Source organism: Helicoverpa zea, chromosome 26, assembly GCF_022581195.2.
Source record: "Helicoverpa zea isolate HzStark_Cry1AcR chromosome 26, ilHelZeax1.1, whole genome shotgun sequence".
NCBI classification, from domain to species: Eukaryota; Metazoa; Arthropoda; class Insecta; order Lepidoptera; family Noctuidae; genus Helicoverpa; species Helicoverpa zea.
Window position 1 is genome coordinate 35,614 of NC_061477.1, and position 72,089 is coordinate 107,702.

Here is a 72,089-nt window from a genome sequence, read left to right on the forward strand (position 1 = left end):
GATCCCCTTTGTGCGTCGCGTGACTTGTCGCCGGGGTTCGAGGTGCGGGGTGCGACGTGCCGCGTGGGGGGGGGAGGGTGCGGCGGGGTGCGAGGGTGGCTCGCTCGGCAGTTCGGTCGCGGCGCCCGGCGCTACAGGACGCCTCGCGAGTGCGTCTGAGTGTGGCTCGACCGCGTCTCGATATCGGTGAGTGTTACATGATAACACAGTGCTACAGTGAGTGCACGCGATACTCATCACTTAACATGGCATCAGTTCCACGTTTGTTCCATCTCTACGAGAAAATTTCCTGAAATGTCTTTGCATTTCTTAGAGAATTCTTGTTATCCTCATCGATGGTGACATTTGAATAAGAAAGCTTGTATTAAAAGGTCTTTGGAATTCGATTTCATGGAAGCAGAGCGGATTTCCTTATTCTTAGTACCAATCCGGGATACGCAATACGAAAACGTATTGTGTAGTTGAGATAGTGGAGACAAGTTCTGTGGGAGTGAATGGAGTGCGGGCGACAGGAGACGCGCTCACGATGTGCCCATCGTGTGATAAGTTATTCGTTTACCAACAGAACAAGTGTTTCGAAACAATAAATTAACATTCTTGGCAAATTCAATCCTAACAAATACCCATAGTTGCTCGAATTGGATTATAGACCAGTGAAAACATTGCCGTTTTCATGCAAAAATAAGGCTTTCAAAATGATTTTTTAAGAGCTGAATCCCATAAAAATGTCATTGCATAAAGTTGAGTTGGAGTTTTTGAATCCCTGCTCTGTAGGTAGTACTTAGTGTGTATACCTAGAACAAATGTTGTATGGTATATCTTGCGGTTCAATATATCAGATTAGGGGTTAGAGAAAATAAAACTGCGTACCTATGTAAGGTTTCCATCGATCTCTTTCTCCGTAAGCGATATCGAGTTCTAATATCATGTGGATGTACATTTGGCAATGAAAGCCAAAGTTCAAATGAGTGAAGAAGTAGTGAGTGGTCCGGTGTCGGGTCCCCCTGTGTGGCTGGTCGCTGGTCACTGCACTCGGAGCATTGTCTCGGAGCACAATACTCGCTCACATTAGCATACACATTGTGTCGGCGACACTGACACACAAGACTCACTCGATGAGACTCGGCCAGAGCCTTAACAACAGGGGCCCGATTCTCCTAATTTTACTTAAGCAACATACGATTCACATTCGACTACGATCCGATCACGACTCGATTACGATTGACGCGTATGTGGCATTCCGCTATATTTTCTTTGAAATAAACGTTTTTATCCTTTTCTGTCATCCAATAATGAATCATTTTGTCTGCAAATGATTTACGATTGCAAAATGATTGTACAGCAAACTACCGTATAGACCAAAATCACCAACATAGCAGACCAATCGCACACCAATCAAATGTCAATCGAATACGATTGGTCTTTTATTAGTAGCAGAATGCTCGATATGGTTAAAACTGCTATTACGATCATATTGCAATTCGATTTCTATTCGATTTTGACATTATTAACTTAGGAGAATCGGGCCCCAGATGTACCTGATAGATACTGTGCAACTGAGTACAACGGCCACATACAAGCAAATAAACACCTATTCTATTCATGTGTGGACTGTCACTACTAGTAACATAATAGCCGAGTATAGCTCCTTAATGAAATACAACCTCTACGTCGACGTAGACAACTTCAGCAAGTCTCCATAAAGTTTATAATAATGTTTCTGTGAAAACGTAACCAGTACAATAAATCAAAGTCAGAAGTTCAGTAGATATTCGGTAATATTGAGTCGGAGTTCCTTGAAGTCCCCAATGACGTCGACTTGCTACGAATTTGGTTCTTTACATCTCAACAATGAGAGTAAAGAGGTCCAAACCAAAGTAGTGATAATGTAGTTATACATAGGGGTAGCTTGTATTGGCTTGTAACAGGAGGACAAAAATCGATTACCTACGTTACCTTACAAACATGAAACTTAATAGAATTCGTTTAACCATATGTTCATGGCATGATTTCGGTGCCCCAATTAGTTTTTTTCCTGCCGAAGGAAAAACACGTTCGGGGTACCGACAGAAACCTGTCAGAAAGCGCAACGATCGACTTTTGGAAGTCAGATAGACAGTTAGCATGCATATACATACCTATATATTTGCAAAACATGTTTGAGTATCAGATGGCGTGCAGCTTCGGGACCGATTACAATCTATACTTAATATTATAAAGCTGAAGAGTTTGTTTGTTTGAACGCGCTAATTTCAGGAACTACTGGTCCGATTTTAACAATTCTTTCGGCGTTAGATAGCCCATTTATCGAGGAAGGCTATAGGCTACTTTTTATCCAGGTTCGTGCAGAGGTTCCCACGGGATGCGGGTGAAACCGCTGGCAGAAGCTAGTCTTTGATATACGCAAGGAGTAGCCGAGTGAGACGTGATGATGAGCAGTCTCGCCACTGCTGCGAAACATCTGCACGAGTCGGCGACGAGGGGGACTTGCCCTCCCTCACAGCAACTCGCTGCGAAACACATTAGTTAGGTGTCGGCGCAGCAGTATGGAAACCCGAGAGAAAGTTGTTGCGGAACAATAAAACTGTTCAAAAGTACAGCGATAAATTGCTAATATCCGCTTCCGAGGCGCGCCCTTAAACTGTCGCAACTTCTTATTGCTAGAATTTTTCTTGAGCGCATTTGTCGTTGACATTATACAAGTGTGGCGCTCCCCCCTGCCTCCCCCCCCCCGGCTCTGAGGAGTTACGAGCTCATCGACAGAAATGCCTGATACACGCAGCACCAACTGAGAGCGATGGCTGACTTATGTGTTGTGTGACGGTTTTGATTCGAGAATTGTGTCATACTTTAATTGAGGATGAATTAATGGGTCTTTCTTTCCTGAAAACTTTCGAAGAGGTTTTAATAAGGTTTGTTTACCTTTGCGAGTGAAGTTTAGATTAAGTGTTCTTTGTGAGTTATCAGCCGGTGCTAAGGAGGTACGACCAAAACACTAATACGCTTGGGATGAGAGTAAGAGGATGGTAATTTTGAATAAGATAAACCTTGTAGAGAGGCCTACAATATTGGAAGTCACTGACTGCAATCATTGACAAATGTCAAACAAAGCGGTAATAAATGATAATCAAAAAGTGGAATACTTTAGAAGTTGTTATTTTGCTATCTGCTGGCTATGTAAGCTCGCTTACTTGGTATTCGGCACAGCAGTTCTCCCTGGTCCCCCCCGGGCCTCGAATTTGTGGAGAGGGGGCGTCAGAGTACCTAAACATTAACGTATTATCATTGTAGAGGACCCCGGTACGTTGAAAGTGACTCAATTGACCACCCGGAACTTAGAGGTCTAGACTCAACTAGCGAAATGGGAATCAAGAGCTCGTAGCTTAGTCTAAGCCAAGAAGAGGTTTCGATCATAAAGTTAAGCAACACTTGGCGCCGCAACGGGCCCGTCTGTGGATGGATAAACATGTTGTCATAAAGAGTTCTACCGTGTTTCTTAAGGCACGACAAATTGGTGGGTCCTAGTCCTAGCTATCATTCCATCATCTTTGGCACTCGTATCGTTACGGCTATTGGCTCTTGGCTCTGGAAGTCGTTGTCTAGAGGTTACTGCTGTATTTATAGAGTCGACATCCTAAGCAAGAAAGCCAAGTTCACCTGAGCATGTTTACAAGTTTCGAGAGTTGCCTCGATTGCTCTGGGCTCCTTTCAATAGATCCTGACTTGGTTGCAATGGAACGACCTCGGACATACGCTCTTTATATTATAAGTGCTTCGCGAGGCACCGGACGTGCCGGTAGAGTAACATAAACAGGGCCGCAGCGGTGCCGCGCGGCAGACGAAGCGCTAAACACTTCCTTCCACTCGATATCAAGGTATACGATCTTTTGCCGCCCGCAAGCCTCCCCCCCCCACACCGCGCTTACTCGACAATATAAGGATGATGTGCAATACCACAGACTATGTGCAATTTCTATTTATTGAATGCCGTCCAGCTCATAAACCGATCCCACTACAACAAAGTTCTTTGACCCGCTCCTGCTTCGCACGGGATGACAGTATTTCCCCACTATTTAATGTATGTTATTATACACTAGCTTCTGCCAGCGGTGGGAACTACTTCCCGTACCGGGATAAAAAGTAGAAAAGTAAAAAGAAATTTTCAAATCGGACCAGTAGTTCCTGTGAGATTAGCGCGTTCAAACAAACAAACAAAGAAACTCTTCAGCTTTATAATATTAGTATAGATATAAACCTCCCTCTTTAATCACTCTATCTATTAAATAACCGTATGAAAATCGGTTGCGCAGTTTTGAAGATTGAAGCGTACAAAGAGACATAAGGATACAGGGATATAGGGACACAGGGATATAGGGACAGAAAAAGCAATAAACGTAATTAGGTAGAGACCGTGACCGTGAGATTAGGGATCGTGTTGCCAACTCCGTGATGCAGACCTACATGTATCAGATTGATGCGTTTATTCACACAGTGCGACAGTGGCAGTGCGAGTGCTGCACAGTGCCGGCTTTAACTCTACTAGCGCCCTGGGCGAGATTTCTACGGCGCCCCCAACTGCAATTCAAACCCATAGGAAAAACAGAGACATACGTAGTGACCGAATGCGCGAGCGAAGCGAGCGCGATTTTTTTTTATAGTCAACAAGTCAAAGCAAAAATTACGTAAAATGTAGCCCAATCGTACATAAGTTATTGCTGGTTGGTGAATGCAAAAACACGGGGACATAGGTTCTGATTGCGCGAGCGAAGCGAGCGCGAATTTTTTTGTTTTATTTTAGAACTCAAAACAAAAATGACTTAAAATGTAGCCCAAACGTAGATAACTCTTTGTTGGTGTTGGCGCTTATAATTAAAATTTTGGGACTTAAAGTAGTACCATAAATAGAAACTAGAAGTTACTTTCTTATTAATAAAAGGACTTAAAAACGACGCTACCTTTTTGCTAGGGTAGACAAAAAAAAATTGAAAAATAAAAACAACTATAAAGTGAAACAAGCCCGAAAAAGCTTTTTTGAGATTTGGATCGCTAAAAGTCCTTAACATATATAATAAAAGACGACTGTGAAGTGAAGAAGCCGCGAGCGAAGGGAACGCGATTTTTTTTGTGTATTGGGACATTAAATTAAAAGTAGCTATATGTGAAAAAAAATGTAAAGAAACCGCGAGCGAAGCGAGCGCGAAAATTTTTCAGTTTTGGGACATAAAAGTAGTGTATCTAACGCGCCCGGCATTGTATGACAATACATTAATTTAATTGAAATTTCTTGGTCGAGGAGCGTACCGCGGCGCCCCTGAGCCCGCGGCGCCCGGGTTATTCGCACACCCTGCACCATAGGTTAAGGCGGCCCTGATGCTATCCATACATTTGGATACAGTTCTTGTAAGCTGCGATCTTTGATGAAATTTAAAACAAAAATAGGAGTAAAATTCTTATCAAGGATTGGTTGGGGGCGCCTGCGGTGCCCCTTATGTCCGGCGCCCTGGGCCGTCGCCCAACCGCGCCCTACCCTAAAGCCGCTACTGGTGCTGCAGTCAGTAACGCTTGTTGTTTGTCGACAGATGCAGCGTCCGTGGAGATGAGCGATGCGCGCGAGTCGCGCGGCCGGCCGCCACCTCCCCCCGCCCCGCGCCCCGCCCCGCCTCCCGCCATGCCGCGCGCTGATTGGCCGCGCGCGCTCCGCCCCGCGCTCCGCCCTGCGCGACGCACGCGCACGCTACTCTCTGCTCTCCTCTACTTCTCCCTCTTTATTGGTGAGTACATAGTACAATACTTACCTCGGTTCCACTGTAACTCAACTGGTGTTGGTTGTCCTGCCATAGGTTTATTTTGCAGCGGATTGAAGGAACTTTTCAGGGATCATACTATAACATACTATGACCTGATATGAACTCATTCAAATGACAAAACGAATGTAAGTACGTAATAAATAATAATAAATAATGTCGGGACACCTTTTTCACACACGGTCGGTTAGCCCCATGGTAAGTTATTTATTAACTTGTGTTATGGGTGCTAACACAACTATATATACATATTTATAAATACATATCATAACACCCAGACCACGGCCAACAAGCATGCTCATCACACAAATGTCGACCGAACCGGGAATCGAACCCGGGACCTCAGGTTCGGCGTTCCGGCATGATGACCATTGCGCCATCGAGGTCGTCGAATGTACATACGACGTAACGTAGTAGCGCCACCGTCTGTAAAGTAATGGCATTAGCGCGTCGGGTTCCGACGCGACACACGACCGAGGCGACCGACGCGACCGACGCGACGTCGCAATCATATAATCCGCGTTATCTCGCCATCAAATTAATGGCGAGATTTAATTACAAGAGCTTTGCGCTAAGCGCGCGAGATGGAACTCTGAGTGCCGCTACTTATTGTTTCACTTGAGGGGAGCGACGCACATCTCTTTATGTCTCCGCATGCGATTGTCTATCTTGATGCTTATTAACTTAATTAACGAGTACCTCTTATTTATGTTTGCCACTCGAAATGAGTAAGTGGCTAAATTATAATGTATATGTATATGTACTGTTGTAGATAATACTGTTGAGGAAGCTTAGGGGAACAGGAACTACTTATTAGAGCAAGTGCTTGGAATCACAGACCAGCTAGGTGTATATCGTGTTAGTCGGCAGCAATCCCGATACATTTTCTTTGCAATAGAGTATGGATTCCAGAAGGGGCCGACAACTGTGGCTAGAAATAGACCCTCGGAGGACGTGTCCCCAAACCAGATAGAAAGATCTTCAACACTTTTAAGGACTTACGTTCTTATTTACATAGGCACAATTTACTTGTGTATAATGTCTGGTGTCTTGTTATTGGTTACTTATGGCTCATGATCGTAAGATTCGTCTTGTATGCGTGTGTGTGCGTGCTGCAATAAATCAGCGTGTGTCGGCGTGACGGCGCATTGTTCGCGGCGGAGATGTTCCGGATCGCGCATTGAGCTCATCGCTAATGTCTGTTCGCGTGTTCCCCTCCTGTCGGCGGAATTCATTACAATTCACTGCCGAAATAAAGAGGTCGCTATCGATCGCCGCTCAATACAATTTGCGATAAAACGTAGCGTTGAGATTTCCGCTATTTGGAGTTCGCTTCGTAAGTATTCCCTAAGGCGTGCATTAGCATAGGAGGCGCACTACCGTCGCGCGACACGACGCAGGCAAGCGCAGAAGTACCACTGTCTGTCTAGACAACACTGGCGATAGGAGCGCACTATTGACAGCGGTTCCTGTTGGACGTGCACTGACTTGAACATTGCTCAGCCGCTAGTGACTAGTGTCGGTGCACGCGGTGAACTGTGCAGTGTTCGTGCAGTGCTGCAGAATGGTGCAGAGTGGTTGTTGTGCAGCCAGCCTGCTGAGGATGAAGGGTGCTGAGCTGATGTCACATCGGCTTGGTGCCGCGATGTGATCAGCGTACATTGTGACTGACAGCGTGTCCGGAACTGCTGCTGCTAATCTGACCATCTACATATTTATTTCTAATAAATGGTAAATTAACATCGCCTTGCCTCAATAGGCTAGTTTCCTAAAAAATAATAATTAGTCCGTCTTGTAGATTGTCCAAAATTAAGCGATACGCTTTTTTTCTTTTTTAAATTGGATCAGAACTTGTTAAGATATAGCGTGTTAAAGTTGAGTGTGACGTCACAAGTTGCTACAATTTTCAGGACACTGTGACGTAAAAGGCCCCCACTCCTAATTTTTGAAGTGTATTATCTTTGTCATTTTATGTTTAATTAAAAAAAGAAAAAATACGTATCCAATATTTTTTGATTATCTAAAAAGCGGACTAAATATTATTTCATTACTTCGACCCTGGACACTACCCTATTGCTCAAAAAACCAGACTCTGACTGAATCTCTCTCGGTATTGGACAGCAGCCTTTGTGAAAAATGGAGGCATTCGTAGATACTTTAGTGAACATGTTTAGACTGTGATGACGGCGACGTTGGTTTAGACCATAGGATGCCTACTTCGAGTTACAGTGTTGGGTATGTACTTTGAAACTCACGAGTCAACTGTATTCCAAGATCATGGTTCCGTAACCGACTTCTTAAACCTGAAGAATAACAAAAATGACTTGGATGTACCGCTCAGAGGAAATGAGTCTACGAGCCAATATGAGGTAATGCCTTTCGACAGATTCCCTCAATACAAACATTAGAGAAACATGACATGAAGGCTGTGCCCCGGGGCTTCCACAGACATGTATAACTTCACATATTACCAGTTATATTCCATGTCCCATGGGACGGGGGTAAGCCTATTGCTTGACAACTTTGAACCTTACGAGAATTCAGTCAGGCTCAACGCAGATTCTATATCTAGTATTTGTGCTAAATAATGTAAAGTTCAGTAAGAGCGCTATTGGCACGTAATGAGTCGGTCGGCGCGCGGTAATGGCGCTCACTCGTCACTCGCGACTCGACAACAATTCGCGGAAAAATGTGCGAACTGCCTCCCCCCCCGCGCACGTGCCGCACCCCCCCCCCCGCACGGGAGGAAGGCGGATGAAGTCATTATTTTTAAAACGTTATTTACGCGGAGGCTAATGTATTCATAGGTCGCGGCTACTTCACACCGCACGTCGATACAACTCCATCTCAACATTCAATAAAGTCGACGGAGCAATAACAGCTGCTTACTATTTACGTCATTGTATGCTGTTTATTGTGATAACTACGGGCTTTTGTATGTGCTGCAACCACAGATTACTATAATAGTTCTACAACTACCTACCTACCACTACTCACACTAGTAAACCTACACTATGTATGTGTGTGTTATTCTATCTGAACCTTACTGATCAGTATCGTCGCGCCGAAGACAGTTTATGCTTTACTTTAAACTAGTTTCTATTATTTATCCTTTATTTCAGGCAACTAAAGCCCTTTTAAATACAAATACATTATAGGTATATCATAGAAAATAGAAATACAAATATAATATACTTACATATAAGGGCCTTACCAACCCTCTTTGAGCAAGCGCGGTGATTACTGCTCAATCCTTCTCCGTGTAAGAGGAGGCCGCAGCCCAACAGTGGGACGATACAAGACTATAACAGCAAACAGTAACAGTATATATGAGCACTAGTTGCCTGAAATAAAAAGGAATAAAAAATAAATAAAAACTATTAGATATGCCAACGGTTTTTTCCACGTCCCGAGGGAAGGGAACTACTTCCCTCACTCGGATAACACAAGTACTCGCAGTACTGGTGAGCTCGAGGCGAGGGGGGAGGGGGAGAGGGGGGTGTTGATCTTCAGTTGGGAGCGGCTGGAGTCACAAATAATCCGGCGATGAGCGCGGCAGGCACGCCGCCCTGTGCTAATAACAACATCCTTCCCAATTACCTCAATATTCAAATAAAATAATACAACTTACTATCGTGAGGATGCGGAGAGATACCCCTTGGTTAGACTGGTATCAGACTTACTGGCTTCTGACTACCCGTAACGACTGCCAAGGATGTTCAATGACAGCCGGGACCTACAATTTAACGTGCCATCCGAAACACAGTCATTGGTGTCTAAGATATACTTAGAAAGTACATACAAACTTAGAAAAGTTGCATTGGTACCTACTTGCCTGACCTGGGATCGAACCCGTGCCCTCATACTTGAGAGGTTGGTCCTTTACCCACTAGGCCACCACGACGAAGAGAAATCCATTTACCATCTCCATAATCCTCCGTCACCGCTCAATACACTAATCCGAAGACATCACACGCCGGGGCGACTGACCCTCCTCGCACACATACACACACCAATATTGTTGACACACACACACACGAGCATCATCTTTTTCGTCGGAATGTTGTTCTGTGACATTGTTCGGAAAATTCGACGTATTGTCTTATTGTATTTGTGTAGAGTCGAAATATTTGGTTATAGAGGTAGGAAACCAAAACTGTTAAGCCTTCTGAATTGATTAGATAGCTGGATGTAAAGAGCATTAAAGCTTATTAAGAAAGAAGAAAGAAAAAATATTTATTGACACGAGCCCTTGATACATACACATAGAAAAAAGAAAACAATATAAAGAAACAAAAGGTTGCGCCAAATAGGTCCAGTTCAGCATTATGCCAGACAGCTAGTGTCTGACGCTGGTTTTCAACTGGACCTATGCGGAGTTGCGGGTGTCCATCGGTATGAACTGATTTATGCTCTATAGAAAAAAATAATAAAACTACTATTTAAAAAGAAAAAAAAGAAACCTAAATCATAATCAGAAGGATTAGTCACAAAAATAAAATAAAAAGTGGAGGTAAATATAAATAAATTCATACCGTGACTAATCGCAATCCTGAGGAAGCACCGATCAGCCACGATTTTATTTCACACAGATGAAGTGTTAACACATTCAAAGAGCCGTAACTGGTTGCAACATCTGTTATCATTGCTCAGCGTGCCACCGATCATTGCCGACATATTATATTAGTGAAAAACACAAGCAATTATAATTTGTGAATTGTGCAAAATCGTAAAACACAGTTTTTTTGTTCACATTGGGTCAATTATAAACAACTAGCTTTCCGCCCGCGGCTTCGCCCGCGTGGAATTCGGTTATATTGCGGTATAAATCACAACTATAAGAAAACTTCTCATTCCCACGGAAAAATCTAAGAAGCGCGATGTAACGCTGGATACGATTAGTTGTTAAACCAAAACTGAATGGTACACTATATTATACGTTTTCCCTTGTGGAGCAAAAACATGCAGATTTTGGGCACTGGAAACCCAGGAACACGCTACATAGAGCTGACCATGCGAAAAACAATGTTTTTCTAAGTGTACTCCAGCAACCCTTAGAGTTTGGCCTTGTGCTTTATTAATGGTCATTGCAAATGAAACCCTTATAGGAAATTGTAGTCTTTTAAATTGAAATGGGAGGTCTGTTGGAATTGGGTTAGCAGCGGTGAGGGAGTGTCAGACTCTTACCGACTAAAATCGTAGTGTTCCGTTCTAGGCCTTTTATATACCAGGGCCGCAGTATCTCTTTCGAACAACCCGCAGCCCCGGCTGGCCCTGGCCCTACTGGGCCCCACTGATTTCAAAACACCTTAAGACTAATTCGCGGCGAACCTTAACACCGCGATACAGAAAAGCACAACGCCATCTATCGAGCTATCGGGAAGCTCGCGATTGAACAATGAGCTACAGGTTAAAGCGCGAGATATCATTGCACTTCTTACGTATTTTAAAAACACATCGTTACCACGTTTTAAAAACACCCAGCGCCATCTATCGCATACCTCAAGAACTAAATAACTTAACTAATACTTATACCAATTAGTAATTCGTTGAATTATAGTTATTTCAGGATAAGTAGATGTAAAAAGAACAGTTAAGACGATAAAACAAATTGTACGTCATCCCTCGGGAATTCCTCATTTTGGAGGATTCATTATCGTATCATTTAGCTTCTAAAGGAGATGGCCAAAAAAAAACCCAGAGTCGACAGGAACTTCATATGTATGATTGGATTCAGTATAATTTGTGGATTTTAAAAAGTATTTCAAAACATCTAAAAACCATGGGGTTCTCTTTTTATAACGTTTTTTCGATCAAGATTTTAGTTCACAAAAAAGTTTACTTTTACTGTTTGATGTTCGTTAGAAGTTGAATGCAGACTCGTGATTGGACCGTTTTACATTGCTAAGTCATTTGTTATATTTGACAATGTCACATGGCGCGATTTTCAAAGACAATTTCTCCAAAAACATTTCATAGCCAGTTGTGAAGGTTGCATGTAACTGCGAAACCTCTCCAAGTAGGTAAGGTCGGTGCTTAATCGTATCTGGAGTGGTTAAATACAAGACCTTTTAATCACCAGGCCAACTCTGAAACTATGGGGTTGTTACTAGTGGCTTGTATAATGTTAGTTTACTTTGCTTTTTTATGTCCCTTGATGTTAATAATCTTTAAAATCAACATATATTCAACATAACCTATTTTTGCGATAATATGAAATAGCTCCTATACCCCATGGATTTCAGTCTGGATTTTTTGGCACCATCAAAGGTCTATCATAAAGAACCTATTGGTAACCATTTCATTGCTGTCGATTCTGGGTTTTTTTTCTATGAAAATTTGGCCATCTCCTTTATATGTTCATATTCGTTTGCAATATATAAGTAGATGTAAAAAAAAAACAGTTTAGACGATTAAACAAATTGTACATCATCCCTCGGGAATTCCTCATTTTCGGGGATTCATTATCGTATCATTTAGCTTCTAAATTTACATGTTTATATTCGTTTGCAATATATTACCTTGTTTTAAACGACACACAGCGCCATCTACAATCCATCCATCAAGCAAACAATATTTTTGTTTTCCCTCGGGAATATCTATTTTTTTCGGGATAAAAAGTACCCTATTATTTAATCCGGACTTCTAACTTTACGTCTGCAAAATTTCAAAGCAATCGGTTCAGTAGTTACGGCGTGAAAGCGGAACAAACAAACAAACAAACAAACAAACTCACTTTCCGATTTATAATATTAGTAAGGATTATAAAACGCAGTCTACATTGGGTGAGTATATTTACAGTTGTTTTTTGTCCTTATACTTGAGAGTTTAAGAGTAACATGTTGTTCCTAGACTCGCACGGTACTGAGCTGGTCACAGCGTCAGCCTCACAGTCCGCTCTCATCGTATAATCCAGCAATTAAAGCGCTGACTAAACAAAGCGCTGCTTTGGATCGCATCCTCGCCGTCCGAGTGGAACAGCGCTACCCGCGCCGCCGCCGGGAAACGATAAAGCGGTTTATTGTGGGAATATCTGCGCCCTACGCCGCGATAAGCTTCGCTAGCGGGGCCCCGGGGGGGAGAGAGGGCTCCAGGGGAGGGGGGGAGTGCTGAGGTAATGAGCCAAAGTGAAAAGTAGCCGCCACGACTAGTGCCGACAACTGCTCTCCTAGCAGATTTACTCGAGTACCTGAGCTAGCTTACCGTCTAATGATACCGCCATTTCCAGCCTGTCATAGTTATTGCCATTGCTTACTTACTGAATTGTGGTAATCCGCGATGTTTATTTGTTTTGGCGATGATGTCAATGACGGCAAGTAGCCGTCATTGAGTGGCGGTGTCACTCTGCGCTGTATTGTCTGGTCCTCGCTCTAGCGCATCACAAAGTACGCGACTGCGTGTCTATTCGGGAGTCGTCTAACAATTCCTTTGAGTGAATCACTTGGTGTACTTCAATATATCGCGTTGTGTGGGAACCACAAAGCATTGTCTGCGGAACTTGGCTCGCACACATCCCGCTCCGAACAGAAAGAGTGTTTAACTAACAAATACTAAGTTCAATAAAGTTTCTTTGTTCTCGTTGTTCCCGACTGCACACTGATGCTGCAGTACTCATGGAGTACGACACTCACTGAGATAAGACTTCTTCATTGATTTCACCATTTATGTGTAAAATATATGTACAAAATCACAAATGATTGTGTCGTTTAGCTAGAGATTTGTGCTTTCTGCCGGATATTCTGCTTTTTAGCGTTTCCCAAAGTTTGAAGTGACAGGGTATAAATCGGTTTCTAAAGATGGAATAATTTTATTTGAAACACCTTCATAGCGTATGAAGGTGTTAAGCAGTAAGGGAATTCACTGCGACCGATATAGAGCCAGGGTAAGAAGGTCAACTTTACCTCTAAAGTATCAGTATCCATTCAGTAAACGTTAAAGGCAATGACCCGCTAGAGCATACGAGTGTAAAAAAAACCAAATCTGTGCGACACGCGACGATATCACGCGTGTGTGTGTGTGTGTGACTGCAATGTACATGTGGATGTGTGCCAGTGTGCAGAGATGTACATACATAGAAGATTCAGTATTAAAGTGATAGATAATACACGACTCTTCAGACACCAAGAGAGTAGGCACTTGGGCAGCGCTGGCAAGCATTGTGTTAACGCACAAGCAATAAGTCATACATTTTAATAAAATGCCAAGTAAAGAAGTGCAATGGAAGTGCATGTGCGTTACTTCTGCAGCGCGAGTATTAGCCGGGCATGTGTATCGATCGGCGTCACACACGCGCGAGCCGCACGCACACAGCGGCGCTGGCTGCAGTCGCGACGAGCTGCACAGCAGGGAGAAGTACTACCACATTGCAGCTCTAACTCACTAAATTGATAATACACTATGCGGACATAAACGCGTGCTTGCTAAGGCTGCAATTAATGCAGTATCTTGCATGCGATGGTAATTTATGCCAGTCATAATTGATTTCATTGATCAGGGATCAATAGAGAAATGTGGTAAGTACGTTTGTATGTCCAGAAGAGGCAGCCATGTTTTGGTGCATGTTGTTTTTCGGCTTGAATGTAAAGGCGGCACAGACGTCGTAACGCCGGCGTCACGCTACACTGCGGAGCAAACGTAGCGGAACAGTGACGACAGCGACACTAGCCCCCTCCCCCCCACCGAAAAAATGAAGCAAAGTTTACAGCGACGATAACTACAGGCCAGCTGTCTTAGTTAATTTACAAAAGAGTCGCTCAAAAAAGTTATTCCGATGTAGTCTTTGAACTGTGAAACAAGTATCGCAAATTAGGGATGATAATGTAATCAATGGTCGTCAGCGGTGACGTAATGAGCCGAGGGGTGGCGCAGACGACGGAGGGGGTGCGGGTGAGGCGGGGCGCGAGGGGGGGGGCGATGTCAGAAAAACAGCGAAGAAGCGATGACGAGCGCCTGTTAACATCTGTTAGATATTCGTGAGGAGATGCAGTTTGAGCACAACTGACGCCATGAGTCACACGTGATTGATCGAACTGTTATGTTGATCATGTGATCTCCAAGCGTTCACCCGTGCGTGGCTAATGCAAAATATAATTGTATAACGTTGAGCAGCACTCGCGTGAATTGTTCCCGCGGCGTGGTTGAGGGGCTCATCAGGACGTTGTTTATCTCGCCGAGAGCGGTAACGAGGTGCGGCTGATGTTCGCACATCTTGTTGTTTCACAAAGTACCCTCATTTGGACAATATTTTTCTTCCAACTTCTTTCCTTATGTTTGTGTTTCTCGTTATTATGCAGATTGAGGCATCTCCGGTCGTCATTAACAATTTTTCGTATTATAATCTGATCCAAATTTACATTTTCTTCTTTTACAGTTTCCTGGCTGTTACAGATGTAAACGACGTGATTAAATGGATTTAAGTCGAATATAAGAGTCAGTGGGGCACTCGGTGACTCCCCGGGGTTCAATAGCAAGACGAAATATTTTTCTCCGAACAATAGGAAGCTAATCTTTGCATCTAACTTGTGCATTCACTGTATTCTAGGATGCCGACATTTTTATGGCTTTTGTCTGGCGCTGATATTATTATTATCTTAGTGGAATGTTTGTGTTGGTCTTGTGTTATTGCTATTTGAACTCCGTCCGCGGGTTGTTCAGTCGGCGCAATGAGGGAATTCCGCAAATAGGTCACAAGTTGTAGTGCTCTGTGTGAGCAACAATCCGGTCAAGTGTGCGTTTGACAGGTCGCGGCGCCGCCGAGTGTGTGCGTCTACTTCAACACCTCGGCTCATGAATATATCACGCGGAGGCTTGAGGGGAAGTGTTTGTGCATAAATTAATCAAAAATATACGCGAAGTATCACAGCTGTGTACTTGAGTATGTACAGCAAGGTGCTGAGCTAAAAACATTTAACATTGACTTGAATGTTATGGCAATGGCAATGGGCTGGCCATATTGCATACTCCAGAGCAGATGGCCGATGGGGCCGAAAAGTGCTGGAGTGGAGACCACGAACTAGCAAGCGCAGCGTAGGACGTCCACCAACAAGGTGGACAGACGATCTTATAAAGGTCGCCGCAAGACGCTGGATGCAGGTCACCTCCAACAGGTATCTGTGGAGATCTAAGGAGGAGGCCTATGTTCAGCAGTGGACGTCCTATGGCTGAGATGATGATGATGAATGTTATAAATCCATTGTTTTCGCGGCTGTTATTGAAGCGACAATGATCGGATAAATGCCCCGATGAATCTCCGTGAGTGTCTCCGCAGAGCACACTGATAGCAGAGATCCGTTTTAATGCTGTTTAGAATGTTTTCAATAATGGCATCAGTAAATTCGTTACCGATTTACAAGTTGCTGACAGTAATCCTGCTGGGTTTGCTCGAAGTATTTCGTCGTTTGTTACTTTATCATAAAGTTCTGTGAGAGAACTAGCCTTATCAACATCGACCTTCATGTAAACACTTGGTAGTAATAATTACAAGTATTAATTACTTAGTGGAGTAATGGCCGGCCGCACACCTATTAATTGATGACGTACTTTTAATTAAGGAATGCTAATTAAAGCCCGCGCCGTTAATTACTGACTCGCCATTATTGTAGACATTTTAACTAATGACGTCGGCGCCCACACTACGCACTCAACTACATATTAGTTTACTTGAATGGCTTCACATCAGTCCAGTGTTCGCCGATGGAGTGATCAGACTAACTGATGAAGAAGTGGAGGATGACCAAAAGATACGATGTACGTAGGTGTAAATTATGACAGACAAGTATGGATAAAGGCAAAAGGAAGATAATTACATATTAAGCAGACATATCTCAAATAACAGACTAATTTAATTAGTTAGGTTTTGAGTCAACTATGCTGGCTGATGGTACCGAAGAAATGCATACTACATACAAAACTCAATGAAAGTATAGTTATCGGCACGGATAATGAGCTCTCGGCGGAAGAGTGGGGATCGCTTTGCGCACTGTACACTTAAGGCAATAAACCAATAAATCACTTCTGCGCAGATGAAGGCCAGGGCTCAATATCCCTGCCGATGATTATAAGCATGAACATTAAACTTATACTAGAACTAGCTTCCGCCAGCGGCTTCGCCCGGGTGGTGTGTTGATAAAAAGTAGCCTATGTGTTAATCCAGGGTATCACCTATCTACATACAAAATTTCAATCAAATAGGTCCAGCCGTTTTTGCGTGATTGAATAACAAACATACATCCATACATTCTCACAAACTTTCACATTTATAATATATAAGTAGGATCTTTAAATTTCTTTGAACTTGTGCAACCACTGCACTGATCTCACAGTTATGTCATACAAACATATTATGAGCATTCGAAGTAACCTTGGAGTTATTCTGTAATGAATAATCTAGCTAGAGCCTTAAAAGCGGTTGTTTTGGATCAGGAGTCAATTGATTTACAGTTCAGCTTCAGCCGGTTTTTCATAAGACTTATATGTTAAAACCATACACCTAGCCTAACATTTTATAACCAGGTGTAGGTGTGTCGTGGTGGTTCGTTGTAATATACCGCCACAAACTTCGCGCAAAAGTGGGACGTGATAAAGGAAAGTCGCGTCGGTTAATGTTAATGATGACAAACTTTGTTCATTAATTAGACATCACTTAAGTGTCGATGTTTCGCGCCGGCTTATTGTAACACTCACGTCGCGACGCCCGCACATATACAGACGACTAACAGAAGAAATAATACTCCGTACAGAATCTAAATAAACACAAACCTTAGGTTCTAACGTTATTTGTGTACCGAGTGGTAGGCACAAACGTTCATATGTGCTCTTACTACACAGACGTCAAACGTGACGGACGCCGGCCGCCGACCTCTTAGGATTACATCAAGCTACTTTAGATACGCGCGTATCACCCCCCCCCCTCACATGAGCCCCGGGGGTGGGGGGGACGTGTCGGATCCGATCGTGTCGAGAATTTTAATATCGCGTTTGTAGAGGGAAGAGACACAGATTGGCCACAGAGAGTGTTGTCGCATGAGTGGTGCCTGGGCTGCATGCCGTGGCCGGCGGTGACGCGAAGATGCGCGGTATCGCGTGGTGTCGCACGTCGGCGCGGCGCGTGGCGGCGCCTCCTTCATGAATTATGTACGACGGGGACCTAAATGTCAGCCTGTTTTGTCCGCACGATGCTCGATAGGCTTTTCAACAATTCAGTAGATGAAGCTATTGTTCCTATTAGCCCGTACATACATAACACGCTTATATTGCCCGAGGGGATGTGATGTGTGTTTACTTACAAATATTCCGTATTCTATGAGTTTTGATTGCGTCCCACGCGTTACTGCTACTGCGTAACTGAACGTACTCGCGAGACGAGGGGCGGTGAAACCTGACAACACGCTATACGTCTTGCTGCGGAGATAGGATCCGTGTATTTTAAGGATTAGTTACAAGGAAACACAGTTTAATAAGAAGCTCACTGCTGCTCGTGTAACAAAATAACTCGGCGGTGTAGTCGGGCGCTGTGCACTCAGCGCTCGGCTCGGGTATCACGGCGCGAGTGAAGCTGCACCGACTTACACAAGTCGTCGACGCTGCGATAGCTCGCTCGATGTAATCACATTATCTAAAGGCGCACTCAGACTACACGCCTTCAGTTTATACAAAAATAAGTCGGTTTCGTGTGAACAGACACATTGGCACGCACTCAACCCTCACTGGTGCTGTTCAATGAACTTCAACGTCGAACACGGGATCAGTCTCGCTAGCCATGCACACGTAATCACGGGTAGGACAACGGGATAAATCTCCCACTCCACGGTAATGCCGTTTAAAGGATCAAATAGGACGTGGGCATCCAGAACAAAAAGGTGCCCGCCCACCCCTCCATCCGTTGAAACACCGCAATCATATTGGAGTATGTAAGTAAGCACCTAATTAAGAATATGTCTCGCGACAGAAGGATAAGGCGTACCAACACACAGTCTCACATTTGTGTAAAGACTCTCGTCTGTACTTCGTTGTTGATTGTAGCGCCCTGCAAAGCTGTGAGCCTTTCCAAGGCGAGCTAATTGTGTCGCGAGACATACGTCCCGCCTCGCCACCTGTCTGCCTCGCACAGCTGATTGTCTGCCACGACACTCGTATACTACGCCATGCCACACTCTCAATGTGCATTGTCGTCGCGTCACATTCATATCACGATGAATACTTTTGTCGTGAATCCTAAGCTCCGGTCTGAGACAATAAGAAGGCCTGTTGTAATAGAGCTAAGTCAAAGTCAAAGTCAAAGTCAAATCATTTATTTCATTTAGGCCTTTACAAGCACTTATGAACGTCAAAATTATAACTAAGTTTGATTCTAGTTGCCCATTCCAAAAGTAGCTTCCTATGGAGAAGAACGGGCAAGAAACTCCGAGTTATGCCCGATTCGTCATTTTTAGTGATTTGGCATCCATAAAAAACGTGTCCCGATTTGTCATTCCATAAAATATTTTATTTTGCTTAGTCCCAATTGGTCATCCGTACTTTATTTTGTAAAAAGTACTGTCAACAAGAAAAGCTTTACAATATTGTAATATGTTTTTTTTATTATTTATGTTGGTTATGTTTTTTTACGAATATGGCAACACGCTATTAATAAAATCGCGATTTCAACGGCGTCACACAACGAACGACCAAAACCAAAATACCAGGATCGCATAAATCAGATGAGTAATATACCAACCATCGAGTGTCCATGGAACTTCCCACCATGTACTAGGACCGCATAACTTAGGAGTATAGCAGTCAAGAGTGTCAGGATTTTACATTTTATATACTAATTGTAGATAAATATACCAATTTACACCATGTCGATGAATTGTATTTTATGTATATCAACCATTTTTTTGAAAATCTCGGTATTACTTATTTTATATATAAAATCAGGTAATAAAACAGAACTATTTACTATTATCGGTATTAGCAAAAAAACATGTGGTGCAGATGCATTATAAGTTGGTTGTTAAGCGCCCTTGAAGTGCATGTGAGTTCGTAAAAATGAATACCGGAAAAACAGTAAATAGCACAATTTGTGACAAAAACTTAAGCGCATATACATAAATAAAATAAGTAATTGTGTATGGATAGTAAGAACAAGAAGTTTAAGAAGATAATTGAACTGAAACGTTCTGTTTATACGAACAAGGTCCAATTTAAAAAAAAAACTGCAGTATGTGCAACACAACTGCTGACTAGATTCAAAATATTTTTGTTAATTACATTTTATATTTATTTTCTTGTTTGTGAATATTTTTATGTATACAATCTCTTTGCTAGTTATGGGCTCCTGGTACTTTTGTTACCGGAACAAAAGTATCAAGTATCAAGTCACATTTTCGGGTTTATAAAATACCCATGTTAATACCCATGTTGTCTTCACCTGTGTTTTATTGTACATTTTATTATATTTATATGACGGCTATTTAAACCTTTACCTACATCGAAGTGTTTCATTATAATATTTTTTATTTATTCACAATATACATATTTACATTAATTGAAAATAAAATAAAATAAACTTATATATATACAGGGTTACTGGTAAGTAGACCGCATCCTTTCAGGAGGTGATAGTATAGGTCAATACGGACAAATTTGACCCTGGGATACACTGGGCAAAAGTTAACCCGTTTCAAGATAATCGAATTTTAAGATCTTTTCTTTACAAGTCGTCTAGGTACACGTATACATTTTTATTACTAGTTAAAAGTCTCGTTTTTGCGGATTTTTGTGTGTTTTGTGGCTTTTTGGATAGCCATATAAATGTAGATGTTTTTTAAGTATTCTGCACAAAAAAATGAAAAGTAATATTTTTGAGAAAATATCTACTAAAAAAGTAATTTCTGTTCGCTATAATTTCCTCTGAGATTTGTACAGTTTTATGGTTTGTTATTATGAAATGATTCATCTTCTATCCAAAAACAAACAAAAATCCACAAAAATGAGACTTTTAACTAATAATGAAAAGTTATACGTGTACCTAGACGACTGATCTTGAAATTCGATTATCTTGAAACGGGTTAACTTTTGCCCAGTGTATCCCAGGGTCAAATTTGTCCGTATTGACCTATACTATCACCTCCTGAAAGGATGCGGTCTACTTACCAGTAACCCTGTATATACAACTTAAAACTAATACTAAGTGTTTCATTTAAAATTTCTTCTAACACTTTTATTTCTGACGGTACTCTGATACGTGAAATTTTATGCGGGTGACGAATCGGAACCCAAAATTTAAATATTAAATTATTTATTTTGCTCGAATGACCAATCGGGATTTGGTGTATGGAAAAAATAGTTGGTGACCAATCGGTACTAATGACAAATTGGGAATAACTCGAAACTCCATGGTTACTCTTTTTAAAAATAATATAGTATTACAATTTGTATGTATTGATACATACAGTAAAAGCATGCGAAGATCATGTAGAATCGCAAAGACAAATGAGGATAAAGTGACAATTAAAATGCTACATGGTGTTCACATTTACAAATTGGTTTATATTTTGGTACAAAGTTACAAACAAATAATCAAAAGATGAATACAATTTTATTTGCTGGTGTAATTTTAATTTGTTAATTAATTAGATATTGTCAGTATGTCCTATGGAGCAGGACCAGCATGTTTCCAAGCATTTTTATCTTGAATGTAATCTTCTAATTTATAATATGCTTGCTTACAAAGTGTGGCTTTTATATGAGTTTTAAACCGCATGTCATTTAGTTCCAGAATGTTGTCTGGTATTTTATTATAACATTTGACACAATATCCCATGAAAGATGTATGTACTTTAGATAATCTAAACTGCGGGATAGCTATCTTATTTTTATTTCTAGTGTTATAATTATGTCTATCACATATTTTTTCAAACAAATGTAAGTTTTTCCTAACATACATGATATTTTCATAAATAAATTGGCAAGGTACGGTCATGATATTAATTTTTTTAAACAGTTCCCTAAGAGATTCACGACTACGTAAGTTGTACATAGCTCTGACAGCTCGCTTTTGCAAGATAAATATGCATTCAATGTCAGCAGCTCGTCCCCACAGCAGAATGCCGTACGACATGATGCTGTGGAAGTAACTAAAATATACCAGTCTAGCTGTTTCTACGTCCGCTAGCTGCCTCATCTTTCTGATAGCATAGGCGGCCGAGCTAAGACGACCCGCAAGAGATGTAATGTGGGGTCCCCACTGTAGTTTTTTGTCAAGAGTGATTCCCAGGAAAACTGTTTGATTTATAAATTCTAGTTTTTCACTATTAAGTATAATGTCACATTCACTACTTTTTACATTTGGCAATGAAAATCGAATGCATTTTGTTTTTTTTTTCATTAAGAGCCAAGTTATTTGCGTTGAACCAATTTTGAACCTGGAGAATGGAATTGTTTACGTCGTCTAAGGTACGTCTACGTCGATCAATATTAAAAATAAGAGAAGTGTCATCGGCAAACAACACCATTTTAGGTTGATTATCAAATAAGTAGGGCAAATCATTTATGTAAACTAAAAAGAGGAACGGACCTAATATAGAACCTTGTGGTACGCCCATTGCCATCACTGAACCTCGTGAATTTACGCCGTTTACTTGAACTTTAAGTTGCCGACCATTTAGATATGATTTTAACAGCTGGAGAGAAGTATCTCTTATTCCGTAATGCTCTAGCTTTCGCAAAAGCGTTTCGTGATTTACACAGTCAAACGCTTTTGAGAGATCGCAGAAGATTCCAATAGAGTCTTCAGCTTCCTCCCAAGCCTTAAAGATGTGCTTGATCAAAGTTACACCAGCATCGGTTGTACAGCGACCTTTAGTGAAACCGTATTGTTCTTTGTGAAAGATGGAGTTTTTATTGAAATGGCGCAACATCTGTTCAAGCATCAACTTTTCAAATACCTTGCTAAGAACCGGTAAGACAGAAACGGGTCTGTAGTTATTCGATTCCTTACTATTTCCCGATTTGAATAAAGGAACTACTTTGCTGTGTTTCATTAAGTCAGGAAACACGCCTTGGTCTACGCTAACATTAAATATGTAAGTTAAATAAGGTGCAATTGTTTCAATAATTGACCTACATACCTTGACAGACATACCCCACAGATCTTCTGTTGATTTTATTTTAAGATCTTTAAAGGCTTTAATAATAGCCTCGGGGCTGGTATGTTGAAATTTAAATAGTAAAGAGCATGGTTTAACATGTTTTTTGAGTAGATCGATAGACACGGTGGTGGAAGAATTTAGTGCTTTTGTCGTCTCGAAAGGTATTTTAGTAAAGAATGCTTCAAACTCTTGAGCTACTTCAAGGTTACTGCTGATGGGACCATTATCAGTTTCTAGACTTAAATCAGTTTTTCGAACTTTTCGTCTCCCTGTTTCGTTGTTAATTACTGTCCAAGTAGTTTTTATTTTATCATCAGCATATTTTATTTTATTTCTAATATGAATAGATTTTGCCTGTTTACAAACGGTTTTAAATATTTTTGAATATTTTGAGACGTGGTCACGGAAACTTGGATCGGCGTTATAAGGCTTTAAACCATAAAGTTCAAACAGCTTTTCTCTACTTTTACGAATACCCGGGGTTGCCCAGTCACTAAATAAGAACTTAGATTTAATAATTTTAGTTTTGACTGGAAAAACTAAGTTGAATTGGTCGTTTAATACAGAGAAAAAATCGGCATAAATATCACTTGGATTTTTAAGATTGAAGCTATGTACACACAGTTTATCAGCTAGAGTCTGATTTAGTTTATCGATTTTTTTTGAAGTATATTCTCTAAAATTTATTTTTGTTTTCTCTGGTGGAGAGTAAGTGTGGAAAGTGATCACTTGTCCACTGTGATCAGATGGCAAGTAATTCACTATGGACTTATGCAGGTACTCACAGCTGCAAAAAATATTGTCTATACAAGTAGCAGTAGTTGGTGTTACCCTAGTAGGTTCTTCAAAAACGTTATGCAAATTAAATGATTTGAAAAGATTTAAAAAACTCGAACTTATAATATTATTTTCTAAAATATTAATATTGAAATCACCACATATGATGACTGACTTACTACTGCTACTGACTTTTTTCAAGACATCTTCCATGACAGAGTCAAATACACAAAGATTCTGGTGTTGCGGTGGTCTGTAGACACACACTATCACATGCTTATCTAGCTCAACACAGGACAATTCAATATTATGTTCCACTGACATATCAACTATATCTTTTCTTACTTTATATTTAATATGATTTTTGACTAATATTAGGGAGCCACCATGTATCATGGATTTCCGGCTAAAATAACTAGCTACACAATAATTCTCAAAATTTATAGATTCTACTTGATAATCTTTCAGCCAATGTTCTGTAATACAAATTACATCAAACTTGGTTTGTTCTAATACTAATTCTATTTCAAGAAGTTTAGAAGAGCAACTCTGAATATTTTGATTGAAAAGTTTTAAAATATGTTGCTCATTCCTGTGATTTTTGTAATTAACTAAGTCGCCAGAAGATAACTTGCTTCTATCTTTAAAATTATTAAATACTGGAATATCTTCTGTTGTCTTAATAATTAGTTTAAATTATTTATATCAGGAGTTTTCTCCACAAATGATATAACTTGCATAGAAGAATCTATGCCACCGGCGTGTTCAATATGATTAGAATGTTCTAACATATTGGTGGTGGTGGTGGTAGTGGTGGTAGATAGTATTTGTGGACCCCCCTTCGTACATGACGTCATCATACAACAATCTATCAGTGTGCTGTTAGTATAACTATACAGCATACTCTCGTCCCCTAACCTACATTTCATTATATTAGATATAATATTGTCAATATTATATGCTATCAACATAGCAATAGTATGTCTACAACTACCAGGAACAGATACAGCTCCCTTAATCAAAGTAAAATCACTAATAAACTTATTAGTATCAAAAAATAAAAGTTTGTCACTATGACAACATGTCAACATGTGTAATGTATTATTTAAATTAAATATACACTTATTTTGGTATTCTGAAAAACTATCAGAATAAGGGAAAGCACATAACATTAACTTTCCAATGTTTAAACTAAGTAAGGTGTCAATACCCTTCACAATGTCCTCTTTTGTTGTACCAGAACTACTACCTAACAACAAAACTATTATAGAATTACTATCTAATTTTGTACTGCCAATTTTCTCAACAATTTGCTTAAAAGTTATGTCATGGTAACTGTGATTGGTAAAGTGATGGCTAAGGTAATTGTGTAAAATTTTTCCAAAGCCAGCACCCAATGCATCTGTGAAAAGCAAAGTATTAAATTTTTGTATATGAATATTCTCTATAGCAGGTGTAGGCACAGATATTTCAGACAATGGTATTGAAGGTGATGGTTGGCTTGCAACATCACATGAAAGGCTATTTGTCAGAGACTCATACCTCTCCGTGTTGGACTTCACCAGGTCCATCAGCTCCACTGCCTCAAATAACCGCTTGCTTAGTTGTTCTTGAGAAGACTCATATTTACTAAAAATATCCTTTAGCTTTTTTAAGGCAAAACATAAACGAGTCCTATCTATATGCCTTTCAGGTTTTTGGGTTCAATCATTCCCAGTAGGAAGGTAAACATGGCTGTCCATTAAGCAAATAAAATAACTCTCTCCTTTAAGGAGATGGAATTATAATTAGTGCAAGTATTCGCTTCCACAAGTGCCTGTGGAAGTCTCTTGAATTGCTTGGAAGCTAATCGTTCACACAAAGGTTGGATGGTGTTATGAAAAACGATCAATCGATATTGATGATCGTTAGGTGATTTGTTTTCTTTATATGTTTGTTAAGCAACATCGAATGCTTCCTGTAAATAAAATGTTATTTTGTTTACTCAATAGTTCTGATCTGATGATGAATGGTATGTCGTTTTCCCGTGCTTCATAGTAGTTGCACCCTCGTTTGTTTGACGAAGAGTAATGTGCGTCACCGCAGTAACAGCACGTCGCTGTAGGACTCCGCAGGGAGCGTCGGGGGCGTCGGGAGCCGCGGGGCTCGCGAGTGTCCGACAAGCGTAAGCGCTCACACACCGCAATTGTCAACCTTAAGCGTTCCCCCGAGTCACCCGAGCGGCCGAATACCGGCCGTGCGGTGCATCCTTGTCTTCTGCTTAGCCGAAGTTGACCGATTATTTACAAGCCTGAATAGGCTAACTTAAATATTTGTCACAGACTTAGCTAAGTAAATACAACCACTTACACAAGCAAACAGGCTCGTCAGATAATTGCGCAATGAACACAATTCCCAGTTTTATTACCAATTACTGTTATTTGTGGGGTTAGGGGGAAACTCGCCTCTGGGCCGCGGCCCAGATTACACGGTATAATAACAGTCGGGAAAACTGGTCCGAATGTGCGGGCCAGATTACTATGTGAAAAAAGTGACGGAGGTAAGTCGACCCATTGGGATTTAATTTCATAAAATCCGATAGTTGTGAAATTTTTCACAGCTCAAAATCGTCAGGAGGCAAAAAGACTTAGATGTTTTTCATAATTTTCATCATAAATATAATACTTTGTCTAGATACTGGACTCCTAGTAGCTAATATAGACTTCGTTAAATAATGAAGTTCCTATAAATATTTGATACATAGTTTTTATTTTTACTTTTTTTTTAATATCTAGATTAGTGGAGATAGTGGGATATTTACATATGTAGAATATGTGTGTATAAGTAGGATATAATATTTATTTTTATTTACTTACAGCATGTTAAAAAACCCCATTAAAGTTTTTGTTGCATGTTTAGTTCCTATACCTATATATTTAATAATCGCAAAATCGTCAGGAGCTAGAAAAATAAAGATCTTTTTCATAATTTTATCGAAAACTAGCTTTTGCCCGCGGCTTCGCTCCCGTCAACTGACTTCTCTACTTTACCCTATTTTGTTTCATAAGAACCTTCTCCTGACAATAACAAACACAACAAAAAAACAATTAGTCTAATTGGTCCAGGCGTTGTTGAGTTATGCGCTTACCAACACATTTTGCGATTCATTTTAATATTATTTTATATTGATGTCAATATTTCCAATGTCAACATAAATGAGTGTTACAAAAATACTCTTGTTGCCAAAAGGGGATTTGTTTTTTCTTGTAACACTCGAACAAAATTTTGATAAAAAGAAACAATGTTTCTATATTTACGTTTTACTTATAAATTGAGATTATTAATTAAGTATCTATAGGAACTTCATTATTTAACGAAGTCTATATTAGCTACTAGGAGTCCAGTATCTAGACAAAGTATTATATTTATGATGAAAATTATGAAAAACATCTAAGTCTTTTTGCCTCCTGACGATTTTGAGCTGTGAAAAATTTCACAACTATCGGATTTTATGAAATTAAATCCCAATGGGTCGACTTACCTCCGTCACTTTTTTCACATAGTAATCTGGCCCGCACATTCGGACCAGTTTTCCCGACTGTTATTATACCGTGTAATCTGGGCCGCGGCCCAGAGGCGAGTTTCCCCCTAACCCTATTTGTGTTGTGTTATTTATAATAGCAGAAACACCAATTTTTCTCAAAAGATTTTACGATTTTTTTCCATTTAATAAAGTTTGCCCATGTTTTCGGGTTAGTTAATTCCCTCTTCGTTACAACGTTTAGTTTCGCGAATGTGTGTGTGTGTAGCGAGTGGCTGACGAGTCCGCCGGGAGGTGAAGCTGTCAGGTATTAAAACATCAAGCGGGAACCGCCACGTGGGGATATAACATGTAACATGTTTTAACCCCACGGCTATTTTAAATAACACAGCATCGTCATTAGGTGCAATGAAAATAGCGGCTTGGGTCAAACAGTTGAGGTCCCCTCATTTTAGTATTTTCATGACGTCAACGCTCGTCACTAGGTCTCAATGTCGGCTGACGCGTTACACTGATAATAATAATCCTCATAGATACTCTGTCCACAACTTCATTACAATGCTTATTAACATTTAATTTATAAATAAATGATAAAACTCCTCATAATCGTGTTGTGGTCCTGTTCTGAATAATTAGTCCCTGAACCGCCCCCCCCCCTCCCCGTGCCCCGCGTCCCGCGTCCCGCACTCCGCACCTGGTGTGTGTGGGGGGGGGGGGGGGCGAGTTTATTATATAATGGCGTGACATCAGTAACTCGGACAGACATACATCACGCGCTTATCTGTGCAGGCTTTGTGTTCAAACTCTCGCTTTTCAAATAAAATGTTCCGCAAACGAGATCCGAGGTAGCGATGGACTTCAACCAAATGTGGCTTGCTGTGGGATAAGTACTCATGTTGGAACATTTGCTTCATGAAGTAACTGTTTCAATATTTACCTGCCTATCGGACAAATCATCATCATCTCATTCTCCACCATGTGTTTCTCGGTATGGATAACTAAACAAAATTAAAGATGACAATCCTCATAATCAAATCACCCTCTTCGTGTCAAAATGTAAAAATGTAACCAGCTTAGATTTCAGTTCGATTAACATCTAAGGACGAATTTCCTCTTTCATGAGATTAATCAAACCTGTACACTTAATCCACAATATATTCTCAATACTATCCTACCTAATCAAATGATTATGCTCACAGTTAAAGAGCACTGCACAGATTTACGAGCAAAGATAAACATAATGAGTGTCTCCTTGATGTCGCAGCTATTGTTGGTAACAACTCGGGAACTATCTCATCTCCCCCGCGTGTCAGCCGTCCCCCGCCAACGACAAACTTTTTAAATTAACGCTCTATGTTGACACTATTAACCCTGTCGTGCGGCGGTGGCGTGTCGGACACGTGACGGACACGTGTCGTGCGCCCGCCGCGGATTACCGCCGCTCATTAATATCGGCAGATTGCACTTCGGATAGAACCCTCAGTTGTAACACTCGCTTGTATTACAGGAATGTTTCAGTTTCTCTAGCACTCGGCTGTTCGCTATTTTAATTAAAACTCCCACTTACGGCGGTGATGCTATTAGAAGTTAAATTGCTCTTTTGCTAGAATTAAAATGATTAGTACGTACTTAAAGAATAGAGCACTTGCACCGATAACTATTTAATAGTTATTTGTTATACAAGAGTGCAAAGTTGCTTTTTAACCGCGTGCTCAATTTTGATGACCGAGCAAGCGAAGGATTCTAAAATTGAAACACGAGCGTAGCGAGTGTTTCAATAATTAGAATCCTGAGCGATAGCGAGGGAATCAAAAGAGCACAAGGTGAAAAATCTTTGCACTCGAGTGCAACACGTAACTTTTCATCCCACCTCATCGAGGAAATGCAAAAAACAAAATGGCGCGCACATATGAATATCAAATTAAATAGAAGTACGTATTAAAGTTCATTTATTTGAAAACGCAGTTTAAAAATGAAACGAAGTTAAAAATCTATGTAAAAACAATAATAAAAATTACTTAATTCATTGAATAATTATTTTAAGCAGTATTTTATTTGTTTAATATGTATTTGTTTGAAAAGTCTTATCAAGATTGTCACAAATGGAGTATTGCACACGATGTTCTAAATTCAAATCACTTTGCCGCTCTAGAGGATAAAAACGGCTTTTGCGCTCAGATATCAAAGGGTAAAACTACTCTTTCCGAGATGGTGGGATGAAAAAATAGTTGTAGGTACGCTAATTCAAAGGTTTTTATTTCATATAACCTATTAGGTAGAGATGTTTAAGAAACGTCAAGCTAGTTGCGCGGTTCCAAAAAGTGGGTCTTAGGGAAAAAACACCGGCAAGGGACTCCATAAACAATCTTTAATAAAGTGTTTACAATGTTTTATGGGTTGACTCTGAGAAAATTATAAAATGCAAGTTGAACTCACAAGTTATACAAGGTGTTGATTTGCATTTGTGCCATACTTCAGGAGGAGGACATAAAATACGTAAATAATCGATTGGAATTACAGTGGACGGGAAATAGCTAATATGCACTGCTTTTTTTGTCATTGTAATGTCGTAGTATTTCAGAAGTAATCCAATAATGAATAATCGTTGCGTATGCTTTGTGTTTGCGTTTCTGTGAGGGCATATCACGGTTTTAAGGCCAGTAACACACGCGCCAGGTTTAAATACGGCTAGATGACATTGAAAGAATTCCGAAAAAAAAAATTACGTACCAATTTTTTTGTTAATTAGGGTCGAGAATCATTAGCATAATTACTTCCTTGAATATGGCACGGATGCAAATCAACAGCTTGTATAAGAAAATTATGATATAAAGTGACTTTATTTATTTGAATCATTTATGCACTTGGCTACCTGAACGTGCAAAGATGAATCTGTGAGCCGATACTAAATAACCAATCCAAGAGTACAATGCGACGCCTGATGCCATTGCAGATAAATAGATACGTATCAGATCTTTGTGTGCAAATGTCATAAATTGTAGTGTGATTGTGTTTGTTGGTCGCACGTGGCGCGGCGTGAGGGGAGTCGCTCCATTCAGTGTTTACGACTTCATAACACAATGTACTACACAATAACTTGTCTCAAGTTAGCGACAATTAAACCGAAACTTTAGCAACTTGCTGTAAACTTGTCCCTATAAATTATTTGTCAATTTTCTTTTCTGGGCGTTTTTTCTGTGTCGTATATTATCGTGAGTGGCGGGTTATGCGTCGTGGCGCTCGCGAGGCGCAGCTGTGGCGTCCCACGTCGCGAAGGGGTGGCGCAACTCGTCGCCGCAATAACAACTTGCTCTCGAGACGGTTTGCTGAAATATTTATGTGCCGCTGATTTGTTACCCAAAAGCTTCATGTTGCCACTTTCATTCACTTTCAGGATTGAAACGTGGGCGCTTATATAACGTGCTACTTGAATTGTAACCTACTAATAGGTCAGCCAGACATTAGGTTAATTAAGTTTGGAAGTCAGGGAAACTTTTGGCGTGTTTTGTAGCCATCACTGTTTGTAGGCGGCATTTATAATATTATTTACTGAGTTATGATCGTGTTAGAGTTAGTATTCGTGAATGACTTGTAGTACATTGTGTGTTGTTGTGCTAGGTCCACCCCTGTGCTCGGCGACGTGGTCGAGTTCGGAGCGCGCTCTGCCGGCGGACGTGGCCGACGCCGTGCGAGACGCGCCACTCTACCCCGTGCTCCAGCACGACGCAAGCGACGCGACCGACGCGACTGACGCGACCGACGCGACCGGCTCGACCGACGCGACCGGTGCGACGGACGCGAGCGCCACCGACGCACTCACGCACGATGTCAGGACCAAGCGCAGCAGCGGACAGGACTGGGAGCGAGCGTCTAAAGTTAGTACTTACAGACAATACTTTTCATCTTTGTACACCTAATGCCTTTGCACCTTTGTTTGTAACATTCGTGACATGATAGCTTTCTACAAACATGCTTCATATTGGTGTTATCGTGGTTCTACTGCTGTCATTGAGTATGAAAAGATGAGTATTTAAGGCAAGTAGGTCAAGGTCCTTCTTCTAACTAAATCAAACACATACGGTAGGCATAACAAAAACGATCACTTACGAGTGAACTAACAAGGTGTTCGGGTTACTTGAGAAATTGGGCAGTTCGTCGTTTCGCCCCATAAGCGGTTCGCACCGCGGTGCCAATCGGCTAAGTAAAATTTTTGAATGGGTCGTTTCGCACCGCAGTTTTTGTTTTTGTCTGTCTACAAGTTTTGTTATTACCTAAAATGGGAGGGTTCAAAAAAGGCCTATAGGGATACAGTAACATTCCTCGTCTCCCTCATTTTGGTGCGCCATTTGCTAAGGAGCTTTTCCGTTATGGCATCTCCGCTCGTAGACCGTCGGTACACAGTGGGTGTTTGTTGACAGCAGGGCGTAGCGACGCGGCGCGTGAAGACGGGCGACACGATCCTGAACATCCGCGGCGCCGTGCGGGACGCCATCGGCGACGCGGGCGCCGCGCCCGGCCCGCGCGCCTCCTCGCGCCTCGACACCTTCGTCATCCGGCCCGCGCACGCGCCGCAAGCGCGCAAGCCGCAGCACGACCAGCCCGCGCCGCAGCCACAAACTAATGTACGTACTTAATGTGTGTCGCTCCCGTATAGGCTTTGTTAGCCATCAGCAAAAGTGCTTAAATCAAACAACTTGTCACGGATGCAGCTTAAATCATCTTTTATAGATATAAAAAGGCCATTGATTATGCATATAAACCTTCCTCTTTAATCACTCTATCTATTAAAAGTAACCGCATGAAAATCGATTGCGTAGTTTTAAGATATAGGCGTATAAAGGACGCAGGGACATAGGGACATACAGACAGAAAAAGCGACTTTGTGTTATACTATGTATGAAAATATTGCTAGCTACAGATGTGTTAAGATAGAAGGCAAATATCTTTACTTGAACGTAAAGACCTCCATACGATGTTGAAGTTAATGAGAACACTTGTGTTGTGTAGTTATCTGAGCACTAACCGGTGTCGGCAGTATTAATAATAATAATATAATCTTTATTTCAGACCAATGTCCATACATAAAAACATACAGAAACCAGTTTACAAAATTTGAGCACGTATAAATGCTTTCAGGACGTTTGAGTCTTGCTTTTCCGCAATAACCTGTAGGATGCTGTTGGTGCTGCTCCTGACTCTGCTCAGTAATGATGCGAGCCGCTTGCGTATTATAGCATGGAAGCCGTCTACCCTGGCTTCCGCAAACATACCGGAGGCACTGCAGAAACGGGGCAACCCCAACAACATCCTAAATCCGTTATTATATTGGACACGTAGGGCATTGAGCGTTCTCTGTGTATATCTGAACCACAGGCTGCACGTGTAGAAAGTCTGGCAGTAGGCTTTAAAAAGTGTGACTTTAACTTGTTCACTACTGTGGTGTGGTCTATGATCACGTAGTGATTAGTTAGTATTGATAATGTTAAGATAAGTAGACGATAGGAATGCCTCGTACAGAATAAGATATTTAATAAGATAATAATTAGTTAAGATAAGCACGCAGCTTTTCCTTTGTATAAATAGCGTAGTATACTCAATAAAGGGGTGCACTTCTTAGTAGGTATTGGTTGCCTTGACTATACCTAAATATGTAGTTCTGTTGTTTTATTAACACGTCTACCCTCATCAACACCTAAGGACCCTGCCTGTCGGAAGGTTGGCAAGCCCAACATCACATGGCGACCCTGCCATTCGAACGGACCCTGCCATTCGAACGGACCCTGCCATTCGAACGGACCGTGCCATTCGAACGGACCCTGCCATTTGAACGGATCTTGTGATTCGAGCAGACCCTGCGAGACCCTGCGAGAGCGGTTGGACAATATCGAAACGCCATGGGAAGCACGACGTCCAAAGAAGAAGTAATAGTAGCCCAGACGGCAGCAGGAGGATCAAATGTCGCGACGGTGGCGAAGGAACAATTAGCAACGACCAACACGGTGCTGTTTTTTATAGCCACTTGTTTTGCGCTTATGATCATTGGCGTGGTATTCTGGTTATATAGAAGATGTCACCAGAACTGGATTGAAGAGAAAATACGACAAAGGGAGATGCAAAGAGTAGTGCAGACGGCCTAAGGAGCATACGGAGCGACAGGAAGATCTGAAGTAAGTGTTTAAATATGTACTAAGTGTTGTGACAATGTTGTGGTTTATTGTGAGTTAGAGACAATAAGTTTTTGTTCAAATGGAAGTAGAGTTAACAACGTTATTTTTACAGTTAAAATTATTAAGAGAAGCTATTGTTAAATTAGGTCCCAGTAGGCGACAGGGACAAAACTTTGATAAAAAGATAAATGAAGCAAAAGCCCTTTATAGTAAATTTAAATGTATAATTGAAGGAACGAGCAAAGAAAAATGTTCAGAGGAATTAGTGCAATTAGTGAGTAACATAGAAAGTTTGTATAAAAATACTATTAAGTTTGAGAGCGAGGTCAGTAACGAACAGAAAATGGCGGCAGAAAAGTTTTCGTTGAAAACGGCGGTTAGCTTACTACCGAAAATGAATGGAGATGAACAAGTTACTCAAGATTTAATTGATGCTATAGGATTATATAGTTCTATGTTAGAAGGGACCGATAGTGTTCTTTTGATTAAGTTTGTGCTAACTACACGGCTTACCCAGGGTGCTAGGATTCGGTTGTCACCTACTTACGCGTCGGTAGACAGTCTTTTGGCAGATATGAAGAAACATCTTCTTACAGTAAAATCTGACGTTGCAATACAAGCTAAGTTAACACGCACTAGGCAAGATAATAAATCAATTGCAGACTTTGGAGCAGAAATAGAAAGGCTGATGACTGATTTGACTATTTCTCAGGCGGGAGAAGATTCGGAAGCTTATAAAATATTACAACCATTTAACGAAAAATATGCAATTAGGAAGTTTGCAGACGGCCTTCGTAATCAACGTCTTGGTACGATCATTACGGCACGGAATTTAACATCCTTAAAAGATGCTATTAGGGTAGCAGAGGACGAGAATTGTGCTTCATCGTCACAAGTCATGACGTACCAACGCTGGCCCTCAAGGAGTAGTTTTTCTACATTCAATAGAGGTCGTGGAGATAGTGTTAGGAGACATTCTGTAAAAAATTCGTACACGCAGAGTACGCGCAAAAATGTCAACATGGGGCATATAACGGTGGAATGCGCGGTCGCAGCAATAATGCTTATCGAGGACGGCAGACTCAGCAAGGTAGAAGGCGTGTAGCATACTTTTCGCACGTGCGGAGCGATAATGATTCATTGTCAATGTCACGAAGTAGCGAAGGTGGACAGTTGAATGAAACGCAGTTTTTTCGAGTCTAAGCATATTTTAGCGTACGATAGTATTAACTGGGTTAATTTAGTAATAAATAGTATACATAGCGAATGGTTAATAGATACGGGTGCGTCGATATCAGCCGTAAAAAATATTTTTTTAAGGGATAACGCTTTGAACTGTAAGATAGTTAAGGATGAGTTAGTGATTAATGGTGTAGGAGGTAGTTTACGAGCTATAGGTTATGTACATTTAAAGTTGGAACACAGACAGTGTTCATTCGTGCATAAGTTTTATATATTTGATGATTTGCCTTGTAAGTCAGTTGGCATATTGGGACAGGATTTCTTGCAGAAGTATGGAGGTATTATAGATTTTTCGACGAACAGATTGACTCTTAAAAATCATGCTAGACAGTTAGTTTCGATGCCGCTAAGGACCTATGATTTCTTATTAACTATACCTCCGCGTTGTGAAGTAGTAAGGTATTTTCCTGTTAATAGAGCAGAAGATTGTGTAGTGATTAGGAAAGAATTACGCAAAGGAGTTTTTTTAGCTAGTGTGATGGCTAGGCCTAGGAATGGGATGATACCCATTAGAATTTTAAATACAACCTCTGAGGAAGTTATGTGTAGCATGTCGAATGTAGAAGTTTTCCCATTAAGTAATTTCGATTGTTGTAATTTTGTAAAACCTGAAAAGGACGTTGAGCGTGTAAAGAAAATATTTTCTTTACTTAAACTTGACTATTTGAGGTCCGAGGAGAGGTTGTCAGTTGAGCAAATATGCGCGAAATATCCAGATATTTTCCATATTCCAGGAGATAAGTTAGCTATCACGAATGTATATAAGCAGTCGATACGATTAAAAGACAATGTTACTCCAGTTTATAGGAAACAGTATAGGATACCGTATATGCAGAAAAAGGAAGTTGATAGACAGGTACAGGAGATGCTAGAGAATGGTATTATTGAAGAATCAGTTAGTGAGTGGTCTAGTCCTGTATTGATAGTTCCTAAAAAAGCGGATCGTAGTGGTGAGAAAAAATGGCGTGTAGTGATAGATTACAGACAGTTGAATGAAAAAATTCAGGACGATAAATTTCCATTACCGAATATAAATGAAATCTTGGATTCGATGTCAGGAGCTGTTTACTTTAGTCATTGTGATTTATCTCAATCGTATTATCAGTGTAGTTTAGATGAAGATAGTCGGAAGTATACGGCTTTTACTACGGATAAAGGTCAGTATCAAATGTGTAGGTTACCTATGGGATTAAAAATAAGTCCAAGTGCGTTTAGCAGGTTAATGACTGTAGCCATGTCTGGATTGAATTATGACAAATGTCTAGTATATTTGGATGACCTTGTAGTGTTCGGAAGGAATTTAGAAGAGCATAATCGGAACCTTATGTCAGTTTTTTCTCGACTAAGAGAAGTAAATCTTAAACTTAATCCAACAAAGTGTGAATTTTTGAAAAAACAAATACTTTATTTAGGGCACGTAATTTCAGCAGAAGGTATTTCACCAGACCCAGAGAAGGTCATAGTAATTAAAAATTATCCGCGTCCAACAAATAGTGAGGAAGTTAAGCGTTTTGTAGCATTTGCAAATTATTATAGGAAATTCATTCCTAACTTTGCTAGAATAGTTATTCCAATGACTAAGTTGTGTAAAAAGAATATGGTGTTTCAGTGGACCGAACAATGTGAGGAATCATTTTTATTATTAAAACAAGCATTGATGAATCCTCCAGTATTAGATTATCCAAATTTTTCTGATAAAAATACTTTTATATTGCAGACAGACAGTTCAGGTTTTGCTATAGGTAGTGTCTTGTGCAATGGGAATGGAAAACCTGTTGCATATGCTAGTAGATCTTTGAATAAGAGTGAGTTAAACTATCCTATAATAGAGAAAGAATTGCTGGCTATAGTTTGGTCAGTTAAGTATTTTAGACCATATTTATATGGGAGAAAGTTCGTTGTAAAAACTGATCACAAACCACTTTTGTATTTGTTTAACATGACAGATCCTTCCAGTAGGTTGACTAAATTTCGATTGTGTTTAGAAGAATACGACTTTGAGGTCGAATATGTGAAAGGAAAGGAAAATGTATTAGCCGATGCTTTATCCAGAATAGTTATTTCAAGTGAAGAGTTAAAGAGCATGCATGAAAAAACTATATCAGTAATGACCAGAGCACAGTGCAAACAGTTAAAAAACTCGGATATTCGTAAGACAGACTCTGCGGTTAATAGGACTGATCACCCTAGGATCGTAGAAGTTCTTAAAAAACAAGGAAATGATATAGAAGTACTTCAGGTAGGTGTAGATAAGTGGGAAGAGTTGTTACGTAACAAGAAGAATGATTGTAAAACGATATTTGCAAAGTCGCGTAATTTAATGTATATGCCGGAAAACTCGAGTATTTATATAAACTATGAATCTTTATCGACATCATCGCGAGACGAGTTGTCGAAAGACATAGTCACATTTTGTGTGGAAAATGGAATAAAAGAAGTAGTTATTTTAAAAAATTGTTATAACAAAGAGATGATAGAAAAACTGGCAAAATATTTTAAAGAGAATAGTAAATCGATATGTGGAGATTTTAAAGTTTGTGTAGTAACGGGTGTACGAAGAGTGGAAGATATAGATGAAAGAAAGGTCATTATGAATGATTTTCATATTTTACCCACGAGTGGACATGCTGGAATACGTAGGATGGTGAACAATATAAAAAAGTATTATTATTGGCCATCTATAGAAAAAGATATCGGAGAATATGTGTGGAAATGTGATAAATGTCAGAAACAAAAGTATCAGAAAAATATTAGGGAACCAATGACCATAACAACCACAGCATCATCAGCTTTTGAAAAGATTTATTTAGATGTAGTAGGACCTTTTGATAGGGACGAATATGGGAATGTGTACATATTGACGTTGCAGTGTGAACTTACTAAGTTCGTTGAAGCCTATCCATTAAAAAACAAGTCGGCAAATGAGGTAGCAAGAGTTTTAGCAGAAAATTTTATTTTAAGATATGGAATACCAGAAGGCATTGCGACAGATAGGGGTTCTGAATTTATTTCAAAAGTTATGGTAGAATTATGTAGTATCTTGGGAATCAGGAAAACAACATCAACAGCGTATCATCACGAAAGTATAGGATCGTTAGAAAACGTTCATAAAACTTTAGGTGCATATTTGAGAATACAAACAAATAACAGTACAACATCATGGAGTTCTTGGATTCCGTATTGGTGTTTTTCATATAATACAACAGTTAATACCGTAACCAAGTATACACCTTATGAATTAGTTTTCGGAAAGATATGCAGATTACCAAGTAATCTACAAGGAGCAAGTGTTGAACCATTGTATAATTTTGATAATTACCCTTCAGAATTTAAGTATCGATTACAAAGAGCTCAAGCTGATGCTAAACAAAACTTAGTAGCTAGTAAAATATTGAGGAAAGAGTGTTATGATAGAAATATAAATCCAATAACTTATAAAGAAGGTGATTTGGTGTTAATTAAAAATGAAACGGGTACCAAATTAGATTGTGTATATGACGGACCGTTTGTGGTTGTCAAGGATGAATCACCAAATGTTGTAATTAAGGATAAGTCGAATGTAGATAAAGTAGTGCATAAAAATAGGACTAAGTTATATTGTAAAAGGTAAAAAAAAAAAAAAAAAAGTATGCATTTATTTATTTTTTTTTCCTTTGGAAGGGTGATGTGGTGTGGTCTATGATCACGTAGTGATTAGTTAGTATTGATAATGTTAAGATAAGTAGACGATAGGAATGCCTCGTACAGAATAAGATATTTAATAAGATAATAATTAGTTAAGATAAGCACGTAGCTTTTCCTTTGTATAAATAGCGTAGTATACTCAATAAAGGGGTGCACTTCTTAGTAGGTATTGGTTGCCTTGACTATACCTAAATATGTAGTTCTGTTGTTTTATTAACACGTCTACCCTCATCAACACCTAAGGACCCTGCCTGTCGGAAGGTTGGCAAGCCCAACACACACTACAACGCACAAACCTGCGGGCCAGCATGTTACTTCGAACCGCCAATGCCCTACGTTCCCTTTCCATGTCAACTTTGTCCTCAAGGTCCTCAGTAACGTAATGTCCGAGATATTTGAACTTGTCAACCCGCTTTAGTTCAATGCCATTTAGCTTTATTGCGGGCACATTTAGTGTACATTTACCGGGGGCCTTGAAGATCATGTACTCGCTCTTCTTAGCATTGTACATCAAACCATGTTGAATGCTATATGCTTCACATATTGCGAGCAACTGCCTCATTGCACTTACAGTTGGGGTCAGCAGCACCATGTCATCCGCGTAACTAAAGTTGTTCATACAAATGTTGTCAATCCAGCATCCCACTCGAGTGCTGCTGAGCCCAACTACAAGCTCATTAACGTACAGGTTGAAGAGCTTAGGAGAACTTAAACCACCTTGCCTCACCCCACACTCCAACCTGTACGTGTCCGTACGTGTACGTATTGCGCAGTGTTCTCTAGTTCTTACGATGTATAAATTCGTCTGTTGATGTGTAAGCTTGTTATTTTTCTTGCTCGGCCGGAGTTCATTAGGCGGAGTTATAACGTAATTAGCGCGATCTCCTGGCCCGGCTGGGAGCCTGGTACCCGGGCTAACATCGCGCTGATTGTCGCTCTCAGCTGTTTCACTATTTGTTATTCTTGTAATTTTAATCTTGTTATTTGTTACACTTGTTTTTGTACAAAATGAAGTTGTTTTTCTTCTTAGCTAAATAAAGACGCGAGACGTCGCGTCGCTAAGAGTCTACGAAACGATAAATTGTTGAGAGGAACGACCCGTCGTAACCTTAATCTCTGTCATATCAGGCACGGCTTATTATAAGTGCGAAAGTTTAGGTAAACTCGTTCTCATATTAATACTGCTCCGATATACCATAGCTCCCCTATACTACTAATTTGGACCAGGTGGTGAAGTCAGAACGTGAACTCCTGGTGGAGGCTCACGCGCGCGCGCGCATCGAGTGTGACGTGAGCAACAGCAGCGACGTGCGCTGGTACAAGGACGGGGAGCTGGTGTCGGGTGGGGCGGGAGGGGAGGGGGTGTGGCGCGACCACGCCGCGCTGGTGGTGGGGCGCGCCACCAGGGGGGACGCGGCGCTCTGGCGCTGCACATACACCGACCGCAGCGGGAAGACCGTGTCGGGGAAGCCCACCAAGCTGCTAATATACGGTAAGGATCCTCAAGGAGAATAAAATAACTAGCGGAGGTGCCATAACGGAAAATCGCCTAAGAATGTAGCGCGCCAACTTGTGCGTTTGCCCCCGCAAACAAAGAAGCAAAACGAGGAACGTTACTATTCTCGCCCTTATGCGCTATCTATGGATCCGACCATTTTTGTGATACCAAAAACGGTCCCAAAAAACACTAATATCTAGTTAGTTTACTCATAACCGATCGACCATTTTGGTCATGTCCACCGCACGAAGTTGACCTAGAAGTAGGCGCCGGATCTACCTGCACAATGGCATCACCGCTCATCTTTCCTTACTCCGTGGTTTGAGTGTTGAGAGTACTGATGTCTCCTCAGAGCCGGTGCGCTCTGTGTACCTGGCGGTGGACGGGCGGCGGCTCGACGCCGGCAACACGTGGGTGCCCGTCAGAGACAAGACTGAGCTCGAAGTGCGCTGCGTCGCTGAAGGTAGCCGTCAACACTAATCACTATTACGTTTCCTTATAAATATATTAAACCTGGAATAAACATCATTATTACTAGCTTGCACTATATAGTATGCCAGTCACTGGTGAGATGGAAATATTGCTAGCTGCTACTGTACAAAGCAACTGTTCGCAGCTTCTTTGCAGTTGTTCTGCGATGTCCGGAGGGGGCTCGCTTATAGTTTGACGCTTGGGCTTAGTTCCACATTATGTAGAGGATTGTAGCCTGGTTCTTGGGACCTGTAGTTAACATACTAGTATAGCAACATGTCATGTGTGTTCTGGTGTAACGCTGTGTGTGTGTGCAGGCGGCGTGCCCCCGCCCGAGCTGTCGTGGCGGCTGCTGGCGCTGGAGCCGGCGCTGGACCACCGCCCCTACCTCCGCGTGCATCACACCAACTACTCCATCGGTGAGAACAACACACATTCTTTTTTTATACAATATTATTTCGTTACCAGAACCACCCAGGAAGCATGACGTAATACTTGTATTAGGTGGTTCTGCTATTCCTTAGGATATAATTATGTTTGAAAGTAAATGAAGCAATAGGTTGGAGGCTGGTGAGTGTAACGTTGCTGTGGTCGCAGAGGGCGTGTCGGTGTCGCAGGCGGTGGTGACGGCGGCGCGCGAGCTGCACAACGCCACGCTGCAGTGCGAGGCGCGCCAGCGCACCGCCCCGCCCGCCCCGTCAGCCCCGCCCGCCGCCCCACCCGCCCCGCCAGCCGCCCCGTCCGCCCCGCCAGCCGCGCTCATGGCGGCCAAGCTCGAGATACACGTCACATGTGAGTGCTGCAAAACCAAAATCATTTAATCAAACTAGGCAGAAAATCAGCACTTACTAAACGTCAAAAAAATACACTAAGACAGCCCCTGAAAATTTGCATTTCCTGTGTGTTGTTGATGGGAAGAAGAAATAATGTAGCAAAGCATCCCCATGTGTCCCTCTTATGACTTTTAGATGGGAAAGAAATTGAGGAGCAGAAAAATCTTGTATATGTAAGTTGTGCGGCGATATGACCGTAGGATTCAAATGTCCACACTGTCCGGTGTAAAGGGAGGCCCGAGTGCTGCTAAATCAACAGCAATATTACTATCCGAAGTTCACGAATCTATATAGGATAATCCGTATTTAGTTTTCGAGATCGAATTCTGAACCCATTTGTCTTTTAGTAACATGTTATTACGTTTAAATCTGTTGTAAGTTGCTAGAGCGAGTATAAAAATATGAGCATTCTCGAGCGACACGTAGTACAACACAACAAGTTTGTAGAGCTCGCGTCATAAGCGGCGCTTGCTAAGTTTTTAATTCCGTGGGAGTTTCAGCCGCCAACTGCACTGTCAAACAAGACTATGTTCAATCGGATAACATTATTTTTAGCTTTTGTAGGTTTCGTTTAAAGAGTAAACTATGTAATGATGAAGTGTAGTGAAGTTTTTGAAGTTCCGGAACACAAATAACATTAGACAAGTTAAACCTTAAATTTCCAAACTAACAAACATAGATGTTATTGACTGAGTCAATACCGTCTATCATCACCAAATTACACAGGAGTTAGATATTTGTGTACACAGCTAGGAAGTCAGTAGTTACACAACACATACACACACAGACAAACTAATGCGTTTTGGATATTAGTTCGATAGTTGTGGTTGGTATGAAAATGTATGTAAATGCGGCGAAGTTGGCGCAACTCAAACACTGGCGCGTGTGATTATGAGCCGCGCCGGGTGCTCCCGCGGGGCAGCGCTAGTCGCGCGATGTATCGAGCTTTGATGCGCCAACATTTGTTGTTTACTGGACGGAATTTCATCAACAAATAAACAATTCCAGCAATGAAGCTTCCATTCTAATCAAATATAGAAAACAAACCAAGATAACTCAATGTACATGTACTGAAAAGGTGAGCTTTTCAACTTTTACAGCTGGTAGAACTGAAGGGAAGGCTGCAGTAATCAGTTTCGACTGTTCAATTGGACATTCGAATAGGACAGATGGGATAAGAATCACTGAATACTTGCAGTTTAGTAATGATGTGAGCATGGCACTGATGTTGATAATGTTGTGTAGATCCGCCGTCGTTCGTGATCTCGCGCTGGCCGGGGTTCGGCGTGTCGCTGTCAGCGGGCGGCGCGGCGGCGCTGCGCTGCGACGTGGACGCCAACCCGCCCGCGCGCGCCTGGTGGCTGCGAGACGACGCCAACCCCACCAGGTACCCCACCGAGGCGTTCGACACACAAACACACCTTGTACTTATATTAGTGATACTTTTGACACTGCATATGAACATAACCTTTTCTCTTAATTGATTTAAAATTACTGTGCGAGACAGGAAAATGCGCTATTGCAATCTCTGTTGCGACTAATTTCGTCAAATCATAAATATTTCAGGGAGTGCTCCAGGGTAAGATATTGAGTCCAACTTAAATTAATTTTATGTCTTATTTTATGCCGCCATGATAAGAAAATATAAAAATATATATCCAACAGAGACATAAATTGTTCATCATAAGTTTGGTACAATGTAGGAAAGTAACGCGTAGGGTGGATTATAAGCTGTCGTAGTGAAGGAAACTATCGAAGACAAAGGCGCGCTGACACTCAGCCGTCAGCCGGCGGGAGCGACCTTGTGCAGCGACCTGCACAAGGTCGCGCCTCGTTACAGGGGAACCTCACGCGTTACTTATTTAAGGCCCTTTATGTTGTTTCATAAAAGTTTTTCTTGTTTGTTGTAAAGTCTGTAACATTTTCAATACTGAGTCAATTTAAGTTTGTTTAGTGAAAGTTTTTTTCTGAATTACGTGGAATGTTTGTAAGATAGTTTTACATGAATCTTAAATTCGGTCCATAAGTTTAGTTTCACATAGCATTTAGTATTCCACAATGTGTACATGCGTGGAGCCGATACATAATGAAGTAGCCGCCGGCGGTGGTCGGTGAAACCGAACAAATGCGCTTACATTTACTCATCGGATTAAAGAGACACGACTCCGCTTGACCGCGCGACCTCAATTCGCTTCATTTGCAGGATTAATGCTAATTAGCGACTGATAAACGTTAAATATCGTTTGATAAATGCTTTTACGGTTCGAGTTATACGTTTTATTAGTTGAATTTTATGCTTTCCGATGGAGTGCTAATAGTAGGCGAAAAGTTATTGTTCAGTCTAGAGTGTGTTTAACATCATCATCGATTTTTCAAATTATTGTTTATGGTTATTGAATGAATGGCGCGATCGATCCGTGGATGGATGACCATCTACTCATGACGAGTTTGTCCGTGCTTCGGAAGGTGCTAAAAATTGATGGGTCCAGGTTGTCATTTAAACATCATTGGTAGTCGTCACGGGTAGTCGGAAGCCAGAAAATCTGACTTCTAGTCTTGTCAAGAGGTTTCGGGTTTGAGTTGTGGAGGTCAGATAAGCAATGTCTCCATGTTAAACACTGGTTCTCAGCTGCATAGTTGCGACATGAGTGTCGGTATGAGCGGTAGTGCGCTTGCAGCTCGCCGCCGCCGCTGGAGTCGGGCGACGAGTCGGCGCGCGGCTCGGCCACGCTGCGCTGGGCGGCGCTGCGCGGGGCTCACGCCGGCTGGTACCGCTGCCGCGCCTCCTGGCTCGACGCCGAGTACTCCTCCATCGGGTACTACCTCAACGTCATGGGTGAGTCACTACAGCACTGCGCGTCCTGGAGTCAGCACTGCAATGTTAAACGTCAAAGTCTAAGTACATATCTTTATTGTAAGCAAATATATGTAAGTTACAGATCTTAACAATATATTCATGTATCAATAAATGTCCTGCCTAAAAGCTAGACAATAACTACATGGGTAGGTATTGGCAGTGGAATTACATAACAATTAGTCAACAATTTAGGAATTTATTATTTACGTATTTTATTACGTATTTTTAGCCTAAATAAGCTTAGCACAGCGAAATATAGCGATGCTCATGTACCTCCTGTTTCCACCAAGCTCCCGAGGAGCACACGGAGGCGGCGACGGAGAGCGAGCCGGAGCCCGAGGAGCCAGATCATCAGAAAGTGGAGGTGCCGCTCGGGGGGAACGTGCAGCTGCACTGCCCTAAAGGTAAGTCTTCTACTTATCTTATAGATAGGAACTGGCTCGTTGGTCTAGTGGGCTTTGGTGTGATTCGCGGGTCGGACCGAAATCACTATGTATGTTTTAGAATTAGAAACTTCCACAAAGCAGCCCAGAGCTTGGAAGTTGGTGATTGATGCACCCGTGCATCAGAGAGCACATAAATATCGGTCCCGCGCCTGATCTCTCTCTCCGGTCATCAGATTGCTGTGACATTGGGCTATGAGAGTGATGGAATAGAAAGTGCACCTGTGTCTACGCAAAAACATGAGCGCTAGGTGTACTATGTCGCAGCTGACTCATCTCATTATGAGAACAGCTGCCTTAGCCGAGATCGGCCTTTGGGACCGTTATTACTCACTGACCCTTCTAATATCTAAACGTTTGACGATAAAGTGTTTGAATTGATTTTGATAAAACTGCGTTTGACAAAAGGTGAGATTTGAAACGATTATATGCTGCTTATAGTTGCAATAAACTCAATAATGATGTTTGTATAGATTCGTTGAGCATTGTATGATGTCCTTGTGATGTAGGCAGCGTGGGTTGCTGGTGGCGGCGCGTGGTCGGCAACTCCAGCGAGAGCTGGGCGCCCGCCGGCTCGCACCACGCGCATGGAGTGCTGGGTAAGTACTAACGCTATATTGACAACTTATCTATACTTCTAAGTAATCTAATACATATAATAAAGAGAGAAACTTCAAACTTCAAACTTCAAATATTTATTGCAATCATGAGTGTTACAAGGTGTTATAAAATGTAGAGGTACATACATGATACCCTGTTAGGGCGCAGCAATTTTAATATACAATTACTTACAAACTATTTAGTTAATCTTATATATTTAGGCACAACTTATATATTTACTTATATATATTATTATATTCGTATATACCTTTATTATTATACTATCATTATATTTATACTACCTCTATTTGCTCTAACATATTATATTTAAATTGTTTTATATTGCACACTATCTTACTGTTTAGTTCTGTCCTCGAAAAACTCTTTTAAACTGTAATAACATTTTTAACATACATGCATACCCAAATTCGCTGTCAGATGTCTCAAAGAACCCGAAAGCTTTGTTACTTCAAACTTAACAAAACATGTATTTGATCTAGAAGACCGACCGACCTGCATTATGGCATCTCCGCTCATCTTTCCTTATTCCGTGTTTATAGTAAGTTGTTTTGAAAAAGCTGTTGTTTATCAGCGGCGTTTACACTGGGAAACATGGCGTCCGACTAGACGGTCAACATGTTGCGTGTCGATTGTTTCCTGGTTGAACTTGTAACTTCCTCGCCAGGTATAAAGGAGGCGCTGTACCAGGAGGGCGGCGAGTACCGCTGCGTGGGAGCGCGTGCACCCGACCTCACGCGCCTGCGCGAGCTCAAGCGAGTCACGCTCAAAGTTACCGGTCAGTAACATGTCACCAATACTTCCATCAGGACTACAGCATGTGTGCCTGTTTATACTGACGATCGAGTGTAGGCGGCGCGACGGCGACGGCGCTGAGCGCAGAGCCGGCGGCGGGCGGGTGGCGGCTGGAGTGCGGCGCGTGCGGGCGCGGCGTGCGCGTGCTGTGGGTGCGCGCCGGGGCCCCGCTGCCGGGGGCCCTGCTGCCCGGGGCCCTGGCGCCCGACCTGGCGCAGCACTGCTGGCGCGCGGTGCTGCACGTGGCGGAGCCGGACGAGGTGTGGTGCGTGGCGGCGGCGGGCCGCGCGGGCGCCGTGGCCGTGTTCCCGCGCCGCGCGCCGCCCGCCTCCCCCGCGCCCGCGCGACACACCGTGCGCGCGCTGCACAACACTGCCGCACCGAACACCGCAGTACCCGCGCTGCTGCTGCTGCTGAGCGCGCTCACTCTGCACTGATGACGTCACCAGGAAATGGCGAAGCGCTTCCGAACGCCACCTTAATGATGCCGACTGTGGTAAGGCAGCAGGGATCCTGCCACTAGTTCAGGATCAGTCATACAGAAGATAGATGAGCCTCGAGGATCGCGAGGCGCTTCGCAAGTCATAGCTGCGGCGCGGTTATGATATGAGATATCTGTCGGTTTGAATGACCATCCTTTCAAAGTGTCGTAGTCAAACTGCTGGACAGTCGTCGTGCGGAGTCCGAAATGCATTGAAAATTAGAAGAAGCCAGATAAGTGTAGTGATAAACATAAACAGTGAAACGTCCAAGTTCAAATGTGTGTGAAGTGAGGCGCGTGTTGTGACGTCACTGCGGTGTGACGTCACGGCGCTTGTTGTAAAGTTTACGCTCGTTGTCCACAAACTGTAGCATTCGTCGAATGTGTTGTTACTCGTCCAAGACGAGCTGACTAGTCTCTCTCCTCCTTAGTCTTCGTAGCTCCTACTGTATCACGTGACTATTGTTTACTCTAGCGTGTCTGTACTCGTGTGTATCCCGCACGCACACACACACAACACACGCCGCGTCGTGACATGCGCTGTGTGCGAGTGTGTGCGCTCGGCCTAATCCTTGTATCCCTTGCGTTATCTCTTCTCTCCACTTCCTGTATCCTCTTGTTTTCTAACGTAATTTATAAACAGGAATCAAATGTGCCAAATTGTTGATATTTTAATATTTAAAATAGATTTTTCTTATATTGATTATTATAAATATATGGTCGATTATTACGTTACGTTCGTATTAAATGGAATGTGAATTAGTGCAATGTGAACACCAAATGAATTATAATGTAATGTAAGTGAGAGTTAGGCTCGTGCTGGTGGAAGCAATAGCGGCGCCGCGTCAGAGCTCTGCCCCACGTGGATAGCAATAATATATCGCGTCTGACGCGTCGCGCCGCAAAGCTATAACTATAATATATTTTATATAGATGTCAAATTCTTAAAGTATAAAAATACTATGTATCATAGCTTAAACTGAAGTATGTAAATTTCGATGTCAATTTTAGTCGTCCGTTTAGATCGGGCGTTTTTTGTATGGACAAGATACTAATAATATTTGCTACCACAATTTTTGCAACAATCTCGTAGACTAAGGTTTGTCCAACGTTGGCGTTGGTGTTGATGTTGGTTGGTTAGTTTGTGTTTCGTTTTGTTCTTCTGATGCTCGGCGCTGTCTGTGTGTAGCCAATGTTTGTGACTCGGGAGATACTTTGTGTCATGTCTATAGGATTGGGTAACCGATTATTGAACAAATAGAGTGCTCGCGCGCATCTATCAGATGAATGATAAATGTTGAGAATATTTTAACTGAATAATTTTCTAGCGTACCGAATTCAATCTCCATGTTTATGTTTAGCAACATGTCTAATGTAGCAAGGCATCTCCCGGGCACACTCTGAGTATTTCGTTGAGTAGTCGTTGTTAAGATTGTGATAAGAGGCGCGGGCGCGTCGCGGTCACTCCGTGTGTCGCACTTAGTTCGTTAGCTCTAGCGAGATGTATTTTTGTATGTCTGAGCGTTTATCGTCAATTGGACAATGAGTTCGGAAATAATGTAATTCTAATTAATATAAAGGCTCTGTGCACATCCAGCGGGTAGTCAATATATTTACTGTTGAACCGTTTTGACTAGACTCGATTATTTAACATGCATTAACTAGTTTAATCATAAATTAAACTGCTAATTTAATTGTGTCCGTAGTTCCACGAGTTTCATTATGAAATATAGTGTTTGTTATTTACTGTTAAACGTGAGAGAATGTTAGTAGCTGGATTATCCGCTGGCTGTGCGCGGCGCCTGAAACAAAAAGTCGTTGTTTCGTTCGTACCTGGATGATGATATAATGATCCGTCCATACGGAATTCGATGTAGTTAGTTAAGGAGCTACTTAGAACCTTGTGTCCCGCTCCCGCCGTGTCGTGTCTAGCTCGCTCTCTCTCGCGCGCACTGGGGATGCACGAAGCTAACTGTCTTCTATACACGTAACGTTTTGTAACAGAGTTGAAGTGAACACTCCATGTATATCATACTCCATGGTCTCCCTAGCCTCGTGCGTCCTCAGTCGCGGTCACGCTGTGACCTGTAGTCGTCTCTCTCTCACTCGGACATTCTGTCTGTCATCCTTCGCTCTTCCTCTCTCTGTCCCCCGTGGTAGTCCACTCTGTCGTCTTTGGTTTCTCGAGGCCGTTGTTCCCGGCAGCCACGCGGCTCACTCTCCTGCCGCCCCTCGTGCCGGGCGTGCAGGCGAGTGAGTCAGCGTGGCGGTGGTGCGGCCTCTCAGCCGGTAGTTCGCTCCGCGGCCCCCGCACCTCGCGTCTCCCGGCCGCGCCGTCCTCCGCGTGTCTCTCTACAGCATCCAGTCCGTCGCGTCCAGCGTCGCCGGACACCCGACGGACGGCTGACGGACGTCCATCCGGCGCGGCCGCGGTCCTCCTCAGTTCGTACTTAGCGTCCACTCGATACGACGTGTCGCATCTCGGTGCCAACATAATTTAATAGATCATAATATATATTTACATTTTATTATATACATTTTATTGTTTACTTTGATATTGAATGTACAGAATCCATATATTCATCGCCATGTGTTTATGGAAATCGTATACCGGATAAAATAAATGATATAAAAATATTGAAGAGTTTCATTTCATCGTTTCACTTTGACTTTGCATCGATAGGGCAACATCAGGACAACACGCCACAAGCGAAAAGCAGCCGTATGTCTGGGGAGATATGGTCGGTTTCAGCGTGGGAGGAAGAGGTTTTAATAAAATTAATTTCACTAAGGGTGCGTAAGGAGTCAGTGATGCGTGCAATCGAAGCGGACAAACTCGCTGCTCCGGGGAAATTGGAGCGACACACACACACACACATAGTACACACACTACTACAGTGAGGAAAGTTTCAGTATCATAGAACAAAGAACTTTAGCCGTAAGTGTATTTCTTTTCCCTTTTTAGATGAAACGTTCCGTACTTGGCGTTAATAACACGCGTCCCAAAACATAGGTAATCCATTGTTTAACCACAATTCTCTGTAAAATCAGTCATGTCTACAATATATTTTATAATCATATTATTATGTAGGCAACTATGATTAAATCCTTCATTCCTGGAATCAGATAAGTAGTGAAGAGGGATGGAAAAAACTATTATGTGTTTGTATTCCTCTCTCGGTAAGACGGGATACAAAAATATTTCTTACCGATGTATTTTATCCTGAAAACATCGGATTGTATAGATGTCGTAGCCATATCGTAGAATTGACCACTTCATGAAAAGCTTGAGCATTTCATGAAATGGTTGCGTTTCATGAAATGTTCATGTTAATTTGACCAGATCGTTAAATCGTCAACATTTCTCGATTTTGTCATCCACGTCTGGCCGTATGGTATAATCGGGTATCCATAAAATATTTAATATAAATCCACAATATTTTGGGTCGACCCATTGGAGTTTAATTTCATAAAATCTAGACATACTTTTTATATGATGCTACAAAGTAGTTCTCTCACGACGCTCACAAAACTTCAAAAAAGTGTAACTTCTTTATGTTGGACAAGTCATTTCTATTGAATAGAATCTGAGGCACTTTAGCCGCAGTAGAACACTACACATGTTCAAGTTAATCCTCAATCGTAGTGCCGAGTAAGAATTCCCGCACACAAAATTTTTTTAGTCGGCCGATAGTTTGTTTGGGCTCATGAAGTTGAATGGTAGTACCTACGCACAAAACAAAGATTGGCCACAATACATATATTTTGCCACTATCAAACCGACTCAAATCTTTGATTGAAATCAAGATTCTCTTTAAAAAAAATTGACAACCATCGGGTTAAATGTCGGCCGACTTTTAAGTCTGCAGTTTGTCGGTTGGATTGGATGTCCCACGTGAGCAGAACATTCGAGAACGTTAAGATTCCACACGCAGTGGCCGCAGCTATTGACGAGATGTAATGTTGTTCGGTGAGAGCCAGCCCGGGGACCTGTCGCCATTCATTTGGTAAGTACCTCCGGATAATACAAGAGAACTGCTAACTTGGTTATATCGCTATGTATTACAGCTTTAAATCTGAAGTTCTAAATAATAGGGATGACAAGTACGAATATGGACCTTTACCTACACTAGTTTTAAAATGTTCTTGGAGTGGTTTAAGTGAAAATACATTAGATGATAGAAGTAGATGATGGAAGTTTCCAAGTATTGAAATGCCTTCACATACTGTGTAGCAGAAATGGTTTTTTATGTAGTTCACAAATCTTTTTGCAATCTTTTTACAATGCAGTGGATCAGTGAACGATAAAGTGCTTTTAAAACCACTGAAATTGCAAGTCGAGTTTTGTCGGAGAAGAGATTTGTAACCACGAATAAATGTTGTCGAGACAATACAGTTCAGTATATCTCAATACAAAGCTATCACATAAAAGTACACAACAGTGCACTTTTGTATTAGTTTGAGACGGACAAATTGTAGTTGGCTTTCTGAAATAAAGATTATTTTATTTTATTATTATTTATTACATTATTTACGTTACATTATGTGGTAAAGTTTCGTTTTACTGCAGTATACCGATGACAAACATCTTTTTTATATGTCATTTAACGCAAACACATCACCTACTTATCTTGTTTCATAGCGAACAATTGGAATATGTTCGCGAGCTTAAAAAAAGATTAGCCAGTTGTGTTCAATACAAAAGGCATGAATCATTAATCATCATTAATTTGTGTCATATGAGGGTCATTTCAGTATTGTTTGTGCACCAAAACACATTTTTTACAACAATAGAAATAGAAATAGAAATCGTTTATTTGCAGAAAATGTATGTTACAGATAATGGTGATAAATTAATTTATATTGTCTCAATACATTTCGCCTTACGGCATGCAAAGTATTTGTTGATGATAACGACTAGTTGACATTGACAAGAATTTAACTTAATTATATTAAAAAACTTATAATATTAAACATTTTTACGTTAAAATTCTACCCAAACTCTAAATAAAAATAAAAATCGACAAAACTAAAATACAAAAAATGCTGAATAGAAAAAAAACTTAAAAACTTAATGAATACAAAATAAAATTAAATAAGACTTACATTAATTTTTCAAAAGTAAACTCTACACTCATAACTTACTAGTAACAAATTTTAATCTAATATTCGTCATTTAAGAAATCGTTAATGTTGTAGTAGCATCTGTCCTGTAAAATTTTAACTAAAGATGGGGAGTTCTTGATAGAGAATGAAATGTTCGTGTAATTACATGGTAGTTATGGAACAGGACCAAGACAATGCTTCTTGTCAGAGACACATACGGCATGCCAGCTACATGGAATATATTCTAAAGGTAGATATACTACAGGTTAAACCGATAGGTAAGTCAATAACATGTATTCCGAAATCGAACTCTTTCGGTATGTCCAGACATTAAGTCGTCAACGTAAAATACCGCGCAGAAAATATTCACGAAACACAAAAGAGTGTATTGTATGTCATCGCGATCTAATTGTCGCACAATGCCTGAAACAATAGTCTTTGTTGCCGTAACGCTGGGGACACACGGGGGATATAAGGCCGGGAACACACGGTGGAGTAACGATGGGGATACACAGCTTATCGGTATAAAGGCATATTATTTGTGGAATGGTGAATTATTTTCAGGTTTGCAATGCAATTAAGCAACTTAGCAGTTATATATGGCCCACCATTCTTATTAAACAGTGTACTAAGCGCATAATCCGCAGTACTGAATCGTTTGCTGTCGTCAAGAGTGCAGTTAGTGAGATTGACGATTGGTTGCGTCATGAGTGCGGCGCGAGCGGCGAGCGTGCGTGTCGGCCCCGCAATGTACTGCGCACTACATCTATGTGGCGGCTGCGAGTTATGTCGCATGGACATTAATGCATCTATACATATTTATAATTATTGTCAGAGTCAAATATACATAGAAATCGTCATTCTCCGTAAAAATGTGGAAAAATTGTAATCGTCCCTCAGTGCGGTCTCTTTTAAGTTCTAGACAAAGATAAATCACGATTCCTTTGTGTTACTGACTACAATGTCAGAAAGTGTGGCCACTGGGTTTATGAATGGCAAACTGGGTGAATTACTGTTATCTTCTGATCGTTATTTTTAAAACCTCACAAGTACGCAGTCTCAAGCTATTTTATTTTTGAGACTCCTGTGCTAGGCAAACTAATTAAGAAACGATTTCATTCTCTCTATCTACAAAGCAGTACAGTGAGTGAGTTTGTTTGTGTTGCCTCGATCTCATTGCAATCTGAACCTCGTCGAAAAGCACAAATACAAGTAGACTTTAGTAGGCTGACGGACAATTGCTGGACGTTGCACTGTATTTACTGGATGGCGGAACTTATGAAACCAACATGTCTGCCATGAGTAAATGAACTGAAAGTAAATAAAAAACTATCTGAAGAGAAACCGAAAAACTCAATCTCCGTCATCTTCAAAGTTCCACACACAAATCTTATTACATTGGTAATGAACGTGCTGTCCAAAGTCCCGATATTACATCAATCCGATCCCGGGGTGTGACATCCCGGGGTTTGTCCCGGGGCGTGTCCCGGGGCGCGTCCCTCAGGCGTCAATATGAGGACATTGTCGACAGCTGCTCGGGTGCACTTACTTATGCTACTATGCTTGTACTTACACAGTTTATCTCCATCTCCGACTTGCTTACGACGCACAAGTTTTATTAGCACAGACCAGTGATATATTTGAAAACTGATGGTTCAGAAGATTTATGTCTCGATGGCGCAATGGTCACCATGCCGGCCTGCCGAACTTGAAATCCCGGGTTCGATTCCCGGTTCGGTCGACATTTGTGTGATGAGCATGCTTGTTGGCTTTGGTTGTTTAATATGTATTTATAAATATGTATAGCTACATATATGCAGTTTATCAGTTGTGTTAGCACCCATAACACAAGTTAACTAACCGACCGTGTGTGAAAAGTTGTCCCGACATTATTATATTATAAATTATGTTTGAGAAATGAAACGCTCTCTCTAATATAACTCGAGTGGTAGGTGTTAGTTGCATTAAGTGCATCCTGCGGTGCATTAGCGAGCGACGCCGGATGTCAGCACTTGTGCAGTTATTGACTGCGAGACTCAATATTATTGTCGACTTTAAACTACTTCTCAGTGGAGCAAAATGATATTTGAACTTCGTAATATATTTTCATCAACTACAATCTCTCCTATGTTCTAGGTACGTATTAATTGTGTATATGTTTCCTAAGAAAGCAAGATATTATGCTCAATACATGATGTTGTTACAAACTCTCGTCGTTTACACAAATGAGGTGGGTACCTGTAGGTTGAGGTATTGTCTGTACAATACCTACACAGTACACAGGCATGTTTATAACAATAACAATAAAAGATAAACTTACGCATTTCACCGCGAGTGTGTGGGTGGAGAAACTTTCTTACTGAACAAATACATGTATGTTGATGTAACAAATGAATAAAACAATACAATGCTAATTAGAGGTCAGTTGTTGCTGACAGACTGATAGACAGACATTACCTGAGCTAGTCGCGAACCTAACGATACTCTGTGGCGATGAATATTTCACAAGTGATTACACCTGGATCATCATCCCTGGATAGTGCTCGTGCTAAAGAGATACACCATGATCTTTTATATCTGTTTGAAATATCAGCTTAGTCTTACTGGTTACCGATATAGTGTCATTTAGTTATATGATAGTTAATGTTATCTACCAGATAAAGGCTGCTAATAATTTATGTAAGGGACTGCTATATATTTCATTTAGGCCTTTACAAGAGATTATGAACGCCAAAAATTATAAATACATAGGTTTGATTCTAGTTGTCAAAAAGTTGTAGTTTATCTATTACTACTAGACTTTATCCGGTTAGACTGGAAGCCGACCCCAACATGATTGGGAAAAAGGCTCGGAGGATGATGACTAGACTTTATCAGTAGCTTGTGAAACTGGTTATAAGTATCTTATGCTGATCTCGTATAGTCAAAGGAGACGCGATCGGGTTAAGTGGAATACATAGATTTATGTCGCGACATGTGAGGGCTGTTGTGAACCTTTGATGTTTCATGATATCCGGTGCAAAGAATATTGCAAAGAAAACTCGAACAATAAGCGCTTCAGTACTGAAGCTTAATGATTGGAGTACTCTACAGTTTTTTACTTATAACTTCAATCGCAATAACTTTAAATATAATATTAATTATATTTAATATGATATTTTTGCAGTTATAAATGCATAATTGTTTAACAATTATTATTCATCGTAAGAATTTTCAGTTGGTATAGTAGTTCCAGGAATGTTGATATAGTACGGAATTAAGGTTAAATCGATTCAGGAAAACGGAAAAATTCTATGAAACACTCAAGGAAACGTTGAGGAACAAGCGGCGAGGAATCTCCCACACAATACTTATGTTATAACTTTTGAATAATTGTTTGATTGAAATGGTTTACTAAATGCCTGAATTATGTCCATTATAATTGTGACTTTATGAAGCGCTGACAGAGGTCAACACACATTAAATTATTTTCCTTGTGGGAAACTGAATTGGCTTTTTACACGTTCAGTTTTCTTTCGACTACGAACTCTTTTGCACAAGTTTTACTGCCATTAAAATCTAAGTACCTACATGTTGTATGGGTTACTATAAAAACCATATCGTGAACAAGAGCTCCAACTGAGAAAACACTAAACCTCATCAGAAATTCTATTGCAACAGAAACAAATGAAGATGGAATACAAATTCAATTTCATAATAGTACTCGCCTAGCAGAGACTCGTCCGATGTCCGTCGCCGTGCGTCGCCCGTTCCTGTCTGCTCACGGTCCGTCGGCGCGCCGGTATCGACGGCACGGTGTCGGTCGGCAGCTGACACACTGGTGACAGATATTCGAGAATTTTGACGATATCTGGCTGCACCTTGTGGTGTTTTAGGGCCCCTATATAATTAAATAGGTAGTAGTGTTTTTTCTTATCTAGATTTGATTTGATTTTATGGTGAGTTGTGTTTAAGGTACATGCTATGTATTGGTCATGCTCGTCTAAAAAACGATGCTGTTAGGTATTTATAATTCTTTCAGTTTCAGTTTGATCCTTTATGAAATGCTGAAATAGCAGGTACGTGGACGGTAAAGCTTCATAAACGCTTACCTACAATCGTTCTCTTTTTTAACCAAAAAAACTGCAAAAATGTATCGTTGCAACTATAAAATTATGTTCTATAAAATGAAAAACTTCGGCTTTAAAAAATATTTCAATTTAATTGAATACAGCGAGCCGTTTGGGAATTTTGTCAGTCAAAATATTTTCATTTTTAATAAAATCTATCTCAGGACATCTCGCTTACGGATTAACATATCCGCCTATACTGGTTGTAATATTTAAAACACGAACGGTGACATAAGAGCATGATCAGTAAAAGAGATTTATTTGCAGATTTGTATTTTTAATCTGTCCGCGACAAAGTTACCGCAGTTCAGATATTGGGATATCGAAAGATACATTGTAGACTCTCGAAATTATAAGCTGTATGTATACTGTAGGAAACTCATCTTCTTTAGATATGCGGTTGATTTTTCACAACCAATATCTACCTAACCTTTTGTAATCACTTCATTTTACCGAATACTTTCATCTGCATTACCTATTTAAGCCTAAGGATCTAAAATTAAAGCTACGTCACTTTTCTTGAATGTCCCACGCGATCCCCAGTAAGCGTCGCAGTAACGCTGTCCCGGGATCAGCAGAGATGTGCTCCACGTGACCGGGCTGCAGCCTCCCAGCCGACGGGATTTACTCTCAATATAGCCCGAGCGAGATATCGCTCAACCGAGCCACAAAAACGTTTAGACCCCTAATCTGCTAAAGCCGAGTCTAGATTTAAAAGTTTAGCGAAGGCTTTACAGCTTTCTCTGATAATGCCTTTGTAAACTCATCCTAGGTATTTAGGCGTCATTATAAAACCGACAGACTGAAAAAAACGCGACTCTACAAAAACTGTGACAGACTCGTCTGAATGAAACTTTTTGTTCGTCAGCCGCTTTGGGCGTGTTTTTGGGTACTTCAAAGAAGGTTTGTAATTATAAAGGCAGACAAATCGCGAGCGATATATTTAGAGTTAAACAAATTATAAAGTTGTCCGTCTGGAGGGAGTGAGTTAGCTTCACAAAGTGAGATGTGTAATGCGAAGAGCTCAAACATCACGACATTATGAAGGCGCTCATCACCCGCCGTCATATTTATACAACGTTCAATTGAATTAATTTCGCAAGTTATCAGCCCGTGCCCCTCCCCGCCCCACCCTGGCACCCCACCCTCCTCGCCTCCTCGTTCCGCAGGTCTCAGTGAATAGAGCGCGAGTGGAACAAGTTGGCGCAAGTTTTTCAGCGCCTCAGATATCATCGGCGGATGATTTATATTGCTGTGCGTGGGGCAAAAACTTCAGAACACCCCCCTTCCAGCCCCCCGCCCCGCCAGGCAGACCCTCCTCCCGCGCTCGCCCGGCTAGTTGATGAATTCTATCCATACATTGGGATCAGCCGCGTGATCCCGACACAAGGTTCACTTGGAACAGTTTGACAAGTACGCGACGATCATTACTATATAAGATAGCAGAGTATTTAATTTCTCTTAGCACATAGGCTTATTTATTTATTTTTAGCCCTTCGTTTTAAAGTTTCAAACAAGAATTCAGATAATAAGCAATTAATGTTTGCTGATTGTGTGTCGTGTTGTGAATTGTTTATTTATTTTAATTATAATATCTTCCAAAACTACTAAATGAAATTAATGCCAATTTGTTACATGTTTATCATTATGTATTTTATTTTGTTTGTTTGCATGTGTTGTTAGTGAGACTTCTGTTGCGTCTGTGCATGGTGGCGGGCTCCAGGGAGTTTTGTAAGATTTATATTAAATTGTATGAAATATGAATCTGTACGAAGTTACATGTAAGTCGCACCGGTCACTCGTCGGCGCGTGTGGGGGACCAGACCTGTGTGTGTGTGTGTATAATATATGAGTATGTACATATGTCGAGCAAGTGAGGCGGAAACTGTGACATATAGACAATATTTACTCGCGAAGTTTTTGTAAATAAAATAAAAATACTATCGTAGTATATTTTTCCTGAAATCTTATGTCGTCATGAAAAAAAATACTTATACCATTAATCCAAAAAAGTTAAACTGACGTGCTTAAGAAAGTTTTGTATTTGACATGTCGACGTGTCAAACGTTTAGTATAATGGTAGTTTAATAATGAATGGTGAATAAAGTGCAATGGAAGCGCATTCACAGCAGTAAATTCACTGGTGAAAGGACAGTTGATTTCGGACTAGGTATTTTTTCATGAATTTCTGTGAAGTTGCTTTTTTGACAATAAATCAGTTATGAATATTGTCACCCCGCGGCTACCGAACATCTTTGGAACACTTATATCTTCCGCTCAGTGTAAGATGATCCTAATTGGCAATTAGCGTCGTTGATAAACTCCAGTGTTTACAAGTTTCTTCGCATTTTGTTGCAAAGTTCGCGAAGTCATTGCTCAAACGTGTCACACTTCACAACAGATACAAATGGAAATATTTATTAACTGATGTAAGGACGAGATCATAATACGACATGAAGGCACGCTTTTGATGACACAACCTTCAGATTCCAATAATGTTCGACAACTCGGTATTCTAAGCATCTTCAAAATTTGTTTCAGGAAGATTCGCAATTTGAAATTCTTCCATTCAGTTCGTGTATACACAGCTTTAAGTACGTTCATGAGAGATTAAAATATCGCGAGTAATAACTAAGACTTTAGAAATGTGCGAATGTTTGGAGATAAGCTGCCAAGAGAGAACTTTTATTTGTTCTACTGAACTCTTGATATACGGAGTTACATCTACTTACTGAAATACAGTTAGAATTTTACAAAACGTTTTCAGAAAATTCAGAGTAGAAGCGGTACAACGGGACATGAATAAAATGTTGCTATCGTAACCGTGGCGTAGCGCGTAGCTACGGCGTAGCATGTAGCCGCGTAGCTGCGGCGTAGCACTGTCGTAGTAGGCGATACATATTTATAACGTTCGGTTGTACAACTAACAAAACTCTATAAATCGTTTGCGGTTCCGTAGTTTTTATTACGACATTGACAAACATATATTTTTTACAAAAACTAAACCTATATTTACATTGATAACATACATTAAATTAATGTATTCATGAATAAATCTACACTGTCAATAAATGTTATCTCACATTTATTGTATAGAATCAGAAGCTAAAGAACAATAAAATGCAGCGCAAACATGCATCTCAGACGTTTGACACCTATATAACAATAGGCAGTAAGTGCCCGCCGCGGAGGAAGGTAAGATTTCGGAGGTGCCATAAGAAAGGTAGGTGAGGCGCCTTGTTCTGGGTCTAATTCATACTGTGGGCGTGTCCAAAACGATCAGTACTGGGATTCTATAAAACTCGATCAACAACTCGCATTTCACTTCGATTCGTAATGTCATTTCATACTTTAGGGGAGGTAGGGGAGGGATGGGCACTTTTTCACAATTTATTGCATAAAAAATCAGATTTTACAGATCATTATCAACTTTTATTGCCATTTCTTATATTCGGCTAGATATAATGAAAGAGCTTTCCTAAAAATTACAATCAGTTTCAACATTACGAGATATTTAAACGGTTTTATTTAGCTCACCCCGTTTGTTTTATTATTTATTCTTGGATCAAATTTAGTAATTCAAATTTCACCCTCTTCCTGTCAACCGATTGGTCTGAAATTTTGTATACACCTTTAATTAAATCCAATATGGCCACCGGCACAAAATGGCACAGCCCCCTCAATATGGGTATCAAATGAAAGGGCTACACAAGTAGAATACTGTCAGCAACCCCAGCGGGGCGCAACAGGGCCAAGGCCTGCCTGCACGTCGATTCTATAAAATTCGAACAACAACTCGCATTTCACTTCGCTATTCACTCTCACTTCGCATTCGATTCAGAACGACCTTGATTTTGCATTCTGTAAACATCACCTAATCACTTGCGAAGTGAAGTGAGCTCGACATCGACCAATGCTGTGCTAGTGACTTCCCCACTCGACAAAATGTCAACCGAGATTAATCAGTTTTTAATTTTATCAGTTTTGACACAGAATTTTAGCTAAATATGATGTTTTAGTTATAATTTGTTATTGTAAGGAATTTGAGGCAGCTTTTAAGTATAAAATAAACAGAAATCTCTAAATTCGTGCTGTGAATATAATCTATGCTTACCCTACGAAAAAAAAATACTGACAGCGCCAATTTGCCTTTCTTGCTGATTTTGAGGAAACCTTATATATTTTTTTACTACGGCCGGATTGTTCAGAGCTTCCACTACTTCATTTATGCAACGAGATGCAGACGGTTGCGATAAATAAGTTCTGATGCCCTCTTTAATAACCTTCTGGTAACCGCCACTAGCCAAGAATGATAAAGTACATAGTATCTGTGAAACAATAAATCAATAAAAAATGTAATACCTACTTTATCTGGATTTAGTGAAAACAAAATTGAGACCAATTTGGTTATTTTCATGCTTAAGAGAATACCAATATTATAACTGAAGTACAGAGGCTTTTGAAAACATATCAGCTGGCGGGGAAACCACATAAAGGGAATACTCCTTATTAAGAACTAAGTGTTTTTCTTATTATTGTGTGCTTGATTACAATTTTTCAACTATAAACTGTGTCAATACTTACTTTTACACGAGTTGTAAGTCCTTTGCCTCGACGTTTTGTGGGCTTTATCAGGGGCAGTAAATCAGACTCCAGTTGGTCAATTAGCTCCTTTGACAATCTATATATGCTCACATAGTCATCATCGCGAGTTAATAAAGATAAACTGCGAATTCTAGCAGATTGTTGACGCTTTTCTAAATTCTAATAATCATGAGCTTCTTCTAATAAAGATTTAAGCAAAAACATTCTAGCCATCGTTAAAGGTAGGCACTTAATCACTTTAAAACACTTAGAACTTTATTTAAACACTATTTTAAATATAATAGTCTCTAGATCAAGTTGGCAACGGTACCTGAAACAAGATTCTATAAAGGATTTTTCGCGCAGATTTATAACCTCACAAATTTTCACTGACGAAGAAGAGCAAAAATTTACAAATTATACATTACATGGTATGTCCAAGCCTCCCTACCATAGGGAGCATTGGACACTTTTGACTTAGTTTATGAAAAAAAAATCGGTAAAAAAACTTTTAAGTTAAACGGTTTTATCTTATGTGCACTGAAAACTAGAAAATAAAAAATAGTTACTTACCTGTCAACCTACGTAGGTGGTCCCGGTCATATTAGACTAAAATAAAAACGTGGGGCCCATTAACTATTGCTGTAGTACTCTCTTCTAAAGGTATAATAGGTGTGGATTGCATCGACTTACTATAATTGTAACTGGAGATTTTGACAATCAATAATTAATAATAGAAAATACACATACCTTTCATTAGTTTTCTCTTTATAACGATCCGAAACCGCAACAAAATATTTAAGTACTTTTACGAGTGTTTGTTCTTGACAACTCACAGAAATGACAGATAGTCTATGGATGAACACCGTTACCAGTCGGTTACGTAAACTACCCAATAAAAAAAAACAAAACTATGATCAGAAATCAGAATAAAAGGACCCCCCTTTTATTCTGATTTGATCATGTCTCCCAACTGCCCATCTCTCCCCTACCTCCCCTATAGATAGACAGATTTTGACAGATCTGTCAAAATCTCGACTTTGATTTAGTTCAACTTGTCAACGCGCTCGATAGTGTAGCGCTAGTGTAGTTTGACAATGTCAATCACGAAACTTTAAGGTAGAATTCCGTGGGTCGCGATTGTCGCAGCCGCGCGCGACAAAAGTCAACCTATGAAAATGTATGGCACCGCTGCCGAGGGCTGCGACAGTCGCGCGCGGACGACGAATTTCGTGAGCCGCTCGCGGCCGTACGCTTCTCAACATGGTCTAGCGCTTAATAACATCTATAGAATTTTAGTAAAACCAGAATTAAATTTTTGACAATGCCGCGAGCAGCTTACGAAATTCGTCGGCCGCGCGCGACTGTCACGGGCCTCGACAACGGTGCCATACATTTTCATAGGTTGACTATTGTCGCGTCCACGGAATTCTACCTTTAGATCGAAGTCGAAGTGAGAGTGATGTCGAAGTGAGTTGTGATATTTTATAGAATCGACATGCAGTTACGAGTGAACTAACGGGCGTTCGAGTTTTTTGTAGATTTTTGGTATTACAATAAAATGATCGGGTCCAAAAAAGGCGTATAAGGGCCAGAACAGTGAGGTTCCTCGTCCTCCGTATACCCATATGTTGTCGCGCTACTTTCTTAGACGATTTTCCGTTATGGCACCTCCTCTAGTCATTTTGTTCTCGATGGTGCTACCGTCGCGGGAAGGGCGCCAGGTCTCGGAGTCCCACGTTGGGCGCCAGCAAGTGCTCCGAACAAAAACTTGTTCATGTAATATTGCAGAACCGGTTACTAGTTCCGCTAAGAGAGTTATTTTGTGGAAATTGTATTAATTTATATCGCATTTTCTTATTATCTTGTTATAAAGCGATGTATCGAGTTACTGCAAGTAGCAGAACTATCCATTAGCTACATAGCACGGCTATAATAAATTAGTTTAACTGAAGTGACAAAAGAATTTTGGCTCTATTTTTAACCCCCGATGCAAAAACGACGGGGTGTTATAAGTTTGACGTGTCTGTGTGTGTGTGTGTGTGTGTGTATGTGGCATCGTTGCTCCCAAACGGATGATCCGATTGTAATGTGTTTTTTTTTGTTTGAAAGGAATGTCATTCGGGAGTGTTCTTAGCTATGTTTGGTGGAAATCGGTTCAGGTCTTCAAGGTCATCAGCTCGTTTGTTAGGTGTGATAGGAATGTTACACGCTCAGTTTACTTGCAAGCATATGTGGGATCTGAAATTTGAAACACTAATGTTTTCTGGAACCATTGAGCTGGTCTGCTGTTAGGGCACGAAGATAGGAGACGTAACCCTGAACTGCCTTTTAGTAAACCAATCGAGTTTGGGCTCGTTGAATTTGTCTTGACAAGTTCTCTTCATGTTTCTGATTGACGAGAACCTGATGCTGGAAATGGGATGTGGCGGATGAAACCCTGGAATGCCGGAATGAAACGGATAAATCGATTTATATTTTTGCTTAAAATTTAGAATGACCAAAGGTTAATCTTTGTTGATTCTCAATCTGTGCAATTCTCCCAGAGCCAGTTTGTCATGAGGATTGTTAACCCCATCTTAAAATAAAAGAAATTAAATGAAAGAAGGAAAAATTAAGGAGCTCCTTCAAAAAGCATGATATAAAATTAAATTATAAATTTAAAAAAAACCCCGACCCAAAAAAGCACGCAATTATTATGACAAAAGGTTAAAAAAAGCTAAACCCTATAAAAAGCAAAAAATAACTTTTAACACTACGTAAGTACCAACTAAAGCATGTCAGACTAAACTAAATTTTTACGTGTCGGGGGACCGCTTTTTACCTTTAAAAATACTTACATAAATCAAATGATACCTACCTAATTACAACATTCGTATAAAAAAAACACGTATCTAAACAAAATTATATAAAAAGTTATAAGAAGGAATGTAGTAGTATATAATTACTTCTAACGTTAGGCTAATAAATTAGAGCGGTCCCCCGACACGACAAAATTTAGTTTAGTCTGAAATGCTTTAGTTGGTACTTACGTAGTGTTAAAAGTTATTTTTTGCTTTTTATAGGGTTTAGCGTTTTTAACCTTTTGTCATAATAATTGCGTGCTTTTTTTGGGTCGGGGGTTTTTTTTAAATTTTAACAAACCAATTCAATGTAAATAATCGAAAAGCAATCAGCTCCTAGCACTGCGTAACGCCGGTAAAACAAGCCGATGATCAGCATCAGCCAAACCGCAGCACTGTTATGATGTTGGCAACATTCAGCTGCGGTCTACGATCAGCTTGCTTTACTCATTTTACTAATATAAATTTTACTGTAATGTATGTTACAGAAACTTAATCGTGTCTACACCGTTTAAGACACTAATCGCTTTGCCTTGTATTGGAACAGAAAAGTTGTAAACTTTCATTAATGAACTTATATGTGCAACTTAGCTATTGAACTTATATGTGCAACTTAGCTATTGATTCCCTAGTTATTGGTAACCTAATAATTTTTCTATCTTAAACAGCATCTCTGTTTAAACAGCATCTCTGTTTAAACAGCATCTCTGTTTAAACAGCATCTCTGTTTAAACAGCATCTCTGTTTAAACAGCATCTCTGTTTAAACAGCATCTCTGTTTAAACAGCATCTCTGTTTAAACTCACTTGTATGTATGATCTATCGTAACATCGCGTAAACAAGTGATCATTAAGTTCGGCGGGCCCCTGCCGTGGCCCGGGTCCCCGCGGGCCGCTCGCTAATGGGCCCCGCGACGGGTGGACGGCGATGACTGATGACGTCACACTCACCCGACTGCGCACAAAGGGACATGTCTCAACGATTGTAAGCTTTATATTGCTTCATATTGCCGCGGCGGGAGATTGTGTGTGTGTGTCAGGCTACAGGTTATTAATACACTTCACAAACTACTTACTGGATGGTCGTTTGCAGTTCATTTTAGATAGACAATTTGTCACACGAAGGATGCGCCGTTTAACTATAACGGTAACTAAACCATAACCAGTCGTGAAACTGGCTCTCATGTATCAATCAGCGATTTTACAACTGAAAATGGTTCGGTTATAGTTATAGTTAAATAGTGCAACTTACCATAAAATATATGAAACGACAATAATGCAATATTCGTACATTGGCAAACATAATATGTAGAAGAAACAAAAACAACAACCGACCGTTAAAAGTTAACACAATATAACGTTACGATGAAAACGAAAAGAAATATAAAGTCATCGGAACTCCGACATCACGATATTACATTATACAAGCAGATGAAATATTACCGACACGCACATATAACATCAACAAATTGTTTTCAAACCATCAACACCTATAATTTGTAAAAAAATACAAGCTTGTGTGTGTGTGTGTGTGTGTGTGTGTGTGTGCAAACATTCGCGCCCTCGTCTAGTTAATGAAGGGGTGAATTCAACCCTTTGATAACAATCTGAGGGCAATTCATAAAAACCACTTGAAACTGCTCACTAAACTCGTAGAATAGTGAGTTGCGTGCGAGAACGATCGATTTACGAGTATATTGTACCTACTATCTATTTGTAGAGGAAGAATTCCTGGAATCGGCACTTAGTAGGTTATTTATAATGTTTTACGTTATAGTTTTTCTTCATACAACAATTAACCTTTGCTCTATCGGAAAATTATTTAATTCAATTCGTTTAATTCATGTTATACACAATTTTTTGCGCCTTTTACGCATTTCTTTCGTAATGAAAATAATAAAAGACCGAAATATAATGAATGGACGACAATTGTCCACTCATTGAACAATCCAGTAGACTGAATGGTATTTTGCAAGGCTGGCCTTAGATAATGAAACCTGACTTGAAGCAGTATACTAAAAGTATCGTGTTTCAAACATACCCTTTGATCTGTGCTACTCGTTCACAGAGTATCGACCGACTAGCTAGCTATGTCAGAAGCATGGAGAACAAAATGAATAGCGGAGGTGCCGCAACGGAAAATCTCCTAAGTAACTAAGTAGCGCGCCAAAATTCGGGTGAGTGGGGGACGAGGAACGTTACTGTCTTCACCCTTATAGCTTCTTTGGAACTGACCATTTACTGTAATACGAAAAATCGTTGTCAGATGTCTCAAAGAACGCAAACGCCTCGTTAGTTCGCTTGTAGCTGATCGTTTTAGTCATGCCCGCCGTACGTATTTGAGCTAGAAGAAGGCGCCTGACTTACCTGCATTATGGCATCTCCTTTCATCTCCTTTCCTTACTCCGTGGTGAGAAGTAAGCACGATACATACATACAGTAGTAAGTAGTGCAGTGTGTATGTGCAGCGCGTCTTTTGTTTCTGAGCTGTGAGACTACTAGAAGCTCTCACCGCCGCGTGATCTTCACACGTGCCCAGCGTCCCACCTGCGGTACCGACTCGATGACACGCGATAACGTGACGCATATCGCGATGGATATAAAAACGATTAAGCTAATCATCTTGAGTAGTCAAGGACATCGACACCGTTTGATTTCTTCGAGCTAAAAGTATCCCACCAAAAACATTAAATGTAAAAAAAAGCCAATCCTCTACGCAATTCCTCCACCATAAAAAGTTTTGAGATCGCATAGAAGCCAAGTCCTGTTCTACTTTATTTGTAATAATAAATCAATATTTTGTGACTATATCAATAGTTTTGTTCACATTACAATTAACAAAACAAAACTATTGTATAACTACTATATATTAAACAAAAATATTGACTTGGCCATGAGCACAATAAACTGCAAATATAATACAGCATATCTTGGAGAGGTGAAAGTCAAACATGAAGTTTAATATCACAGAATTAAATACTTTTAGTTTATTCAATTGTTACTAAATGACCGACAGTCAGTTTCATCCAACATCAATGAACTGCACATGTACTATGGCGCATGTTTAGTCCATGGTGATCTCAAATTCCAATCAGTCCATAATCAGTCCAATCGTAAAATCATGTCCATATAGAATTTATCAACGCACATTATTTCAAGGAGCGACTTTTAACTTGTGCTCATGGCCAAGACAGTATTATTGTAATGTGAACAAAACTATTGATATAGTCACAAAATATTGATTTATTATTACAAATAAAGTAGAACAGGACTTGGCTTCTATGCGATCTCAAAACTTTTTATGGTGGAGGAATTGCGTAGAGGATTGGCTTTTTTTTACATTTAATGTTTTTGGTGGGATCTAATTTATTTTTTGTAGGTCTCTTTCTTCTCTAAGTATATAACAAATTAAATTAACTTACATGCAACTAACTAAATATATAACAAACTAAATATGTACACCTAAAGTAGCACGTAAACAATATTTTTTTTAACCTAAAAAAATTCGAAATTGTCGAATTTTTTAATCGAATAGCTTTTAGAATAAAAGAGATTTATTTCAGAGGTAGATGACGCTATCACATGAAATTATTTGATTTTTTTTAAGTACTACTTATACTAAGCTATGTAACGAAACCATAGCGCGATTTAGACCAGGACAACGCCATCTATCGAGCGAGCATGCAGTGTTTATCGCACTGCATTAATATGAAAGATTTTATCATTATTCATTTCATTTAAACCTAGCTTTTTTATTAATATGTTGTATATTTAATACATAATAACAATATACCACTACGTAACAATAAAACAAATAGTAACATTTTGTACATAAATAAATAACAAAGTTATCAATGCAGTCAAAATTCATACACAATGTTCTTGAAAAACCGCAAATATAAATTTGTTTCCTATTTTTTTATTAAGTTTTAAGGTTTTTATAATTTTTCCTTTATATGTAGCTAATAACCTACCTTGGTGCCAAATTTGAAGGTTCTAAGTTTGCTAGAAGTACCTTAGACTTTTGATGATCGGTCAGTGAGTCAGTGACAAAATAGTGTAACTTTGATCGCTCATAACTGGTAAACTATTTATTCAAATGTCTTGTAATTTTGAGACTGAGCTTGTTCTAATACTTACTCTTGGTCATCGAAAACCTAAACTCCTAGCTTTGTTCACATGGAAGATACAGGGGACTGAAATAGCCGCGAAACGCTTCGAGAAAAGATGGTACGGCCGTGCCTGCTTTGCTCGAGTCTTGGCTGGGGCACTGCCGTGCCCTCAGATTTCTTGTGGGTTGTTTTTTACTTTTTCAGATTCTGAATACACAGAACACACTGAACCTAGTTATATTTTCCCCGGCTTCCTAGTTGGAGCTGAAAGTATTGCCAATTCCAAACGTGAAATGCATCATATACCCCTAATTAATCACCTATGATGAAAATCTGCAAGTAAAGAGTACATATAACTACTTGCAGATTTAAAACAATAATTACTAGTTATATCTTATGACATCTCTTAGCATTGATCTTTGACGTAGGACGCGTCCTCACGTGTCGATACACGTACGCGGCGAGTTTTTGCGCGAAGTGGGTCAACTAGCGCGCGCCGCGGCACCACCCGCGATCACGTGGCTATTCATACGGAACTATCTATTCACAGCTCAGATACTGAGGAATAAAGACTTTATATCTACACTCTAACATCTATAAATCAAACAAAGTTCTTTTAACGGAAGGATATGTAAAGATAAAGATATTTTTGTTAGTAAAACATTTCTGTCGTCAATAATGAGACTTGTTCTATAAGAGTATCAGTAAAACTGTTGTGGGTTTTCCGAGAAAAACATCTTGAAGTCACAAAAAAAGGTCGTGAAATCAAAACAGTCTTAAATCTTCCAGGCTAAGGTTCGGGAGCGTTTGTTTAAAAAGGCATTAGATAGGGTCGGCCACTAATTGCGGAACACTTCTATGCTAATTTGATTGTGCCGGTCTGCGCGTGAGTTACGACTACCCTCCCACTTGTATCGCGATATACAGGGTGACTCGACGGTGATGCGATTTTAACCCTCTGAGTTTTGATGGAATTTCAAATTAATTACGGAAGGAATTAACGAGTTAAAGCTATAATATCTACTGCGCGACACGATAACTGAATAAAGATTACTTCTATCCTGTCTGCAGTTACTGAGTCCGTAAGTCAAAAGTTTATTATTTAATTTATTTGGAATTATAACTTAGAATGTACGGCATTAACTTGCAAGCAGATAGATTATAATTTTAATATACTTAACATACCCCTATATATATTACTTCGTTTAATAAATACATATTTCGAATTAAGTTAAGATTAGAATAATAAAAAAGTGACTCGTATGAACTGACCACAACACCCTGTAGCTAGTTCGTCGTAAAGCAGACCTTCATAAATTCGTTCAATTTGAGTGAGAGGTCCTAATTATCTTAATGCCGAATCAAATAATAATAAAAGCGACGTAACTCTGTCACTAACTGAATTAACCGTTTCACTGAAATGAAGAACCACCACTTTACTGAAAGTTTCACTTCATCATCAGCCTATCGCAGTCCACTGCTGGACATAGGCCTCTCCAAGTGCACGCCACTGAGATCGATTTTCGGCTACTCGCATCCAGCTCTCACTTCACTTATCTCTCACTTATCTCTCGCAAATTGAGAAATTTCATTAGAATGAAGGTCAAACAACTCTAAGTTTAGAATGTCTTACATGTGCTGACAGTGGTGACTTCTGAAAATATTCAATTTGTTCAAATTATTACAATTGCTAGTTTAAAGCGTGCAATTTGTTTGTACTCTTAAATGTCTGACAGACTCGCAGTGTTTGTTCAAGCTGAAATCACTTTTTATCGTCGCTTTATTTTTGAATTGCTTGAATATTAAAATAAAATATAAATGAACCGCGTTTGTAGCAAATGGCTAAAAAACCTCGAATTACTATGGACTACTATTAACTCTCTAAGGCGTTTTTCTTTAAAAAACTGTTTACTTTGTAAATTGGACGTTAGAATTCATAATATACAGTGCTATTAAGATATCTGATGATAATATTGTCTGTGAACATAGGCCTTAGTATTAGTAGCTAAGCAATATAAAATAGTAAGCAATAAGAGTGACTTGTTAGTGTATCTTTGTGTGACGTTTGTGTCGACTCGCCTTAATAAGGGCCCGCACGTAAGGACCGGCGCTCAATAAACACTCACTGCGCCACTGGAGCGACGAATACAACCAGTAATGAGTTCCGACATTATAATGATAAGTCAATATTTTTATGTATAGTTTGTTATTGACAGTGACGACTCAATAGATTTTGAAGAATATCTCGTCTGTGCTTTAAAAGAGATGCTGTTTTCTCAAGACCGCAATAACTAGAGACAGACACCACTACAGAAAACTCTTGGTAGAATTACTTCATATTAATTTAAACTACAAAATAAGTTGGCTAATACAGAAAGCTGCTTCTGCAGCTTGGCTTCTGTGAGATCTCAATACTTTTAACTATGAAAATATTGCACAGAGAGACTAAGCCTTTTTTTATTAATGATTTGGTGGTATGCATTTATGTGAAAGACAGCTGGTAGCAGTTAGGTAGCAACTCTTCGACGACGATTCTAAAGGTCACTAAATAAACAACTAAGTAATGTTTCAAAATCATAAATGTATTCTGTGTTATTTTATATTTTGGTATATTTTGACATTAATTCATATTTAATATTGATTTATTGTTTATTGTAATTTTTTATGTGCATATTATGTAATTCTACACAATGGAAATTGTTACTGAATAAATAAATGACAGCAAAGTAAATTCTATCCCTTACTCACACTTACAAGAAAGGTTTCTCGTGAATAAATCCATCGCTTGTGGTAAAACTGTCACATTCCGCATTCAAGATGTCGAAGCAAGTTTCCAAGAAAAAGCCAATAAGGAATCCGAGATTGTCCAGATTAAGGAAGTGAACAGTGCGGGATTAATTCTGCAAATCCCGCGGGATCCCGCGTCCCGCACATGAGGTCTCCTCACTGCTAAGCCGGGATTAGGTCCGGGTTCGGTGTCGTTGCTAGGCACAACTAAATTAAACTCACGTCTTTCTCCGCCGACTGAACTGAGATATGATTTACTCTTTTATGATTAATGTTCAAATGTTCTAGGTTTTTCTTAGAGTCTCAGACTGGTCTTAATTAAAATCTTGCTCAACAGAAAAGGTTATTTATTTTTTAATCTCGGTTAATCAGTCTGTATCTCGGAATGAGAGAAAAATATTAGTCTCGTACTAATTAACTGTGAACTATATTATCTGGAGCAGACACGATCACGCGACATCACTCATAGCTTACTGCTTAATAGTCCCTTAATTAAGATTGGATACTTATCTTTTAATAGTTGACCGTTTATGTACCACTTATGTAATTTTGTCTCATATATCATAATGGCCTTCATATGACTTATTAATTTTCCTACTTATACAATATTCTGTAACTTGAAGCCAGTATAGTAAATAATACTGCGTGGAATGAAGGCGTCGTTAGTTATAAGAACAAAGTATTGTAACAACTGCCTACTATCAGAGATTCGCCCGAGCACCGCCGGGCAGTACCTACTCAAGGAAGTCATGAAACTCTCGTAATTCTAGCGCTGTTCACGGAGCAGTGCTACATTAAAGTGCTACCTCAATGTATACCTCTATTTAAACAGCAAAATAAAAAAAATATGCTAAAAAAACTCTTTTTGAATACGAGTAAGTAGTAGAAGCTGAGAGTTTAATTAGTTTACTTTCTTATTCGGTTTACAAAATTCTAAAGTGTGATTAATGATTAATTTCAACTAGGACTACGTCCGCATAAAATATTTAATACTATAAATAAAACTGGTAATCACGTGAGCCAACATTTATCCTGACTTGAAAATAATAACTGCAACATTTTCCCTTATGATTTCTCCATGTATTCTGTACTCCGTGTCCCGAGAGCCCCGACCTCTTTATTCTTCGGCCGGTCAATGGCGGACACTTGAGCGGCCGATTTACGGCTTCTCTCACAAACCCCCTCTTAAACGAATGCAATAATACTATCGAGAATTAATTGCTTGTTTTTATTGTACGAACTGATAAAGGGAATTTTATTGAGAAAGAATTGTACTTTATCTTTGAACAAATTGTCGTTGCATTCTTGTGTCTACAAATTGCTTCAATGTTTTTAATTTACTCATGATCACTGATCATAAGTGTACTTTGGGTTTGTTTGAACTAAGGCGTGTAACTTTGAAACGACTGCGTTTGTGGTCAAACTATATTATCAGAATACGGTACAAAGATAAACATATACTAATCAGTATCCGTGTGGGTCGAAAGTACCAAGAAATACAAAGAAATTCAAATGAATTTCCTGAAAAAAAGTACTTAACTTGGAGTCGTATTTTAAAGAACGAAGGAAATGTCGCCTTAAAGCCGAGACCAAGAATGGAAAACATTTGAGTTGCTCCACAAAGAGCGACCAGTTAATTTTTATCTTCCCCCCTCCCCCCCTGAGTGCTCTGATTTTACGAGCAACCCTTCACAATGACTCCATTTAGATTGTTTTCTGTAGTCATTAACTTGATATTGTGGCGGAGGAGGTTTTAAAAATAAAATGTCCCTCTCGGGTCTCGTGGAGGACTCGACCGGCGGCGGCGGTCGGGAGCCGGGAGCCGGGAGCCGGGAGACAACGAGCTCTGTACACAGAGCAAGATGTTATTGTGAAGCAAGTGCTTGTAACGCTTGTTAATATAACGACACTGTTGTGCACACTTTTACTGTTATTTTACTATTGTTCTTTTAGCTGTTTTTCTAGCATTATTTTAATTGCTTTTTTATTTAATTTCGTCACATTTCTTGTCTCTGGCATTGTTTTCAGCTCCCCTGCGGAATGTTCAAGTGTGATTGGATACTCGTCGGCGGTCGACTGCAGGGAGAGCACAGCTTCGCCCTGACCACGCGGGACTAATAAAAATCCTTTGCAGAATAGGGGTCGCAACCCTTGCCAGATTTAAATCGTTTAGAGAGTAGATGTGTTTATTTGAGCACGCGACAGTATCGCTTATCTGCTGTTCTCG

General features: G+C 40.3%; 1 protein-coding gene across 1 annotated transcript; it reads left to right on the forward strand.

The window, feature by feature from the left end:
- Nucleotides 1-946: 946 nt before the first annotated feature.
- Nucleotides 947-48,845, forward strand: LOC124642864. The gene is made up of 14 exons (XM_047181616.1): nucleotides 947-1,022; nucleotides 30,852-31,112; nucleotides 31,662-31,855; nucleotides 35,858-35,860; nucleotides 39,554-39,818; nucleotides 40,177-40,287; nucleotides 40,613-40,714; nucleotides 40,893-41,087; nucleotides 42,374-42,515; nucleotides 43,807-43,964; nucleotides 44,276-44,389; nucleotides 44,938-45,027; nucleotides 45,714-45,824; nucleotides 45,899-48,845. The coding sequence occupies exons 1-14, from the start codon at nucleotides 947-949 to the stop codon at nucleotides 46,276-46,278; spliced, it is 2,202 nt and encodes a 733-aa protein (XP_047037572.1). The 3' UTR covers nucleotides 46,279-48,845.
- Nucleotides 48,846-72,089: the final 23,244 nt, after the last annotated feature.

Excerpts from the sequence above, each read along its gene's own strand:
- LOC124642864 (XM_047181616.1), top strand. The coding sequence starts at position 947 with ATGAAAGCCAAAGTTCAAATGAGTGAAGAAGTAGTGAGTGGTCCGGTG. Across the intron at positions 1,023-30,851 it reads CCCTGTGTGGCTGGTCGCTG|GTCCACCCCTGTGCTCGGCG; the intron begins GTCACTGCACTC and ends TTGTTGTGCTAG. Across the intron at positions 42,516-43,806 it reads GACGACGCCAACCCCACCAG|CTCGCCGCCGCCGCTGGAGT; the intron begins GTACCCCACCGA and ends GTGCGCTTGCAG.